The sequence below is a fragment of the Eschrichtius robustus genome, chromosome 3 (assembly GCF_028021215.1).
Source record: "Eschrichtius robustus isolate mEscRob2 chromosome 3, mEscRob2.pri, whole genome shotgun sequence".
NCBI classification, from domain to species: domain Eukaryota; kingdom Metazoa; phylum Chordata; class Mammalia; order Artiodactyla; family Eschrichtiidae; genus Eschrichtius; species Eschrichtius robustus.
The window spans coordinates 33,522,676-33,581,350 of NC_090826.1; the positions used below are offsets into that span (position 1 = coordinate 33,522,676).

Sequence of the window (58,675 nt, forward strand, 5' to 3'; positions counted from 1 at the left end):
AGATAACTACTTACCTGTTTTGAGAAGTGTCAAGAAGGAAAAGAACAGTGCATAAGAGAAGCATGAAATGGATGGCCTGGGTTTGTCTTAGAGGGTCATGGAAGCCTTCTCAGAGGAGGTGACATTTAAGCTAAGACCGAGGATGAGCAGGAGTTACCAGATGAGTTGAAGGCCGTTCCATGCAGAGGGAATAGCATGTGCAGAGACACAGAGTCAGGACCGGAGTTGGCATTTTGGAGGGATGCAGAGAAGGCCAGAGGGATGGAAGGGCAGAGAACAGGGGGCAGCGGTAGAAGGTGAGTTCACAGAGGCAGGGGACAGGCCACGCAGAGGCTGGGGTGTCTTCCCAGGAGATCAGGAGATCTGCGGAGCCTTCAAAGGTCTAGATCAGGGCAGTGATCATATGCAAGTGTTAACAGACCATCGCAGAGACTGGCAGAGGACCCAGCAGGAGACTGGTCCAGGTGCTTAGTGTAGGGTGCTGGCTGTGGGGAAAGAGAGAGATGCATGCATTAGAGAATGGTGAGGAGATCAAAGAAATGACAGGAGGTGATGGAAGAAAAGAGGTGATGAGGATGTTTCTAGATTCATGGTCTGAGCAACTGAGAAACTGCAGAGGAACCTGCTCCCATGCAGGGACCAGGTGAGTTCAGTTTGGGCACGCTGTGTCTGAGGTTGCAATGTGATTAGCGGTTTAAGGGGAGTGAAAATAACACTTTAAGCCAGATCGTACTATATTAAGAATACAAAAGTAGGCGAAGGAATTAATAGGTTGAACAGAGACTTTGGGTTGAGTGAGAACGTGTGTATTATATCAAAAAAGGGTGTGTCTGTTCCTTTTTTTATGGAAAAGAGTTTACAAATAGAGATGGTATTAGTAGAGAGGCGATGTGGGTGGGCAGTTTGGTGGGGTTGAGGCCACAGCAGGCTCACAGCAGACCCTGTCTTTCACCAGCCCTGGAAGTGGGCGGAGCAGCTTGACAGGAATCACAGCGCAGACTCACTCTGGTGCCAATTAGGAGACTCACTCACTCAGTCACTCAACAAACATTTATTTATCTACTTATCCATCTATCTATCTATCCATGATCTAGGGCTCGGGGACATAACTGGTCTAAACATTCCTTAGCTTCTCCTGGAGGAGACAGACAACAAACACGTCAGTACTAATTTAACATTAGATCAACTGCTAGAAAGGAGAAAGAAGACAGAGGATTGGAAAGAGACGGGAAAGCTCCATAAGTCCAGTGGTCAAGGCATGTCTGAAGGAGAGGCCTTTGAGTTTCAATAAAACAATTGCAAAATTACAGATTTCTGATTTGGAAATACAGATAAGGGTACCTTCAAATTTTGTCATCTTTAAGTGTATATTATTAAATAATTGGCATGACTATTTAAAACTTAATAGAGTTTGAAATAAAAGCCGTAAAAGTGAACAATGTAACCAATACAAAATCAATGGAAGAAAATGGTAACAAAAAAAATTTCAGGTCATTCCAAAAGTAGTAACTCATTAAGACGAAGAGATAAATTTGAAAAGCAGGTTATGAAGAGGCTCCTGGAATCTCTGATAACCCTTTGATAAGATTGGATCACATGGACACACTGGAAAAAAATACGTACTTTTTTTTTCTTTTAAAGATTGATTGATTGATTGATTGATTGCTATGTTGGGTCTTCGTTTCTGTGCTAGGGCTTTCTCCAGTTGCGGCAAGCGGGGGCCACTGTTCATCGCGGTGCACGGGCCTCTCACTATCGCGGCCTCTCTTGTTGCGGAGCACAGGCTCCAGACGCGCAGGCTCAGTAGTTGTGGCTCACGGGCCCAGTTGCTCCGCGGCATGTGGGATCTTCCCAGACCAGGGCTCGAACCCGTGTCCCCTGCATTAGCAGGCAGCCTCTCAACCACCGCGCCACCAGGGAAGCCCCGTACTCTTTTTGCACTTGACATAAATCACTGAACTAAGAGAACATAAAACGCGTAATGAGCTGCTACAAACAGACAGTGACGACAAACTGGACGATGTTCCATCAGCTGAGAGGGTTTATGATTAGGATTAGTCATTCCACAAGAAAACTTAAAATGTCCTGAGAGAAATTTGCCAGAGGTTTTCCCCAGTTTGATAATAATCCTAAAAATTTATACAACATGACCACTAGCAAGTGGTAAAACTGGAAGAAACTTTTCTAAATTATCACTAAAAAGTTGTTTTCCATGCTGGAAAATAAGCCGTGCTAGAGGGAAGGCTGAATCATCTCTCTCTTCTGTCTATGGAAACACAAAATTACAAAATTATTGTCATGTGTGAAGAGGCAACCAAAGAAAATGCAGCCCCCAAATGAAGGAATTTATAAAGCTATGTCAGACAGAAAATTCATAAAAATGTTATGTACTTTTCCAGATTTTGTGACTTTAGTGCTGTCAGCTGCTAAAATTTAAGAATCTGTTGCAATTTATTCTCTTATTATGAACAAATCTTCACTTTTATAACTGCATTTGTTAGCTATTGCTACAATTCTGCTGTGTAACATCCCAGCCCAAAATTCAGTGGCTTACAACCACAATTCTTTATCTGCATAGATGCAGATCAGCTGGGGCCCTGCAGCTGGGAGTCGGGTGATCTGGGCTGGGCTCAGGGGGTTGGCTCTGCTCCATGGATCACATCTTTCTCCTGGGACCTGGCTGTTAACCAGGGAACATCCTTCTTATGGTGATAGAAGGATCCAAGGAGGCAAGTTCCAGCTTCAGCAATGGCATGCTGTCACTGCCATCCCACTTCACTGGCCATGCAGGTCATGAGGCCAAAGAGTCAAGAACCGTGGAAATGTACTCTGGCGCTTTAGGAGCCAGAATTGCAAAGTCATCCAGCAAAGAAACAGACACAAGGAAGGGTGAAGAACTGGGCCCAATAATGCAATCTCCTGTCAGACCTACTTGTACATTTGTAATTTTGTAATCTTTTTCTTAAAGAGCTCCTCCCCCCAAATTGTATAAACCTCAGGCTTCCACAGAACCTAGATCAATCCCTGGTAACTGTGTTCTTTTGTTGGTGCCCAGGGCAGCTGCAGGGTGGCTGCTCTAACAATGAACATTCTGCAAATAAGAGCTTCATTAGTCCTTTGAAATACTTGTTCAAAGTTGCACAAATACTTGTGCAAAGTTCAAAGTCCACTAACACTCTTTCAAGCAATTTCTTTCATCAACGACAGAAAAGGAAGTGCTGTTAGATTCTTTAAATAAAGTTTCAATTACTGTAAGTGCAAAAATGGTTGCAAAAAAGTGGTGATGGTCATTTGTAGAGGTAATTATTTAAAATTTTTGGTCAGGAATTTTGTGTAGCCATAAAATCTTATCTAAAAATTTATGTTCATAGAATTCAGCTCAAATCTCTAAGTTAAAACTTTGAAAACATTTTATTTAGAAGTGTTTACAAATTCAACATTTGGTATCTTTGCTAATTTTTTTTCAGGGGGATCCCAGATGCACTATTTTTTTGGCTGCACTGTGGGGCATGACGGATCTTAGTTCCCTGACCAGGGATCGAACCCGTGTCCCCTGCATTGGGAGCGCAGAGTCTTAACCACTGGACCGCCAGGGAAGTCCCCTGGATGCACATTTTATAGTGAGTCCTGATTCCTGGTGGGCAAGTCCCTTCTTCCTGCCCTTCTCAGAAGTGTCCCGTAGCGCAACAGGGCACCCTGACCTGGCGCTGGAGGGAGTGGGACAATCTCTTACATAAAAATGAGACATCTGTGGTAAAGTAGAAAGGGTGAGGGATTCAGAACCAAATTCAGATTGAATCCTAGCTCTGCTTTTCCTAAATGAGCGGCTTCAAGTACGTCAATTTCCCTTTTGAATCTTGGGTGTCAGTGTGTAAACCTGGGGTGATGACCAGCAAAGGTGTCCTGAGGGTCAGATGAAACCTTGCGAGAAGAGATCTTGCCACAGCGCCTGTCTGTTGACCCTGAGTGTGAGATGGAGCCCAGAGAAGTTAAATGACACTCAAGCTCACAGGACTAGATGGAACCTGTGCTGCCTTCTCCACTGCCAGAATTCAAAGATAATTTCTAGGTAAGTTAGTCTTCTCAGTTCCTTTCTCCTGTTTTCTTCCTCTCCCTTCAAAAAAAAAAAAGAAAAATTTCCGAAAACTCACAGCACACCATAGTTCCCAATGACCCTGTCTGCTTTGGCTTTTTCTTATCTGATGGGAACAGAGTGAACTGGATAAGGGTCTCTCTAACAATGGTGGAGAGGAAGCCAGGTTTATTTAAAATCGAACTTTTTTTGGCCCCATTACCACTGGCCTTGGCTGAGCTATGGCTTGGGGCATCTGAAAGCAACCAGGTCTGGATGTGGTTTCCAGGAGAGTCCCTGGGCTGACAGTGAAGAGCCCCTGGAACTTGAGAATAGTGGAAATCCCAGTGGCCTGGAGGGTTAATTGCTAAAATCATCCCTGAAGCAGAGCCCATGTGTGTGTTATTCCCTCTGTCCCTCCTAATCCTGCCATGGCCCCTGGCATGGAACAGGTGCTCAGAAGTATTTGTTGAATGAGGAAATGAACGCGGTCAGAGACATGAAGAGTCACCTTGAGGAGACAATTTGACCTCATTTGAGAGGCACTAACACTGCCAGGGGGGAAGGTGGACAGCTTACCAGAAGATCTGGTAAAGCCTTACAGAAAGGTTAGGAAAAGAGAAAAGGAAATTTGGTATATGATAAGGGTGGCATTTCACATATGTGAATGGAAAATACATGTTAGGACAATTGATGGGCCACCTGGAAAAAACTCTAGCTGTGTCCGTAACTCATTGCATACACTAAAATAAACTCCCCACAGAGTAACTATGTAACAAACAAAACCATAAAAATTCTAGAAGAAAATATTAGAGAATGTTTTCCTAATCATGGAGTAGGAAAAAAATCTTTCTAAAACATGACACAAATCCCAGAAATTATCAAGGAAAAATGGATAGATCTGACTACATAAATATTTTTAAACTTCTATAGGGAAAAAAATACACAAAGCAAATGACAAACCCTACTCTGAAGAATATATTGATTTCTTTTCCATATGATAGATGAAGGCTAAGAACCTGATATGCAAAGAGCTCTTACAAGTCAACTTTTAAAAAAGGTATAAAGAAAGAAATGTAAAAAAGAAAAGACGAGTAAGAAAAATAGGCGAATAACATGGGAAAGTACATTTTACAGAAGCTGACATTCAAACAGCTAATGAACACACGAAGAGATGCTTGATGACACAGAAAAACCAATCCAAATGAAAACAACGTGATAATATTTTTCATCTATCAGGTAGGCAAAAACTTAAAGGAACCCAGTGTTGGGGAGGAGTCTTCCCAGGCTCTCTCAAATTTGGTCCGTTATTTTTGGAGAGGAATTCATCAATTCCTATCAAGACTTTATGTTTATGGGTCCTTTGATCCAGTCAATTCCGCCTTTCAGAATTTATTTCATAGAAACGCTGGCAAGATTGAGCAAAGATAAATATACAGGAAGTTCTTTGCAGTATTGTTTGTAATAACAAAAGACTGGAAATACATGGGTATCAGCAGAGGATTGAAGAATTCATGGTATGTTCATACTGCACAGCTGATAAAGAATGAGAGAGAGCTATCTAGATATGCCAACGTGGGAAGATGCCCACAACTTAGTGCTCTATTTTGAAAAAAAGAGCAAGTTGAATAATAATATATTGTCTCTCTATATAATACTATTATACAGACAATTTATATATATTTAAATGCCATTCTATTTTTATTTATGTTTTTAAAATGATCTCTGACTCTCTCCGTATATATTTGTATATAAACACACAGACGTGTATATATATATGATTAGATATGATTAGATGTATCTGGAAATGTACACACCAAAGGCAAAGTTTGAAATTCACATTTATTTCTCTATCACTTAACATTTTTTCGCTGAGCACATGCCACTTTTGTAGCAATGTTAAAAATCATTTTTATTAAAAGGATTTTAACTGACAGTTTGGTTCACATACTGATGTTTGTGAATTGGTTACTGAAAGTCCGTCTCTGAGGACAGACCCCCAGCCTGCTAACAAACAGGGTTTTTTTTTTTGCTGGATCACGTTTCCCTCCCCTGGCTATTAGAGAATTCCCCCAAAGTATCCTGGCTTCCCTTTGCAGGTAGAGTTTGCAAGGATTGCCCTCTTTCCTGAGGGAGCCAGAGAGGCCACTTGTGTTTGCACAGTACTCACTGGTGCGTAACATATACACCCAAGTGCAGTCCAGGTGAACCCTTAGCAATTAAGCTCCCTCGTTCAGTTGCCCTTTCACAACGTGGTCATAGAAGCTTTCCCTTCCTGCCCCAGATTTTGAGCTCCCCCAGGGCAGACACTAGGTCCAACTGCTGTCTGTATTCCCAGGAGCCAGCACAGAAAATGTTTCTTGACCTTATTTATTAACACAAACATAGACCAAGAGAACTCACCCACTAGGCAGATGGTGAAGCCTGGCTGTAAAACTGACCTAAGGAAGGGAGAAAAGGGATGAGCAGTGGGCCATCTATGTCTGGAGGGCAGGAGGGAGGAAGGCACATACAGCAAGTCAGTTTACCAAATGGTCCCTTTCGAGAAAGGGAGAAGGCAGCACCTCCTATACACTTCAGTTAGGGCTAATGGGGCATGGAGCTTGCCCAACTCAGGAAGAGAAGGCGGAGAGGTGGGGGGACGGAGTGGGAGGTGGGACAGGCTATACTATATTCTATCCTACAAAGCCAGTGGGTGAGGATATAGTTGGTGTTGCTGCTGATGACAACTGCAGGGAAATGGCTTTTGTGATGGAGATAAATTAATAAAAGCATGTAGCGGCTACTCACTACAGCCCACCAGAAATTGAAAGGCTGGCTTGTAGGACTTATTTGTCTTTGTATCCCTGGTGCCAGGTCCTGGCACAGAGCAGGGACTCAGTAGACGCTTGAGAAGGAAGGAAGCTAGGGAGGGCAGCAGAGAAAGGGGAAGGGAGCAGATGGGGAGAGATCATGACCCAAGGACCAGCAAGCTCTTTTTTAGTTTCAGGCTATCAGGGAATGCTTTGAGGGGGTCCTGGCAAGCTGCCTCCACCTCACTGCCCGTCCTTGGGCTTTCATATTCTTATCTACGTAGCAGGAGTTGGAAGAGAGAGAATGTTGGACTAGTTCAGTGATTCTGACCTGGAGTCCCAGAACCCTAAGGGACTCTCAGGATAGAAATAGGTACCATGAGCTATTTTAGTACTTCTAAATGCATAACAGGGACTGTGCATTTGCTCAGGATAAGGCTATATGTGCTGACAGGCCAAGTATCTTTCTTTGGGGCTGGAACGCCATCACTCCCAAGAAACAGGGAGGCTATTTGTTAGAGCCCACTCTGCAGGAGGGCTGACCCAAGGTAGAGCATATCCAGTTGGGCCTTTGGCCAAGTGACCAGCCTCTCTTGTGCTAGTTTCCTCTTCAGTGATAACAGTACCGCCACTCAGAGGTGTAGGGTGGCGATTAAATGAGCTAGCACACGTAAAGCGCTTGCCAGCCTCGGCAGATGGTTGTTACTATCATTATCAATTCAGGGTGGTGAATATGAACATCTCATGCTAATCAGAAACTCTGACTGGAGCTACAGATATTGATTAATAAATAGCAGGAAATGGATGAATTATTAACTATTTAGAGCAGCTTTTGGGACAACAATACCTTTCAAAACATGAGACCCCTTGAAGAAAAGTCAGGAGTGTCCATGGGGGGGACAAAGATTGAGCCCCTCTGGGTAAGTCCCCTTCCAGCTGGGGTCTACTAAAAGACTAAGCTCTCCCTCTTACGGGGCTTGGCACAATTGTTCTCTCTGCTTGGAATGCCTTTCTCTTCCCTCCCCTGCCTGGCTGCTGACTCCTATGACACCTCCTCCAGGAAGCCTCCCATGGCTCTTGCTCATCTGAGTTGGGGCCTTTCGGCATCACACTGGACTCACTCCTTCGAGGGCACCACTACACTGTGCAGTACTTTCTTTTTTTTTTTTTTTTAATTTTAGAATTTCATCCATTCTTCCATTCAGAAAGCTCTCATTAGCTACCCACTCCACACACATCAGTGTATACATGTCAGTCCCAATCTCCCAATTCATCCCACCACCACCCCCCACCCCCACCCCCGCCACTTTCCCCCCTTGGTGTTCATACATTTGTATGGAAAGTATTTGCAGTACTTTCTTAGACCAATGATTCTCAACATTGACTCTGCATCAGAATCAAACTAAGGGCTGGTGAAATCAGAGATTGCTGGGCCAGAGTGTCTGATTCAGTAAGTCTGGAGTGGGCCCTGAGAACCTGCATTTCTTACATGTTCACAGCAGTTGCTGTTGCTGCTGGCCCCAGGAGTCCCACTTGGAGCACCTCTGGTTTAGAGCATACGCTCGAAGACATGAAGTTTATTCCCCATTGCACCGCCAGCAGCACCTCAGTCTCAGTCATTATCGCATGGAAAGAGAAATCAAATAACAAGATGCAATACAAAAGACTTCCCAAGGCTTTGTGTGCTGACAGCCAGACAGCAGTGGTGACCCAGCTGGAAGTGTGACTGGTCTCTGAGGGCTGGAAGCGCGGTGACCACAAACGTGGCAGGGAAGACTAGAGGCCCTTGTCCTAGGTCATAGCGCCCTCTGGTGCCAACAGCTCAGCTCTGCACATGGAGCTGTGAGTGGATGGTTGGCAGAAGGGACCTGTTTTCCCCTCTGGACTTCGTTCATGTCACCACCAGAGGAAATGTGCTAAAACCCAGCTCTGACCCTCTACCAGGTTAAACCCCACCCATGCCTCTCCACTGCCTTCTGGACAAAGCTAAACACTCAAAGTCATTGCCCACCTTCACCCCTACTCCCCCCCCACCCCCACCCCCCCTTGTCCTTAGTAAACTGCCCCTCTCTGGGGAGCCCTCTGTTTTATACACACATACAGGCCATGATTTTATGCTTTCCCATATGCTATTCCTCCCAAAAGGGCTGCAAACTACCTTCTCTCCCTGAGAAATGTACTCTTTCTTTAATGTCAAATATGGCCTCTTCCATGAAGCCTTCCTGGATTCTCCCAGGCAGAAGTGATTGCCTGTATCACCCTGTGCATAGACCACTACAGAGCCCTCGCAGTGCATGTAAGTACGAGTTTGTGGAGTCTGGATCCTCCCTGAGACCATGAGCGATTTGGGGGCTCCTGACTCGGCTTTGGTGTTGATGTGGAAAACTCAGCCTCTGTGCACTGGTGACGAATTGAATTTTGGAAACAGAGTTTTTTGGTGAAGTAGAAAAGAATAGCTTTATTGCTTTGCCAGGCAAAGAGGAACACAGCAGGCTTGTGATGTGAAAAACTGTGTGTCCCAACATGGGAGGATTTGGTGAGGAATTTTACAGCAATGGTTCAAGGGCGGGGTTGCTGATAAGGATCAGGGTGTGTGAAGGGCCTGCACTCCTTTAATCTGGCCTCAGGTGGTCTCCTGAAGAGCTTCTTGAGGTTATCAAACTGTGACCTTCCCTGGAATGAAGAATGCTAACATCTTCCATTTGTTAGGGGTTTTAGTTCTGTAAAAGAGCTCAAAGATATTATGTGTATCCCTTGAGGTGGAACCAGGACCTGCCTCAAAGCTGCACTATTGCTTCTTGACTGCTCCTCCTTTGTCTCTGCATCCCCTCCTTTCCCTGACTAGCAACTGTTCGAAAGTCTTCCATGCCCAGGAACCCCACAGGGTCCTGCTCAGTTTCAGTGCCTCATTAAATGCTAATGGAATCTAAAGAGCTGTTTTCTTACCTCAAAAATAAAATATATTATATCCCGTTAAAGCAGCGATAAATGAAATTTAAAGAAAATTAAGCAGGGATAGAAATTAATGGAGGGGGACTCTTTTGGGCAGTGTGGTTAAGGAAATTCTCACTGATGAGGTGATATTTGAGCAAAGACCTGAGCAAAGGGAAGCTCTGGACTGTGCATGTTTCTGAGAGATACATGCTTTCCTGATGGTGTACAAAGGTCCTGTGGTAGGAGCAGGTTTAGCATATACTAGGAACAGTGAGAAGGCCAGTGTCTTAAGTCAAGGAATCCAGAAGCAGATGTTAAGATGAGAATTTGTGTGCAAGTGATTTATTAAGTGCTCCCTTAGGGATGGGGGTGGGGAGTAACCAGCAAGGGCACGGGGGAAGCAGGGCTGGAAAAGGAAGCCAAGAAAAGATTGAATTCAGGCAGAATCCTGCAGAGGGTGGGCTCAGCCTGATCCCAAAGGGAGCTCTGGCTCATGAGTTACGTCTTATAGAGTTTGTCCCAATTGAAGGCAACTGAGACTTTCATATTCCCATCAATCCCTGATTTAGGGTCACTCCAAGGAGATATAAATGCTCAGATGCTTTATGTGGGCAAAGTGGGCTTCAGCAGACTAAAGGCTGCCCTGCCACCCAAAAGAGCTATGGGTACTGGGTATTGGAAACAAAAGCATATCAAAGCTGGGGGCCACACACACAGTGGGAAAAGGGGACCTGAAGGGCTCTTGATGGAGCAGTAACATTGTCTGTCATAATCAGTAAGGTTGAAGAACAGAAGTCAAGGGGAAGAATTATGAGATGAAATCTGAGAGTCAGTTGAGGCCAGATTAGGGAAACCAATATCTGATTTTGCCCAAGGAGGCAATGTACCAAGCTAAAAAACTACATTTCCCATCTGCATCTAGGGTGGCCAGTTCTAGACACTGAGATGTAAGTAGAGGTGTGCTGAAGGCTTCTGAGAAAGCAGTGATTTCCTGATGGAGGCGCCACTTCCTCCTTGCTGCACTGTTCTTCCTGCCTGGAATGTGAACCTGAGGCTGGAGCTAAAGCAGCCACCTTGTGATCATGAGGACACATAGAGGCAAATGTGAGAATAAAAGCTTCATGCTAAGGATGGAGGAGCAGAAAGACAACACCTCTGCCTATACCTAACTGCAAACTGCAGGAAAAGACTTGATCTTCGGTAAATGTCTGTCATTGCAAAGCAAGAAACCAAGTCCTTTCATAAGCTCTGTTACAACACTTTCAGGCAGAGCACAAGAAACCGGTTGCAAGTTAATAGCCTGCACTTAATAGCCCAAGTCAAATATCTCACCCATTTGCAGAATCACTCAATTCACCAGCCTACGTGAAAATCAGCAGCACTAAGTTTGGGGCTGAAGAAGCAAATAGAGAAGTTGCCATTTCCAAACAATCTTATGGATGCATTGAAAACATCTCAGACACAGAACCAAAGCTAATCTAGAAGCTCCAAAAATTTTGCATTGCAGAGTGACGAATCTACAGGCATCAGTAACCACAGTCAGTTAGAAGCAGCAGCAGAATTCTCAGAACCCAGTGAGGAGGAAGCAGTCAGAGGTAAATGAGCACCTTGAATGGACAACACCAGGTGAGTATGTGCTCTCCTGGGGTGGCTGCAACAACACAATGTCAAGGTTTTACTTCACAAGTTCATTCCCCAAATCCCGAGATTTCAGGAGCACATTCTTTCATTCATAGAAAGTTATCGTCTGTAAAGATTTCCTGAATTCCACAAGCAATGATATGATCAAAATGGTGAATTAAAACCCAAGGCTCTCAGCCGTGTATATTTTCAGCCTTATGGGAAGAAATAGGACAATAAAACTACTTTCTGCTGCTTCATACAGAAATGGGTTGACTCTCCAAAGAGAGCTTTATCAAGACTTTATGAGCTTAAAAAAATGAAATGTAAAAATTGTGAACCAGTCTCGCTTTACAATTTTTTTTGAAGGATAGTAATTGGCTTCAAAATATGACTTACTTAATTGACATTTTTGAGTCTAAATGAACTTGATCAAAAATTATAAGAATCCTAGGAAAGTATCTTTGTGTAGTCATGAGTTAACGCAGCAGGCATGGGTGGCCCAAAATTGCACATTGCAAAGGTCTTTGGGACTAGCCTTTGACCAGCTCCTGGAAGATGATCCTTTCACTGTCATAAACCATAACCATGAATATACCACCTTTTCTGAGTTCTGTGAGTCCTTCTAGCAAATCATTGAGCCTGAGGGTGGTCTTGGGTCCTTCCACACAATATTAATATGTGCTAACAACATTTATGGAAACAAAGAAAAAATTTACTTTTGGAGAAGTGAAACGACTGGGGAACTAAGTTGGAGTTATTGTTTGAATCCTAAAGAAAAATGATTCAGACTAATAGAGCATTGTCCGTGTAAGTTGGAAGAAATTTTCATCATAATTTTAAAGTACTTAACTTGAACAAAGTACTATTGTATTCTAAAGGCCCTTATATTATTAAGAGAAATTTCAACATTACATTTATCAGTGAAAGAAAGAGCCGAATCACTAGATTTAGAGAACAATTGCATCATTAAAGTAAAATTCAAAGGATCCTAATTCTATTAAGAACAAGAAAGGAGTTTCTGACAAGTGGGGGAAAAATGATAGATCTCACTGCCATTCACAGCATCTGCTTGTGAACATTTCTTGTCAATTGTGATGTTCATGAACTTGAAGAGACCATAATTGGAAGAACATAATCAGGAATTTTGTGGCCATTTCAAATATAGAATCTATTATAAAATGTTCATGGAAGCAAGCTGATTTCTTATCAGAAATTTGAAAAGATGTTATTTGGAAGTTTTCTCCTAATTCAGTGGTTACTATTTTCCTAAATACTTTGTATTTTATTTCTTTTCATAATTAGGTACTATCCAGAAAATGTAATTAGTATTTTCACCCAGTCCTATATACACATTCCCAAATCTTGAGTACACCCTGATGTGTCATATAAATACTGTCATTTTCTACATGTTCCACGATGTGAAAAGCATTGGGAAGCACTGAGTTAAAAGAGTTTGATTGTTATTAAAAAATTCAAAATAATGGTGGCTTAAAAATATAGAATTGTATTTGCCCCCAGGTAACAATCCACATGTAAGCCATCCCGGGGATGGTGTGGTGGTTCCTTAGCTCTCCACCTGAACACATTCTCTCCAGCAAGAAGGTGAAAGAAACTATCCTCTGTCTAGTTTCACATGTTTCTTTGTCAGGTTCAACATAGATTGTTAGTTATTCCCTTACCCACCCTGCTTTCGGGCCAGGGAGCATCTCTCATCAGATTCAGTAGTCCTGGAGTCAGACAAACATCTCTGCTGATTACAAGCTGGGGATTTGGGCAGGTGTTAACACTTCCTAAGCCCCAGTTTTCTCATCTGTAAAATAGAGTGAAGAAGAGCACCAACCTCAAAGGGCTGCCTTGAGAAGTAAATGAGGGATGCAGGTAAAGCAGTCAGGACTGCGTCTGGCATCTAGCATGTGCTGATGGAGCTCTGGGCTTCTCTGCATCCTTGGTATCCAGCATGGAGCCCGGAACAGGTGGGCTGGCATCAGCATTGGTTGAGGTGAGCTGAATTGAATTGGACTCAGAGGAAGGACGTTAATTCTCCAGTGCATCAGGCCTGCCCTGCGTGCGTAGCTGGCTCTGGTAGCCACAGAAACTCCTAGGTGAAGATTTCCAGGAACAAAGAGCTGGAAGGCAGGGTAATGTGCCCTGGAGGGCTAAGGATGTGGGCAGGGTGATGACAGCATCTGCTACACCAGATGATGCCATTTTTATGTTTTTCGAGAAGACTTAGGTCTGAGTAGACTGTAAATTTTGTCTGGGATGGGGAAGGGGAAGGGATATTACCAGAAGTGAGCAGTGCAAGCAGAAGAGAGTGATTATCCCTAGGCCTTAGGTGACAGCCAGGCTGTGGTGGACTTCTGTTTTCCCCCCAAATCTATTCTCCACTTTTTCCATAGTCGTAAGAGTTTACCTGGGCAGATGGCCACCTTGCTAGGGATAACATTTCCCAGCCTCCCCTACGGCCGAGACGTGGCCCTCTGATTCTGTTCTGACCAGTGGGATGTGACAGAAAAGGTGTGGGCAACTTCTACATTATTTGCTTGAAAGGAAATCGTTTTCCCTTCACTTCCTTTCTTTCCCCACTCCTGCAGGAATGTGAATACAGCCACGGCAGGAACCCAGCCTTGACCACGCAGATGAGGATGACACCCTTGGGAAGGCAGAGTAACAAGATGGAAGGAACCTGGGCCCGTGGATGAGCAGCCTGTCAGCCAGGACCACTCACCCGAAAGCTGTTACGTAAGTGAGAGAGAAATATTTATCTTAGCTAAGCTATTAGGGTGTCTGTCACGGAGGCTTATCTTCCTGTCGGCTGGGGGCAAGGTGGCCTTTGATTAAGGCAAGAGAGTACACCCTGGGCCTGTAGGAACAGAGTGAGCCTTCAGGACCCTTCACACACTGGCTGTGGAGGAGGCCTCTAAAGAACGCAGGTGTTCACACTGGAGAAGTGAGTTATGCCGGAGAGGGAGGCTGTGAGGCAAAATGCAGACCTGAGGCCAGCGCTTTCTGGAGAAGGTAAGAGAGGCAGGCTGGGCTCACTAGAGAAGAAAGAGGACCTTCACGGCTGAAAGCAGCGTTTCCCTTCTGCCTGGAGGAAAGGCCTGGGAGGGCTGTGGGGAGGATTCACTGCAGCTCTGCGCCCCCCTGCCCCCCTGCCCCCCTCCCGCCCCGCCAAGCAGTGACAAGACTTAGCTTGGACTCTGAGTGGCTATGGGTACGGGAGCTGCCAACCAGAATGGGAAGCCAGGGTCTGACAGAGAATGAAAGGCAAAGAGCAGAGCCACGACTTGGAGGCATTCAAAATTGAAAGTGACAATTCCAAGTGGAAAAGTAGAGGGTGTTTTAGTTGGGACATGCATTCAGTGGAAGGAGAGCCCCAAAGCTACAGGAGCATCAGCCTAGACGGAATTTCCTTCTCTCACCCCATATTCCAGGCACGAGCAAGCCGGGTCTGCTGTGGTACCCCTGGAGCCAGCGTCCAGCCTCCTTCCGACCTCTTGTCCCTTGCACTCGATGTGTTCCAAGTTTTACTCTCAACTTGGTTAAAGTGGAACCATATTTCCTGGAAGCCCTTTCCCTACAGAGTTCCGTGTGAGAGAGGGTCCAACAGAGGAATTGCTGTGAGGATTGGGGGGCGGAAGCACAGCGGCACCATTATTGTCTGAAGGGGGGACATGGTGACAGATGCAGACATGCTCGGTGGGGTCCAACTTGTCCTCTTAGCCACACTCAGTTCCTCTCCCCAAATGCCCACGGTGGCCCTGGGCACACCACCAGAGGCTTGGGCCCACTGCCGTGTAGCTACCCGAGGCCCCAGCTCCCCACAGGCCTCTGCACAAGCCCCCCTTCCCAGCGGCCGGACACGCCCTGCTTCTCTGTTTCCCAGTAAGCTCCACGTTGTCCACTTATGATCATTTTCTAGGAGGATTTGTTACTGACTTCTCTGATCCCCCTTCTCCCCACTCCGGACCTTCACTTCCTCAGCTCCCGCTACAGTTGTACAAGGTCTCATTCCTGTAATAATCCCTCCTGCCCTCAGTGTAAACCGAGTTGGTTCTGTTTCCCGACTGCTGGCTGGGGTTTTGTCTTTGTTAAGTTTGCTCAGTTTTCGTTCATTCATCTAATTTCTTGCTTCCAAGATGTTTACTCCTGTCATCTCTCCTGTTCTCCCCGCCTTTACATGGATTTACGTATTTTAAAAAATCATTTCTTGGGCTTCCCTGGTGGCACAGTGGTTAAGAATCCACCTGCCAATGCAGAGAATACGGGTTCGAGCCCGGGTCCGGGAAGATCCCACATGCCGCAGAGCACCTAAGCCCGCGTGCCACAACTACTGAGCCTGCGCTCTAGAGCCCGCGAGCCACAACTACTGAGCCTGAGTGCCACAACTACTGAAGCCCATGCGCCTAGAGCCTGTGCTCCGCAACAAGAGAAGCCACTGCAGTGAGAAGCCCACGCACCGCAACGAAGAGCAGGCCCCGCTCGCCACAACTAGAGAAAAGCCTGTGCGCAGCAACGAAGACCCAATGCAGCCAAAAATAAATCAATAAATTAAAAACAAAAAGAACCCCCCCACCCCCACAATCTGTAGGTGCTATGCTTGGGGGAATCCAGGCAACAATAGAAACATGGGGGAGAAAGATGAACCCCAACTCAAGGGAAGGAGGCTGTCCAGATGAGTTACTTCGGGGACGTGAAGGCCAGGCTGAAATGTGACTTTAGTAAGACAAAGGGGATATTCCATCGGTGGTCTGTGTGAAGATCCAGATGTGAGAAAGAGAACAAATGGCGTGTTCAGGGTACTCATGAGTCCAGTGTGGCTAGAGCCTAGGGTGGGTAATGTGGCTAGAGGGGTAAACTGAGGCCAGTTTTTGCACAGCCTCATACATCAAAGTGCAGTTTTGACTTTATCCTGAAGGCAATGGGGTATCATTGAAGATAAAAAGTTCCTACCCTTATTTTTCCTTTGCTTCATTTTTCTCTCATATTTTACACACACACACACACACACACACACACACACAAATGGCCTTAAATCCTTTCATGAACAAAGTGAGGGTATACCATCTAATTCGCCAAATAACATCATTAAAGAAAGCTAGCTCAAGGGAGGAAAATCCAACATAACACATTCATGCTAAAACAATATATAGCCAATAAGAAAGGATACAAACATGTGCACAGAGTGTCTCTTGAAAGATAAACAAGAAACTGGTATTAGTGGTTGTCTCGAGGAGGAAAACTAGGTCGCTGGGCATAGGTATGGGGGGAAGGCTTTTCCTGTGCATTCCTTTTTACCTTTTGAATTTTGTACTGTTTACATAGTTATTAAAAACTAAGTAAAATGTAATTTTAGAATAAATAGCTCCAATCTGGTAAAAAAACCCAAAAAAACAAAAAACAACAAATTTAAGTCAATAGTTGTAGGCTCTCTCCTGCCCCATTGCTCCAGCAGATAATCTACCAGAATGCCAGGCTAGGATGACAGCATATTGATGTGAAAGTGAAAAAAGCAACTCAAAGGAGCCTTGGCTAGAAAACAATGAGCAAGATCTGGTGATGGGTAGAATGAGGGGTGCAAAATGGAAAAAGGATTCAAAGTGAAACTTTACATGTGCTCTCGGGAGGGCATTTATGCTTTTCAGTCTTGGCTCCATCATATGAAGTATAGCAATAATGGTGGCATGTATATCACAGGGCAGTAGTGGGAATTAAATATGCTGGATCCTGGTTATTAAAAGGTGAACAAGACTGTACCTGATAAGGGAACTGAGACACAGAAAGGTCAGGTAACCTCAGGGAGATTACAATCTGGTGTGGAGGAGACAGACAAGTATGTAGTAGGCAATGTGAGCCCCCTGTGAGAAGTGTCTCAAGGTAAGCGAGTGCACTACGGGGCGGAACCTGCAGGAGGCGTGCTGCCTTAGGCTGGGCTCCCTAGGAACCAAGTCTGAGATGGGGTTCCTGGGTAATAATTGAGGAATGCTCTCAAGTGCACCCTGTAAGGGAATGAGGGAGGCAGGATAGGGCAGGAAGAAGCTGGACAAGAGGTGTGTTTAGCTTGTATTTCTGTAATTAAAGAGTTGTACTGGAACACAGTCACACTTATTTTGTTTACGTATCATTTATGGTGGCTTTTGGGCTATGAAGATGGAGTTGAGGAGTTGTGACCGAGACGGTATAGCTCACAAAGTCTAAAATATTGACTATCTGGCCCTTTACAGAAAGGTTGCAATCCCTGGTTTAGCTGAGTCTAGCCTCAGCCTGATCCCAGGGGGAGCTCTGGAGCATAAACAGCAGCACAGAATTGTCGCAGCTGAAGACAAGGTGCGTGGCCTTTTGTACATTTGCTCAGGGCAGACTTTGGGACCTCGTGCTTAGAAGGGCCCTAAAACTGGAGATAAGGAGAGAGGTCTAGGCTGGAAATACAAATTTGTGAGTTGTCAGAATATAGATGGTATTTAAAGCCTACTATTTAAAGTCTGGTATTTAAAGCCTGAATGAGATCATCCAGAGAATGATTATAGGTGGAGAAGGGATCTTCTGAGCCTTGAGGCATACCGATGTTTAGAGGTCAGGAGGCGGAAAGGAGATGCAGGAGAGGCCTATGAAATAGGAGAAAAACTGAGAAAGTGGTTTCCTAGAAACCAAGTAAAGAACACATTTTAAGGAAGGAGTGACCAGCTGTGACAAACACTGTTAGCCAAGTAGTAAGTTTAGGGGCAGGATGTGGGCACAGGATGGCTGCACCCAGAAGTCCACAGGGAGTCTGTGAGCTCAAGGTGGGTGAGAGGAGCTGCCCAAATATGCAAATACACACACACACACTCACATCATGCATATGCAGCCACACTGGTGTCTTTATCTGGGGCTTGTGAGTCTAGGCTGGTATACAGAGACGAGGTGGGGGAAGGTAGAAGTTAATTTTTGACAAGAGCAGTTTCAGTGGAATTACATGAGCAATAGCCTGACAGAATGAGTTCAAGAGAGAGGGAAGAAATTGGAGACAGCAAGCGTAAACAACATTTTCTAGTTGTGTCGAAAAGGGGCACAGAGAAATGGAGGGATAGCCAGAGAATTACGTAGAGTCAAGGGAGGGGTTTGGTTTTAAGATGGGAGAAACTGCATCATGTTAGTGGAAGTGATCTAGGAGAGGGGAAAATCGATGACGCAGGAGGGGAGAACTACTAGCGGGACATTCTTGAACTGATGAGAGGATATGGCACTTGAAGCAATGAGAAGAGGCTTATGGACAGTTTGTCCACAGCACAGAAGACAAGGCAGAGCTTGTATGCACAGACGAAAGTAGGTTGATGGACAGGGTGGTGGGAGCTCAAGGAAGTTCTCTTGATGGCTTCTATTTTCTCAGTGAAATAGGAAGCAAGACCATCGCTGAGAGAGAGTAGAGGTTTACAGAAGGAGAGGAAAGGGTAAAGTGGTCACCCAGTAGAGTGGCTAAGTGAGGGGCTAATTTTATATCTTCTACAGCTCCTTCGTTACTTCGACAAGTATGTTCTCAGTGTCTGTCACGTCCCAGGCACTTTGATAAACACCAAATGCTTCTTGAAAGAAGTGTGGCTGTAAAACACCCGAAGCATGTTTTAGGTCTGGAGCTGAGTGCAGCTTGCAGAGCAGGAGAAGTGGTGATTCAGATGGAAGAAGCCAGAAGCCTCTCTTTGGGGCCACTGCAGAAACCTCCTAACTGGTTTCTTGGAATCCATTTGGTTGAGTCATTTCCCTGAAATACAAGTCTGATCACGTCACACCTTTTCTTTACATCCTTTAATGAAGGTATACAAGAACTTGTGACAAACTGCTTCTAAGAAAGAAAACAGAACACTGGGATGCAGAGACTTACATTTTAAGTATACACTTGTATAGTGTTTGGAGAAAAAAACAGGTGTATGTATTCAGTATTCAAAGCAAAACCAAGCCGCCTCCTCAAAAAACTTTCTATGGCTTTCCACTGCCCTTAGGGGGAAAGAAAATCCTTGGTCTATAATGCTCTGCGCGGTGTGGCCACACCGTATTGATCTCTCTTCCCCTGGCTCTCTCCAATGCAGCGACACAGGCCTCCAACTTAGCTGGGCAAGGCTCTCCTGGGCCCCAGGGCTTTCACACCGGCTTTTCTTTCTGCTTCTCTCATTCTTACTCCCATCAGATGAGGAAGGAGCCAGCGCCCAGCCGCCGTCTTGGCCTTCCCTGTAATAGAGGCGGAGAGTGACACTGTCGGCATCCCTTGGTTCAGAGGGCGCCGCGTGAGAGAGAGAGATGGGTTGGGGTCGCACCACCTTGCCCACAAGGTCGGACGGTTCAAGGACACGGTGTGACGGATCTCGCCTCTCCTAGAAGGCCTCTGGGGAGGGGGGGCTGGAGCCAGGCGATGGATTTGCCAGGTGTGACTCAAAACATGGTCTCCTCCCCCTCAAAAGAGGAAGCCTGAACCACTGGCTGTGACAAAGGCTGCAAGGCAGAAACGCCATGACCTGCCCCGTCTCGTACCTCTTGCGTCTGCCGGGCGACAACAGAGCTGGGAAAACGATCCGGAGTAGCCGGCCGCACTACTAGCAAAGCGCGCCGGCCCCGCGCCGGCGCACTGCGGACCCTGAGCCCGGCGCACCCAGGTCCCGCCCCGGGGCGGGCCCGCGCCCCACCCCGCCCCCAGCCTCTGCGTGCGCACCGCCTAGAGCCCGCCTCCGTGAAAGACTGCCTGGCGCATGCGGTCGGGCTGGTGCACTGGCTGCCGGGGGCTCAGCGTGAGCGTCACCCTCTTAGCTCTTTAGCCGACGGCAGGATTTAAAGCCGGCCTCAGGTAGGCTGACTCGAGGGATCCCGCGGGAGCTGTTCTCCCGTGCAGGAGTCGGAGGCAGGAGCAGAGCCCGGCGCGGGACAGCCCCACCGCCGGTGACAGACACAGCTCCCACCAATCAGGGGTGAGGTGGCCCGCCGGCCTGCCCAATGGGCTGCGTGCCTAAAGGGAGTGGGGCGGGCGGCCAGGCCGGCGAGGAGCCGGCTCCCGCGCACGGGGCCGCGTGGCCGGGCGCCGCCGGGGAGACCGGCCGCGGGGGGCGTGGGGCGGCGGGGAAAGGCCGCGGGGCCCGGGCTGCGGGGCCCGGCAGCGCCCATATCAGCGCGGCCTGGCTCGCCTGACCAGGGTGCCAGGGTGGCTCGTGGGACGGAGAGGGCCGTAGAGGCTCGGGAGCCCCCGCTGCCCAGCCCGCCCCGAGCAGCCCGGCGGTCGCCGCTCCATTCGGACTGCCGCGGCCCTCGCCCCTCCGGCCTCAAGGCACGGCCTTAGCCTCGCTGGAGGGGGATCAAGGTCCGAGCCAGGCCCGCCGCGGTGGGGGATGGGCTCGGCGGCCTGGCTGCGGCCCCCTCCGGCGCGCCCGGACTTCTGCAGGCGGAGGGGGCCTGGGAGCTCGCGGAGCCGGACGGCCTCCAGGTGCTGGGGAAAGGTCGGCTTCGGCCCCACAGCTGGCCTCCGTACTTCCCGGCCGCCCGGAACGAAGATGCTGCATTTTAAAGAAGTTCACTACGTGTGCGTGGCGCAGTTAGGTCCACACTAATTATAATTGTGAATCCTCAGCAGTCCTGTGACACAGGCGATGCGGAGATTCTCAACCCGGTTTAACAGATGTAAGGACTTGGGCTTCAGGCGGTTTCTGTGACTTGACAGGTCCCAGTACACAAGTGGTGGAGCTGGAACTGGATCTCAGCATTTAACAACAACATCTTTGTTGTTGTGTCATCTTTGATGAATTCCTTTGACGCATCTTGATTTCTGTTACTTTTGTGCTTGAAAACCTTCCCGTGTCTCTCATCACCTTCAGACTAAAGTTCAGATTGAGCGTTCAGGTTGCCCCATGATTTGGCCCCTTGCCTAAATTTCCGATTTATTTCCCACCATCTCCCCCTCACCCCCTCACCCCCAGTCCTTCCTTGGCCCTGCCTCTGTGTTCTGTAGATAGCTGTACCTCCTGTCCACTCTGTTCCCTTTCCCTTCAAGGCTGTTGCAAGTCTCAGGTCAACACAGTGGGAGCCATCTGGATCCTCTCCTCCCTTCACTTCTCTCACCTTTCTCTCATGGGCCATGGTCCTTACCCTGGGCTTGCCACTGAAAGCTTTCTGCTCTCTCTTTTCCATTTATACCTGTCACACATCGTCCCTCTGCTTCCTACCATCACTGGATTACTCATTTATTTGTAAATGTTCTGTCTCTCAAAATGGATTGCAACTTGAGCTATGGGCCCAAATCTGAGTAATTTTTGTAGTCCCCGAAGTGTCTAGCACAGTAGCACTTACCTACAGGGTAGTCCATACATGGGGGTGACTGGTTCCCATCAGCCTCTCCTGCCTGGTCTCTGAGTACATGGGAATATTTATTGCCAGGCACTGTGGGGGACTGCAGGCATCTCCCCTAAAGAGAGGTGTTATCTTCTTAGAGTAAAATTGGGGCCAATCAAATGCAAATGGATGAGATGAGTCTTCTAGAGAAGTAACCCACTCTATAACCCAACGCGGGATGGCTGAGGAATTTCTAGAACATCCAAAATTTAGTCAGTGAGTCCAGGGTATAGTCTCAGGGATATGCCTGGTTAGGATGTCTCTAAAATGTAGCCAGGTCTGATGTTCACATGTCAATAAGACACTGTTCAGCTGTGAAGTGACAGAGCAGTGTTTCCCCCAAATATTAGGGACTTGGGGTCAAACAGGTTTAGGGAAACTGCAGATTGTATATCCCTTTTGGGAGATCGCAGTGCACATTAGCTTATTAAAGGCTCCCAGAGGTCTTGCATTAAAGAAACCAGTTGACTGTTTAACCAGCATTTCTCTGATTTATCTGTCCATAGAGCCCTTTTTGGGTATCCCATATGCATTTTGACGAAACCAAGGAGCATGCTTTTGGGAGTGCTGCAACAGAGAATAGAAAGAGCAGGACGTGGTTGGGTGTTTTCCTTGCTCTCCGAGGGGGGAAGACATTCTGAGCATTCTCATCTCTTTGCCGAGTATGTTTATTCCTGCCTTGGGGAGGAGCGGAGCGGAGCGGAGCAGGGAGGGGGAATGCTTCAAGCAGAACTCCCCAGTTTCCTTGTTCCCTTCTGAGCTTATTTTTAGTATAATTTGGCTTCACAAGAAGTGTTCCCAGAGGAGGAAAATGTCCCAGACCATGCCAAAGCAAGCATTCTCTTCTACTTGTGATTGTGTTTCTCATTTTGATCACATTCGGGTTGACTGACCAAATGCTATTTCTGAGCCTCCAAAGCCGGGGCCAGTGATAAATTCTCCCTGGCGAGCCGGTCGCTGTCTGTCTGCTCACCTCTTGCCCCTGCTGCTCTTGCATCCATCCATCCCTTTTATCTCTCACCAAGTCTGTTTCTTCCATTCCCTGCCACAACTGTCCGGCTCTTAGGATTTAAGCTAATCTCCCCTCTCTTTGAGTCCTCTGCCCATTAGGTGCTTCAGACTGGTTTATTGTCTGATGTCCTTTTCCTCCAATATATATAGTCTCTCTTCATGGCATACCTGGGAGAGATTGCTGGCAAGGAGCAAGTTATTACATCTCAGAAGAGAGCTACCTTTAATTAAAAGACCTTTAGTTTTAACTGCTACTCCTTTTAAATGTTGAAGTTCTTTTATGCTGTCTTCCATAACCTAGAGGAGCTGTGTTTTCTTGGCGATAAATTTTAGTTTAGCCAAAGACATTATCTCTTCCATGGGGAATCGGAGTGCTCATCCAAGATTGAAATTTTTTTCCCCATGTAGGGAAAATAGTGAAAAACCTGCCTGACATCCCAGTGTCTGGCGGCAGTGTCAGCCAGCATTGGGGGCATAATGTTCTATCAACAGAGCTGGCTTTTTTTTTTTTTAATTATGTTGGCTCTCAAGGTTGTTAGCTGTCAGAGTTCTAAACAAAAGCTGCATTATTTAATTAGCAGTTGTTTTTCAAGTCATACTTGATTAAAGCCATTGAGTGATCCAAGAAACATTTGTTAGGATCCCATATAACAACCTTCCAAAGTCATGTGACAGATAGGGAAACTGAGGCTCCTAGAGGCTTCATAGCTAGTAAGTGGCAGAGCCAGGATTTGAACCCAGATCAGTTTGATTTGTTGAGGTATGTTTTTTCTTTTTCCCAGGTCAACAAGTAAAATGAAGTACATTCTAGTTACTGGTGGTGTCATATCAGGAATTGGAAAAGGAATCATCGCCAGCAGTGTGGGCACAATACTCAAGTCATGTGGTTTACATGTAACCTCCATTAAAATTGACCCGTATATTAACATTGATGCAGGAACATTCTCTCCTTATGAGCATGGTAAGCAAAATGCATTTCTTTTTTCTTATTTAAAAATAATTATGTAATATGTGAAAGAAAATGTCAGCCCCTGGAAATTGTGTGTATTTTGCATTCCATGACCTCCACTTCCTGCCTTCTGAGAATGGTCCTTAGCATAGCAGAGTGATGCTTTTCTCACTTGGACAGAGAAGAAGCAGAAATCTTAATAGGCAATGGAGTGATTAGAGTTCAGTGGTTTCTGTAATAGGAATGATATTTTAGGTAGCTGAATGAAAGTTTATCTCTTCTCTTGAAGGAAGATATCTGGTGACACAGTAACTTTCTTCAAATATTTGAGAAGAGGGATTATGTTTATACTTTGTGGCCCCAATCTTTAGGAATAGGATGGGTGGATAGAAGTTGTAAGGCCATGGATTTTGGCCCGGTGTAAGATCTTTATAATAGTAAGTGCTCTCCAAAAGTGGGGTGAAGATTTTATGAGTTCCCTTTGGTAGAGGTGTTCAAACAGAGACCAAAGGACCACTTTGTAGGGATTCAGGCAACAGATAGATGTTGAATTTAGATGATCTGTATGCTTGAGATTCTGTTTTGCTAACAGAATTTGGATAGTAAAAGCAAGCATCTTTCGAAGTGAGTGAAAAGTAGAAACTGTTAAGGTAGGGTAGGAAAACAGCACTACTTCTTTGTTATTGCTGATTACCTACCAACTGTGTGATGTGTAACTGTCTGAATTGCCTAAGAGAGTAATTTCTTAAAATTGGGGGTAGATGTACTATTGAGACATGTTAAAAAATACTTCTCAAGTATTTATTTATTTGTTTGTTTATTTATGGCTGCGTTGGGTCCTCGTTGCTGTGCACGGGCTTCCTCTAGTTGCAGTGAGTGGGGGCTACTCTTCGTTGCAGTGCGCGGGCTTCGCATTGTAGTGGCTTCTCTTGTTGCGGAGCACGGGCTCTAGGTGCATGGTCTTCAGTAGTTGCGGTGCGTGGGCTCAGTAGTTGTGGTTCGTGGGCTGTAGAGCGCAGGCTCAGTAGTTGTGGCGCACGGGCTTAGTTGCTCTGCGGCATGTGGGATCTTCCTGGACCAGGGCTTGAGCCCGCGTCCCCTGCATTGGCAGGCAGATTCTTAACCACTGCGCCACCAGGGAAGTCCCTCAAGTTTTTAAATTGTTTTCATACTCCTACTTTCTAATGTGAGGTAAAAATCTATGAGTGATCTCAGAGCAAAAATCTTTATGTAATAAATAGTGTCAGGAAGGATGGAAAAAATTGGAGCAATATTTCAGCATTCTTGAGAGCAGAGGATGAGGGAAAAACAAGACCATTTTTACTTTCCTATTTTTGGGCTTGTCTCCCATTGTGATGGTAGGAAGGCCCCATTTGGGGCAGAATTTCTAGAATGACATTTCAAGGAATGAATGTTAAACAAAGGAATAGGAGGAAACTTGAGCAATTTCACACCTTTGTTTTGGACTAAAGTGTGGCCCAGAAGCCGGTTTCTATAATCAACACGACTGTAACATATATACCTTGTTTTAAGTTTTTGGATCAAATCCTACTTTTATCACATTCAAACCTTTCTCTGCTCAGGTAGGAGACTTGAGCCGAAAGTTCTTTTTCTTTAGATGGCGGATGCCATACCATGTAAAGTTCTCTGTGTCTTGCTTGGCTGTAGTTTCCTTCTGTTCATTCCATGCTGTTTCATGACAGAATCTTCTAATTCAGAGTGAGTTTGGTGGTAAACTGGAAGTATGGAGTTAACCTTTTGCAGAATGATTGCTGATTTTTCTTTCTTGTCATATTTACTTTTCTGGAAATAAATTTCCCTGCTTCCTGTCAAGTTAATGCAGACTTTGTTCTGTTCAAGTGTTTATATTTGGGAACTCAAGTTGGGCCATGGTATGTGTATCTTTCATGCCCCCTAACTGTTTTCACTGTTCACTGCAGGTGAGGTTTTTGTGCTGGATGATGGTGGGGAAGTAGACCTTGACCTGGGTAACTATGAACGTTTCCTTGACATCCGCCTCACCAAGGACAATAATCTGACCACTGGAAAGATCTATCAGTACGTTATTAACAAGGAACGCAAAGGAGATTACTTGGGGAAGACCGTCCAAGGTAGTACTGGATTTGCCTTCAAGATTTAAAAGTCTTAGCCAGTTTAATTTCTTTTGTGTATAAAAATGTGCCTTTTATGCAATTTCATCATGAAAGTATCAAGGTATTGTTACTGAACTATGTCTTCAGTTGAAAATTCAGAGTTCCATGGCTGATTACTCAAAAAGGAACTTGAGTAGGCTCCCGCCTCTCTGTGAATGGCATTGAAGCTGACAGTCCAGCTTCATGATTTGAGTTCAGAGAGCTCTTGTTTTTCCACAGTGATGAGTGTGAAGTGATGACGGCAACTAGGTGAGGGCCGTAAGCCAGACGGTGTATGTCGTGCATCTGGGACGTTCTGTGTATAGACAGGGAGAAGGAAAAGGACTCCCATTGTGTCCATTGGTCTTTGGGCTGGTCATGGGCTAGAGGGAGTCTGAGAAGCGGGTCTCTGGGTCCTCCTGAGCTTTCACCAGCACAGCGTCTGTCTGTCTGCTGGGTGGAGGTTTTGCACAGCGATCATTTGAGCCTAGTGCTGCTTTTTAAAAGTGGGTGTTGGAAAGCCACAGGTCTAGTATGATGGCATAAGTCCAGATTTGGGGGCTTGCTGAAGAGTGGCTCTCATCTGAGTTATGAGAATAAATCTGCTTTTGACTTTGGACTTTACTGGACTGAAGGCTGAGGGTCACGCTGACGGCTGTCTCTCCCCTGGGGCCACCCTGGCCGGATTCTGGGCTAGGGGGTCATGTGTAGGTCTTAGCTCTGCCACTTAACCAGCTTCGTGAACATGGGCAGATTACTTCCCCTCTTTGAGGTCTAATTTCCTTTTCTGTGAAACGGGGATAATAACAGTACCTACCTCTCCGGGTTGCTGGGAGAATTAAAGGAGCTGAGTCAGTGGAGTATTTCTCTTGAGCTCCCAACACACAGAACGGGATCAATTAGGAGTTGCAGTGATCTTGATCAGACAGTTTGCTGTTCTAGGCCTCTAGTGTATTAAATTCATTTATTCACTCATCAGCGATTTCTTGAGTGCTCAGTGTGGTCACACCCTTGCTGGTACTGGGAGTGCATGATGAACAAGCCCAGTGAGGCCGTTGTCCTCATGGAGGTTACCTTCTGGGAGAGAAAAAACCAAACTGGTGAAGTGAGTTGTCTGATAGGAGCTGAGAGGGAACTAAATAGAGTGCGGAGAGAGAGAGAGAGTGGTGCGGAAGGCAAATCTGGACAGGTGGGCAGGGAAAGCCTCCAAGAGAGGGCGTGTAAGCTGGGAGGCCAGCCCTGGGAAGGGCAGAAGGAGGGGGGCTCGGCGCGGACAGAGGTCCCCGGCTGCAAGGGGCCTGGTCAGGGACCAGGAGGGAGACTTACGGCACTGAGACCAAGGGGCAGGTGGGAGAGGTGGGCTGCAGCCAGGTTCCACGGGGCCTCCTGAAGGGCCACGGCATGGGGGTTGCATTTTACTCAGAGCCGTGGGAGGCCATTCAGGAGGTTAAGCCTGGGAGTGGTGAAGTCTGAGTTGCATTTTAAAAGACCACTTTGGCTGCTGTGTGTGGAATAGGTAATATCCTGTGCTTGAGGCACTGCCGGTTCTATACATAGCAAGTTAAACAGCAATCTCTGCCCCGTAGGAGCTGGCCTTCTGAGCCCCACGACTGTGGTTTAAAAAGCGCTGAGCCATGGCTGGGGTTGATGAGCACCGTCACGCAAGGGCTCTGCTCAGCAGCTCACCAGTGCTCTATCGCTGCCATGACTTCAGGAAGTAGAAGCTCTTACCTCCAGTTAACGGATAGGGAGATCGAACTTAGGAATAGTTAGGTAATTTGCCCAAAGATCCACGCCTAACGAGTGGTGGAACTGAGACTTGAATCCAGGCATTCTGGCCCCAGATGCTGTGCTCCCGACCACCCTGCTGCACTGCCCTGTCTCTGCAGTAGGTTATCTACCCTTGGGTAGACTGGAAATGTAATGGAACAGGGTCCTGGTGCTCTCTTGTCCTTGAAAAAGGGTGTGATGTGCTCCCCCCACCCAGCCGTAAGCAGTAGGAGTGGCCAGGGTAGATTCTGCTTTGAAGCCACTGCTCTGAGTTGGCTCAGGTCACCCCCCTCGAGGCCCTGCTCTCCTGTAGGGCTTCTAGTCACAACCGGGAAATCTGGAAGGGAGGCCGGGGGTAGTGTGATTTGTTAAGGGCATTTGAGAGGGGTCTCAAAAATATTGTTACGACCCACTGCTACTCTGCAGTTTGTTGTCACAAAGGGTGTGTCTGCCTCAGTCGATGCGGATGGGACCTGTGGGTCACGTATGTCCTTTCTCTTCCTCAGTCGTCCCGCACATCACAGATGCAATCCAGGAGTGGGTAATGAGACAGGCGTTAATACCCGTGGATGAAGATGGCCTGGAGCCTCAAGTGTGTGTTATTGAGGTTTGTTGAGTCTGTTTGGAACTCTGTGGTACCTGCACATGTGACCAGGTGTACATTTTCTCCTCCTTAGTCACCCACCAGCAACTGATAAGCCAGTTGCCTGTGAAGCCCTTGACCCTCCGAAGGGCAGCGTGGCAGGTAAGGGCACAGTCACCGTCATGTGGAGTGGCTGCACCATCGAAAGCAGTATTTTGTCCACGCAGTTCTCCTTGTTCAGCATTTATACATTTGCTTAGTATGAATTGTACCGATAAGAGTGGCATGACGCATTTTCGTCTGTCTCTTGAGAAAGTCAGGTGACCCGACCTTCAGCTTTCCTCTGGCAGGAATGTTCATCCCTCTGAATGAGCCTTTTTTGGTTTTAGTTTCTGTACTCCTGCTTTGCTGATCCCAGCTGTTGGATCTCAGTGTTCCTGTGAAAACAGAAGACTCAAAAGTTCCAGCAGTTTGTTTTATAACTGCTTTTTAATATAGAAGTTATTTATGGCTAAGTAGATAAGATTACAGTTTCTTTGCTTTGTGACTCTTCATACAAATAAAATTCCTAGTGCATCTTTCACCTGACCGTTTTCTTGAAATGATGTGGAAAGATCCATGATAACCTTGGGGAATGTTGAACCTATCATAAAAAGTAATCTTTTAGCACAAGGAAGCGTCCAGTGTCAGTATGTTAAATGACATTTTACAGGCCCAGGGAGTCTGCATTACACTGTTACTGATCATTGAATTGAGATGACAGAGTATGTTTGTTAGACACCTGAACCACAAAAGGAAGGTTTAGTGCTTAACCTCTAAATTAACTTTGTTCTTCTAGCTTGGTGGGACAGTAGGAGATATAGAAAGCATGCCCTTTATTGAGGCCTTCCGTCAATTCCAGTTCAAGGTCAAAAGAGAGAACTTCTGTAACATTCATGTCAGTCTAGTTCCTCAGGTAAGGCATTCAGAGCTTTACTTTGGGGGATGGAGAGGAGGGAGGAGAGGATGGTTTTCATTCCTTATCTGTTTCAAATATTTGAGGTGCAGGAAGCAGGGAATAAAACACTTCTTTGTGAATTTTAAATTATTACAATCATACTTTTTGAAAAGATCAAATGGAAAACATTTGGAAAATTAATCAGGGAAATTGCAGTTAAAGACAGTGGGTTGCACGTGTCCATTTGTCTTTACTACGTGATGAAACTCCACTACAACTGGAGTAGAGGGAATTTCTTTTTTTTTTTTTTTTTTTTAATTTATTTATTTACGGTTGCGTTGGGTATTCGTTGCTGCACGCAGGCTTTCTCTAGTTGCGGCGAGCAGGGGCTACTCTTCGTTGTGGTGCGAGGGCTTATTGTGGCGGCTTCTCTTGTTGAGGAGCACAGGCTCTAGGCGCGTGGGCTTCAGTAGTTGCAGCACGAGGGCTCAGTAGTTGTGGCTCACAGGCTCTAGAGTGCAGGCTCAGTAGTTGTGGCACACGGGCTTAGTTGCTCCGCGGCATGTGGGATCTTCCCGGACTGGGGCTGGAACCCATGTCCTGCATTGGCAGGTGGATTCTTAACCACTGTGCCACTGTGGAAGCCGGAGGGAATTTCTTTTTAAGACAAAAATTCACAAAGATAAATACTTTGAATGGAGTCAGTAGTGACAAAAATTAGGAAGGCAGAAAGCAGATGGCCATGTAGAAATGGACTGAGCAGACCTGGTCGAGCTGGATTCTAAGCCTGCAGCGGAGAAAGCAGGGAAGCAACCCTGCTCGCCCTGCAGAACCCCGAAGACTCAGGAATGGGCAGCACCGGGCACCTCTGGGGCTGGGGGTGGGGCTCGTTATAACTGCCGTTTCAGAAGCACTTAGACCCTGGCATCCCCTTCCCTGTTATGCACAATTGGGCATCAGTCCCTCTCCTGTCTTGGCAGAGACTGTAGGCTTTTTCTGGATGAGCAGGCACTAGGGACAGTGTAATTTCTGCTACTTGATTTGCAGAATCATCACAGCCAGGCAGGGACTGTCTGCGTAGGAGATTGTAAGATTCTTCTTGGGGTATGCAGCTAACCCAGGAGAAAACACACTGCCCTCAGAGGCTCCTCAGTGAAAACAGACCAGCCAGATTCCCACAGTGAGGACCCTGGTGGACAAGCTCACCTACTCACAGAACTTCCGGTTAGCTTGTAGAGTGAGCCGGCAGCCGGTGATCACCAGACATTTGGAGAAAGCATTTAACGTGCAAGAGACCAGAACAACAGAAAAAACAGAGGAAATTGAGGCTCTGCAGGGAGTAGGAAAAGGAAACCTTAAAAAAAGAAAACAAAGCAACATATCATTAATATCCTCAGAATTAAGAGGAGATAAACTGCATCTGTTAAACAAGAGCAGGATACCTTAAGAAGAGAACATTCAGAGAACAGAAAAGAATTCTTGGAAATTAAAAATTGGATAGCAGGAATGAAAAAGAAGTTTAAGGAAATACCCAGGAGGTAGAGAAGAAAGGTCAAGAGAGAGAAAATAGGAGAGAAAAGGCAAGAGAATTAGAGGCTGGTCTAGGAGTTCTGATCCAAATAATGGGATTTTCAAAAAAATAATAGAAATGGAGAGGGAAGTGTGATGTGAACCAGAGGTCAACAGACAGACCAAATTAACCCACCCTCTGTTTTTGAAAATAAAACAGCTCTGCCCGTTTGTATTAAAACAGCTATGCCCATTTGTATTAAAACGTTTATAAGAACCTACTGTATAGCACGGGGAACTCTACTCAATACTCTATAATGACCTATATGGGAAAAGAATCTAAAAAAGAGTGGATATATGTATATGTGTAACTGTTTCACTTTGCTGTACAGCAGAAACTTTGTAAATCAACTATACTCCAATAAAAATTAATTAAAAAAAAAATCAGAGTTGGGTAGTTGTGACAGAGACTGTGGCCCACAAAACCTAAAATATTTATTGTCTGGCCCTTTATGGAAAAAGTTTTCTGATTCCTGATCTAAATAATTCAAGGAAATTTCCAGATAGGAGTTTCTAGATTGGAAGGGCCCACTGAACGCTCAGCCTGTTAAATGAAAAATGACCCCCACCAAGGCACACTGTTGTGAAATTTTGGAATAATGGGGCAGAAATTCTAAAAAAACTCTAAAGAAAAAAATCAAGAGTCATTATGGCATTAGACTTCAACAGCAATCCTGAAAGCTAAAAGATAGTGAAGCTGTTTCCTTAAAAATTCTCAGGGAAAATGACTTCTAACTTAGAATTCTATACCCAACAAATGTATCTTTAAGTGTGAGAGGAGAATAAAGATAATTTAGTACATAGAAAACTCAGCATATCAACAAAAAAAACCCAAAAAACCAACCAAGGAAAACAAATAATTGGACCAGAAAGGAAAAGTTATGGCACGTGGTTTTCATGGTACACAGTATGTAAATACTCAAAAGTATGTAAACACTGAAGAGGGATCATGAAATAGGGGTTGCATACACAGGGCAGGTGCATGTAATGGGGGCAGGGGAATGAAAAGAGTGGATTCCTTACCCAACAGGAAGTCAATAGAAAATGCCTCAAACTAAATGTCAGGAAGTAGCAGTAAAGCATACTAGGAGGATCATTCAAGAGTGGAAAAGTGAAGGACCTACGGTAGCACAGGGAACTACATTCAATATCTTGTAATAACCTGTAATGGAAAAGAATCTGAGAAAGAATATATATATATATATATAAATCACTTTGCTGTACACCTGAAACTAACATAACATTGTAAATCAACTATACTTCAAATAAAAAAAAAGTGAAAGAGTGGCTATCTCTAGGGTTTGGAAAGGGGAAGGGGTAGATAGGGCTGCTACTACTGCTTTTAGGACAAACCTTACAGAACTACTTGACTCTCAAATATATGCATGTGTAACTTTGACAAAGATAAAAACTAAACTAGGTAAATGGTCAAATTATCTATTTCCCTATTATAAAAAGAGGGTCGGGGAAAAGTCACACCTGAAAATTCCTTTTCGTAGAGAAATTAACTTTTTTTTCCTTCTGTAAAATAGCCAAGTTCAACAGGGGAACAGAAGACTAAACCCACCCAGAACAGTGTTCGGGAACTCAGAGGGCTTGGGCTTTCCCCAGATCTGGTAAGATTTCTTGGTTACCTGGTTTCAGAGTGATCTTATCTGTCTAATTAAGATCTCGCCTCCATGGCAGCCAAAACCTTTTCTTGGCCCCCATTTAGTTAGCCGATGGTGGAGAAGTAGGGTTAGTGCTTAGTGAACTGGGTTGTGGTTTGCAAAGATTTCCTTACCTGGTGTGTGTGAGGTCATGTCTTCTCCTCCCAGCCAATCATTCATTCTCCTGTCCCTCCTACCCAAGAACATTGGTTGAGGAAAACCCCAGTTGGCTCATTAATCTGTCTGTTTGTCCTGCCACTCTCATGTTTCTCCAACTTGGGATTTAGGAATTTCAGTTTTGAAAACAAGTAACATTGTTACAGTTTATGTGCATTGTGCTAGGAGTTAACATTTTCATCCAGCTTGACAATGTGGTGTCTACTTTAATTTCAATCAGGAGAAAAACCCAATTTTGTAACCCCCTCTGTCCATCCAAATGTCTAGGTTGTGTGCAGGTGCTCAAATCCTCTCGACACATCAGTGAAAGAGAAAATATCAATGTTCTGCCATGTTGAACCTGAACAAGTAAGTAGAAATCCCATCTTCACATAAATCATTTTTTGCTGCTAATTATCCTAATGTCTCTTAGCCAGTTTCATGAGGCTTGTTATTTCATAATTTGAGACAGTAGACTGTTCCGTAGAAGAACTGATGCCCACCGGCCCTGTGATTCTCCATCACCTTATCTCCTGTGGTTGCGCGAACATCTTTTACCTCTCCTGTCTGTCCCTGCTCCTCGTGCTATTTGCTCCAGCCATGCTGAGTGGGTGTTCCCCTCTCCCTGTAATAGGCCTGGCAATCTCCTATTCATTTTCATCCTTTGGAGCCCAGCTAGGACACAGTATTGTCTGAGTAGCTTTACCTTCCAAACCTCCTCAGACCTCAGGGTTAATCTTCTCTGGGTGACCTGTGTGTCTCACAGGTCCTGGTGGTAAGCCTGTCATACTGCCCCTTAGTGTGTATGTGTTCCTCTGTGTGTGTGTGTGTGTGTGTGTGTGTGTGTGTTCATCCGTGTTTGTCTCTCCTCATAGACTGAGCTTCTTGAAGGCAAGGATCACTTTATTCAACTTTATATTCCTGTTGCCTGCTGTCTAAGGTGTTGTAGGCTCTAAACATATAGTCTTTTTTGTTAGTTGTGCTAATGGAGGTTACCTATGGTACAGGAAATTCAACATTTTGGAACCTGTGATATTTCTAAGTATGGTGCGTGTAATGGAAATTCCAGTGGTGCTAAGTTGGGATTGTGGCTTTGGTCAGGTTTGGCTGAAGGAGAGTAGAAGGGAAGTTGAGGTCAAGGAACGTATGATTAGGTTATGGATAGTTTGTTCTACTGCTAGGGTTATTTGAGGATCAGGAGACTAAGCGGGGAGCCCACCTGGCCTAGAGAGGAGTGAACGAGGCAGCAGGGTTAAAATAAGAGAAATCCATTTGAGGGTAGCCTGACACCTGAGATCAGTGTTCCTGGGCACGATGCCTGAGCCAGGAGCCCATCAAAGGGATTCTGCTTCGTACTAAGTACGTGGAACATCAGAATACTTTCATTGTTATGAACAGCCTTTTTTCATGCACTTCAGTTATTTTAGATATTTCTGTCCCAGCAAGTGAAGTACTTCAATTCTATAATAGGATAGGTTATCATTAAAATTAGTCACTATTAAAAATGTGACAAGTGTTTCTATATTTAAATTAGAACTTCACATCTTTTGCCTATTTTTAATTGGGTTGCTTATCTCATTGAGTGATAGGAGTTCTTTATATATTCTCAGTGCAAGTCTTTTATCAGATATATGATTTGCACATATTTTTCTCCCAACTTGTGGTTTGTCTTTTCATTTTCTTTTGTTTTTTTTGTCTTTTCTTTTTTTAATTGAAGTATAGTTGATTTATAATGTCATGTTAATTTCAGGTGTATGTCTTTTCATTTTCTTAATGGTGTCTTTGGGAGCATAAAAGCTTTTACATTTTGATGAACTCCCAATTTATTCATTTTTTTCTTTATAGGTTGTGCTTATGGTATCATATCTAAGAACTCTACTTAACCAAGGTCATGAAGATTTTCTTCTGAAGTTTGATAATTTTAGGGCTTAACACATAGGTCTAGGATTCATTATGAGTTAATTTTTATGGATAGTAACTTTTCAGTAGAATTTGCAATTCATCTTTTTGCATGTATAGATATCTAGCTCTTCCAGCTCCACTTGTTGAAAGAACTGTCTTTCGATAATATCCTACAATTTTCTTTTTAAAGGTGGTTTTTAGACTTATTTATCTTTGTGAATTGTGTTTTAAATTTATTTATAGGTATTCATAATTTTTGTTACTATGTGAATGGTGTATTTTTAAAAATTATATTTCCTGATTAAATAAGACCCATGTATAGGAAACCCTGCTGACTTCTGCCCATTGATCTCAAGCTTAGCAACCTTACTAAAATTGTTAGTTCTGATTTAAAAAATTTTTTTTTTATTTTTAAGTTTTTTGGCTGTGTTGGGTCTTCGTTGCTGTGCGCAAGCTTTCTCTAGTTGCGTCGAGCGGGGGCTGCTCTTTGTTCCAGTCTGCGGGCTTCTCACTGCGGTGGCTTCTCTTGTTGCGGAGCACGGGCTCTAGGCCCACGGGCTTCAGTAGTTGTGGCTCGTGGGCTCTAGAGCGCAGGCTCAGTAGTTGTGGCGCATGGGCTTAGTTGCTCCGCGGCGTGTGAGATCTTCCTGGACCAGGGCTTGAACCCGTGTCCCCTGCATTGGCGGGCGGATTCTTAACCACTGCGCCACCAGGGAAGCCCCGTTAGTTCTGATTGTTTGCCTGTAAATTCCCGTGGTTTTTATGGGTGAGCAGTTATATTATATGCAATTAGTGGCAATTGTTTCTTATTTTCCAATTCATGTACATTTTTTTTCTTATCTAATTGTAATAGCTAATATCTCTAGTACACTATTGAATAGAAGTAGTGATTAGTGACCAGTTTTGCCTTGTTTCAGACTTTAAATATTAAGCATTAATATTAAATATCAAACCAAATTATGTTTGCTGTGGGGTTTTTATATTTTCACATTTTCTCTAACACTCCTAATTTACCAGGAATTGTTATTATGAACTGGTTTTGAATTTTTATTAAATCTGCATCCACTGAGATGATTTTTCCCCCGCCTTTAATCTATTCATGTAGTGAATACTACTGTTAAATGTAAGTGGTGTGGGGTGCAGCATGGGCTTTTGAATTTTTAGAAGCTCTCCCAAGTGATGCCAATGGCAGCCAATTTTGAGAACCATTGTTCTTAGGACAGTTCCTACTTGGACGTGATTTTTTTTTTTTTTTAACTAATTTGTGGTTTGGTTTATGAACTTTTTTTTTTTTTTAAGGATTTTTGCATCCATGTTCATAGGAGATTAGCCACTATGTGTTCTATTCTTCTTGAGTCAGTTTGGTAATTTATAGTTTTTAGAAAATTGTCGTTTCTTTGTTTTCAAATTTAAAACAGTTATTTTCCCAAGGTCCTAAGAGCTGGTAGGAGTCCGTCAGCCCAGTTAGTTTTTGTTTGTTTTAATTAACTAACCTTTGCTCATTTTTAAACAGGTGATCTGTGTCCACGATGTCTCGTCCATCTACCGAGTCCCCTTGCTGTTAGAAGAGCAGGGGGTTGTAGATTATTTTCTCCGGAGACTTGACCTTCCTATTGAGAGGCAGCCACGGAAAATGCTGATGAAGTGGAAAGAGATGGCTGACAGGTTTGCTTCATAATAAGGAGCTGGGAGTTCGAGCCTTATTTCTCTTTTTTTGTAGGAGCTCAGGGAATTCAGCTCTTTCTTACTTGTGCTATCAACTCACATTAGAAAAGGCCTTCATGGTAAGGGGTGTAAAGAAAGGATCTCAGCCCTCGTGTAGCTGCATCGTGGATGAGGAAGTCCCAGTAGAGCTGGCCCGGGTCCCGGGTCTCAGGGAGTTCAGATCACACAGCTATCACCCTTGTCTCCCACGCAAACAGGCCTCCTTGTGGTGGGCTAGCACTGGTATCCGAGGCCCACATGGATGGCTGGATGTGGCTGGAGCACTCCTGGCTGCTCCCAAATATCTGAGCTGTGTTTGGGAACATGCTGTCCACCCCATACTACAAAAGGATCGACAAGGGTGTCCAGTCTTTCCTTACTGCTACTTTCAAAACTCATCAGTTTGAGAGCTGTCCCCACTCTGCTTGCCTCCTCGCTCTGTGATGCTTGCACAGCACATCACAGATCTTCACACAGCGCCTCGGAGCACTGGGTATGTGGTATCGTAGCTGCCGAGTCATCTGGATGGCACTAATGAGCATTTGTAGAGGGAGCACTTGCGCCGTTGTTCAGCGATACTTATTTTCATCTTGACATTTTCCCTTTCAGTCTGTGTCCATTTGCTTGTATATCATTATGCAGCCACAAAAATGGCACAGTTTTATTTTTGTGTTACTAATTATACTTTATAATGAAAAAGTTTAATGAGTATGGACTATTGTGTGGATGCCCCATGATTTGACTGTTCCCTTCATCACATTAACTCTTGTGAATTGTCTGTGTTTGTTAATTTTTTAACTTAAAAAAAAAAAAAAAAAGAAAACCAAATTTGGAACAGATTTTGAAGCCATCTCTTTGTAACAGGTTCCAAAATCCTACTTTCTTTACAAAGACTGCCATGTTGATCTGAAAATTGCTTCCTCTTTACTGTTCAGTACATAGAGCACAGACAGTAGTTGCTCCTATCATATTCTTCCCAGACATGTTTTTCTTCTCTTTAAAAGGTGATTTTGACCTCACAGGAGTATGTACATTCTGAGTGATTTGGTGTTTCTTGACCTTTGTGTGATAGATATGATCGCCTGCTGGAGACCTGCTCTATTGCCCTCGTGGGCAAATACACCAAGTTCTCAGACTCGTACGCTTCTGTCATTAAAGCTCTGGAGCATTCTGCACTGGCCATAAACCACAAATTGGAAATCAAGGTGAGGAGGTGTCACACAGGTATAGGGAGGCCGTCTCTACTCTCATAGGTGCTGCGTGCACACCTGCTTTATATTATTGGAGCTTAGAATTTCATTTTTAGGAATCAAAAGGATTTGTGGTTGGCTCCTGGCTGGGAGAGAACAGCCGAGCATTTTCAGGAAATAAGGGAAGATGTGGTCAGAGTAGAAGCCAAGAGAGTGAATGCTTGGATCTGAATGTCAGGTGACCCTGGGAATGGGGAGTCCTGGTGGCTAAGCATGCTGCACAATTGCTGGCACCTGTGCCAGTGTCCACCCCGTGGAGCTGGGAGGTTTCTCAGGAACAAGTGTCCAGTCACCCAGCCGGTGCCAGGAACACGGGCAGCGCCCAGTGAACGCTAGTCACTGTGTTCTGCTCTGGACGTGCCAGGCAGAAGCTGAGCTGCTGGTGTGTCAGGCTGGAGGCAGTGGAGTGTCGAGGTTCAGGGCAGGGGTTCCAGAGCCAGGCGGCCAGGCCTCCGAGTCTGTGTGATGCTGGGCAAGCTACTTAGCCCTCTTTGGGCCTCAGTTTTCCCATCTTTAAAAAGGGTTGTCACAGGGCTCTTATTATAAGAATTGAATGAGTTCATATAAAGTGCTTAGAAGTGTACCTGGCAGGGAGGAAGTACCATATGTGTCAGCTCTTCCACTTGTCCCTTTATACCTTTTTCCCAGCAAAGTAGCTCCCAGATGGAGCTTTTCAGGAAGAGATGGAAATTAGAAGTGAAGCTGGAGCTCAGTGCTGAGGGGTGTTGACTGGGGGGCGGGGGGGGGGGCTGCAGAGCTGATGGCACCGGGCAGCTGCCCTTGCTATTGGCACTGGGGTTGGCCTCCTACTTTCCAGGGGCTTCTCTGCGTGAAAATGTAGCTTGCTTTATGCTGGTGAACAGGTGCCGAGAGGATGAGCAGTTATACGTGTTTTAAGAATCGTGGGATCTCATTAGCCTGCCCTGACTTATTTTTTTGCTAGTTCTTTCGATCATTCATTTATTTTATCTCCTTGGAGGTAGCCTGTGCCGGTCATGTGTTAGATGGTGGAGGCCGAGAGGGGAATCCGAGTCAGTGAGGTCTCTCAGGTGTGAAGGGAGCAGGCAGAAGAGGGGGCGAAACTGCCCTGAAAGACATGTGAGGAGGGGCCCGTGGGCAGGTTGGGAAGATGGGTAAGGCAGCAGGGAAGGGCATTGCCGACGGCAGGGAGCGCATATCCAAGGACTTGGAGGTGTGGAATGGTTGGGAACTCAGTGGATGGAAAAGTGTGAATTGGAGGGTGTCTGGAGACAGGCTGGCGAGGGCCTGGTCATGAATCCCGTCAACTGGGCCACTCCTGGATTTTGCCCTGGGGTTCAGGGAAGTCACCACAGGGTATTAGGAAGGAGCAGGAAAAAAATGAACAACCTAATAGAAAAGTGGGCAGAAGATTTGAACAGACACTTCATAGAAGATGCACATGATATACACGAAAAGATGCTCAACGCCTTTAGTTGTCAGGGAGATACCATCACCCACCCACCTGCGTGGCTGAGCGTGTCAGTGAGGGTGTAGGAGTGTAAACTGGAGCAGCCGCTTGAGAAAACAGTCTGGCGGTTTCATATGAAGGTAAACACACGCCTACTGTGTGTGACCCAGCAATCCCACTCCCAGATATTTACTCGAGAGAAATGAAAACGTGTCCACCGAAAGAATCTTATTTTTATACAAATGGACCAATTAGTCATAACAGCCAAAATCTGGGGACAGCCCAAAAGTCCAGGACGAGTCGGTGGATAAACATGTCGTGTGGTGTATTCCTACAGTAGCAAAGTACCCAGCAGTAAAAAGGAATAAACTCCGTGGTGATACACAACAACACGGGTGAATCTCAGGCATTGCACGGAGCTGAAGGCGGCAGACATGGAAGGCTACACGCTGCATGGTTCCGTTTGTCTGAAGTTCTAGAGGAGCTACAACCTGCGGTGATGAAAGCAGAGCCAAGATTGTCTGGGGCAGGAAGCAGGGAGGACGGTGTTTGCAGGGGGCAGAGGGAACTGGGGGGAGGTGACAGGAACTTTCTAGATCTTGATCGAAATGGTGGTCATACCTTTGCGTGTGGGACAAAACTCATGAAGTGCACACTTAAAATGCTTGTGTTTCATTGTGTGTAAATTATACTTCAACACAGTTGAGAAAAATGAGAAGTGACCTGGGGGGAAGATGGACTGGGGGGGAGACATCTTGAACAGAGAGGACACTTCAGGGTCTGCGCTAGCGGACTGAGTGCAGAACGGATGGACAGCCAGAGTTGGGAACTAAATGATTCGGGAAGGAAACTCATATTTTAAAATATAAGAAAGATCTTAAAGTTTATTTAAAAAAGATTAGTAAGTGTAAATACATTAAGGTTGTTTTTAAACTTTATTTTAAAATTAAGAAAGATGGAGTGTTGGTAATATTGTTTAGAAATCCTGAGTGCTCAGGAGTCACGAGGCTGCTGCTTTTCTCTCCGCTCTGACCGCTCCCAGTACATAGATTCCACGGACTTGGAGCCGAGCACCTTGCAGGAGGAGCCCGTGCGCTACCACGAGGCCTGGCAGAAGCTGTGCAGCGCTCAGTAAGCGGAACTCGCTACCTTTGGTTTCCAGGGGTTTGGGGTTTGTTTTAATGAACCAAGTGCTGTGCTCTCTTGTGCTGGTGGTAGGTAATCGGCTTGTTTAAATGTCTTTTAATTGTTGAAAGGACTACATACATACTGGATGACCGAAGCCTCACAGAAATATAGCTTATCGGTTTCATTAAATGTGAAGAAAACTAGTTCTGATTTTATTGATAATGTTTACTGAATGCATCTGTGGATAAGGCTTATTTAAAGGTGTTTCATCCAGAACATTTGCTGAGTACCTGTCAGTCGAGTCTCATAAATAGTTCGTTTTGGGCAGCTCTTGTCTATAATAGTAAAAAATCAGCCTGAATATCTAGTTCACTAGAACAGCTGAATCTTACGGAGCCATACAGCCATGGTCAGTGTGGCACGCCGAACTGACCAGCAAAGGCCCCCTTCCTACTCAGGGGAGCACTTCAAGCCAAGAGGTAAAAAAAATTGCAAACTTAAGGAAAGAATCCCTGCCTGGGACAGATATTGTGCAGAGGTGGTATTACAATCATGTACAACATCTTTTTTTTTTTTTTTCTTGACTGGTTATAAGCATTTTCTGATGTTAGTAAGAAAAGTGGCTGGTTTTGTGTGCATTTTCTAAGTCCATGGTGTTTCTACACGGCTCATTGGCAGTGTTGAAATTACAGTCCTAGCCCCAGCAGCCAAGGGTGTGGAGTGACTTCATGGCACCAGTGTCTTGGAAGTGACTCCTTGGAGGGTTATTGCGAGCTGGACTGGAAAGGGGCGCTTGTGGTATGCTCTCTTGCACAGTGGCGTGCTGGTTCCAGGAGGATTTGGTGTCCGAGGGACTGAAGGAAAAATCCAAGCGATCTCCTGGGCTCGGAAACAGAAGAAGCCTTTTTTGGGTAAGGAGTAGGAAAGACAAGAAAAGGTGCCCCGTGGGCGCCTGTAAATAAAACGGAGATCATCGAAACCAAACGTAGATGCCATCTTTCCAGATAGCAACTCAAGTATAAGCCTTTTTGGTTCTGTTTTTTGAGAAATTCAAACTGGTCTTTAAAAGGAAAAATTTAAGCTTGAGCTCCATGTAGCTGTCATGGAATTTTGAGAGAATGAAATAGCAATTAGGAAATCTTGTCCATTTACTGAACCCAGCTGTTTGGCAGGACATGTGAGACTGGGTTTTATATGCTTATTTGGAACACCAGCTGTCTAATTGGGCAGAATGATTTTGGATGCTTCCTGCTGCTGTAAATTTTAGTCATTTTCAACATGACCAATTGTAACTGGGAACTTAATGAGATAGGGTAAGAAGACTTGAATTTTAAAGTACTGAAGAGAATATTATTTATTTCTAAAATCGCATGACTTCTAAAACCTGGAATCATCATATACTCTTAGACCCCGTTTTTGAAATCTGGTACAGATAAAACATAGGAGGGGGTTGCATGTTTATAGCAGGGAATTACGAGAGTTTGTAATTGGAATTCTGGGAACAATCAGGACACAGAGTCCACGTAGGCGGGTTGGAAATGTGGGAACTGACTTTTCAATGGAGTTTCATTTGTTTTTCCCCTCCACCTGCAAGGCGTGTGCTTAGGAATGCAGTTGGCAGTGGTTGAATTTTCAAGAAATGTGCTGGGATGGCAAGGTAAGTAAGTGTCTACTTAAAAATTTGTTAAAGTCTCACTTCAGTGTTTCTGGCAGCTGTTGGGTGAGGGGGAGCCATGGAGGCCAGGCCTGGTTTCTCAGTACCTCGCAGCTGCAGCTAGGGGAGCTGCTGAATTTATTGAGGGAAAACGCTGTCCTCCAAGGGAACCACCAACCACCTGAGGAGGGAACACGGCTGAGCAAGTCGCCTGGCTCCGCCCCTGCACCTGCTGCTCTGGAGATGCCCGCGCTCCTGTCATCACGGCCACCGTCCCTGAGCTGGTGTCTGGAGAGGAAACTAACTCTGGCTGGTGTGAGGCCGTGTGGTTATTATGAACTTGGGCGCTGGAGCTGGTCAGACCTGGGCTCAGATTTTGACTTTATTACTCAGGATGGGTGATGTTAGGCAAATTACTTACTTAGTCTTTCTGGACCTCTGTTTCTTCTGTAAGATGGGGGTCCTAGTGGTACCTACTTCACATGGTTGTAGGAGTGGAATGAAATAGTGCCTATAAATAGTCCCAGCACAGTGCCTGGCACTTGGGGAATACTCACTAACACTGGCCCCGTGCCTCACGGACTATATTACTGCGTCCAGACCGAGAACTCAGTGGTTTCCATCTCTCAGCACCCTGTGGGCTGAGTGGACTGATACCGGCTGTGTGGTTTTCTGCTCCCCGTGGTGCGTCTGAGTTCGCCCTGTCCAGCGGGGACAGGGGTTCGGCCTCATCGTTCACTATTTCAGCTGCGCTTCCTCACAGCGTGGCGACTGCCTGGCTCCCGAAATGCCAGGCTTGCTGTGCAGGCTCTTACTGAGCTTGCTCGTGTCCCACGGCCGAGCCCAGCCAGTGGGGCAGCGGGCCACGCACGGCGTGAGCCCTGGGGTGCGGTGGCCCCATCGGGGCCGCCAAGGGAAGGGCCTGCTACAGGACCCTTATGAGCTCTAAGAAGACTCAGCGGAGCAACCCGAGGAATAGAAAGACCGCCCAACTTTACCAGTGTGATTCCCTGTGCCCAGCTGACCGTCAGGGCTGGGTTCACGGCACGTTTTTCACAGTAACCCCACGGGGACGGTGGCTGAGTTCTGTAGGCATCGTGCTCCCCGGTGCTGGCTTCTGAGCTCCTGGCAGGCACTGTCCTACCACCCGCCACCCTAGAGGTGGCCCTCGGGCACCCTGGACCCCTTCACGGCCATGATCTCCTGCTGCTGCACCCCCTGGGGTCCCCAGGTGGATGAGTGACCTGGTGGTGAGCTGACTCGCATCTGAGGCCTGGCCCTCGTGTAGGCCCCAGAGGGGAACGATGTCTCGCGTGTCGCACAGAAAGAGCAAGCAGACGCGCGGTGCCAGGGACTTGGTTCTTTCCCGTTTAGTCTTCAGTGGTTTCCCTTATGGTTAGTCTGTAAATTCAGTAAAGGATAGAAAGGTGTTTGGGTTTTGAAATCAGTTAATTTTTGATTTAGCTCTTGAGTGGGGCAGTTGGGTAGTGCAATGCATAAGATGCCGAGGATGAAAGAAATGAAGAAACGGTATTTGCCCATTGAGGAGAGATACAGTCTGAAACGAAAAGTGAAAAAATTTAGACAACAGTATAAGAGCCGTCGAAAGGCTGCACTATCTAAATAAGGATTGTTAGGTTATGCCATCGGCTTTGATTTCCCCATTTTGTACAGCTTGACTTCCCAGAGAGTTACAGGTTTAATGGGAAAAAATTCACCTGTGTTTGTGTGTTGAGTATCTTATATCTTAAAAATGTTATCCCTGGTTTTGGTTCTAATCACTGAATAACTTTAAACTGAGGAGGGAAATTGTGATTTAGAGCTTAGGAATGAAACTTTTAAAAAATCAGTTTTGTTGTAACTATTTTTATAACAAAGGTATTTTGGTTTCTCAGATGCCAATTCTACGGAGTTTGACCCTAACACCAATCATCCTGTGGTGAGTCCAGTGTCTGGAGCATCTGGAAGGGTGTGGAAGGGGCGTTTATGAAAGTGATTGAGGGTTGGAGGTGGGAAATGAGACCACTGGGTTCATTCCAAAGAACCCTGAGGTCCCGCACTTTCAGACGTCCCAGATAGGGAGAACTTTTATTTTTCATTGTGTAATTTCTCACTACTCTTCCCAGTCTGGCACAGAAAGTTTTTCAGACAGGTGCCACCGCAGCCTGATTGAAGTAATTCTCCACCCCTGCCCTCTTACCTCCCAGGAGCGCTTTAGAACAATACTGACATGAAACACTTAAGTAGGCACTTATTATCTACCAGGCACTGTGCTCACTGCTTTGTATATATTAATTCACTTAATCCCCAGCAACCCTCGGAGATGGGTGTTTTTTTAAAGAACTGCTGGAATTTAGTACTCATTGTTTGACTTAGGCCCGAGCCCTCGGAGGCTGGCATTCCTCGTGTTATGTCTCCCATCAGAGGAATGTGGCTCGTGGGGGACAGACAGTGCCTTTTATTCATCTTTGAATCCCCAGCCTAAGCGTGACAGGCCTGTTCTTGATACTGAGGATGTTGTGATAAACAAGGTGGACAAGACTCTTGACCTCGGGGCACTTGAACAGCATTAGTATGTGTTTATTGACCTGAAATTGAACTTTGCTAATACTCAGACCTCAGGAAGAAAAGAGCAGAGGTTTTGAAGCGTGGGACCCTGGGGAGGTAGGGGAGCACAGAGAAGGTCTCCCAGGTCCGAAGGTGCTCGGGGGAGCAGGGGAGCGGGCAGTGGGCTAGGCTGTCACAGCTGGGGGGCCTCGGCCTCCGCGTCCCACAGATGTTCACCAGACTCCTCCTGGTTCACAGCCAACCCCAGATGAGTATCCCTTTCCTCTGAGCAGCTGTCAGTCTAGTGGAGGAAACGTGTGCGCACACGTCTGGTCTGGTATCCACGCTGCTGTGTTAGTCTTTATTAGAACAGGCACTTAGGATCCAAAGTGCCGGGGCAGGAACGGCCAGGGGAGGGGGCAGCTGTGTCTGGTCCTGCGGCTCAGGAGGACGGGCCGAGGATTAAACACTTACCCAACAGAGGTTTAAGAGTGATCATTGGGAGGCATTTTCCTCTGCAAGTATCACTTCTAAGGAAAGGCTGGGCCTCCTCACAGGCTCACTTCGCTCAGTGCGGGCAGTCTGTCTCCTAACCGAAGCAGGGTTTGGTAGAGCATGTTTGTTTTTGGAACGCCTCCAGGTCATAGACATGCCAGAACACAACCCCGGCCAGATGGGCGGAACCATGAGGCTGGGCAAGAGGAGAACCCTGTTCCAGACCACGGACTCTGTCATGAGTAAGAGCTGCCTCCCATGGGCCCAGCCTGTGGCTGGCATGTCCAGGACGCACGTCTTGGTGCTGTGGCCAGGCTGGCATTTTTGGTTTTGTTCTTACTTTTGAAGTTCTTTTTTCCTCTCCTGGTGACACTCCTTAGGATGCACTGTAATAGCCAAAGAAAGCACTGTGGCTCTTAGAAAGGTCACAGACAATACAGCTGGGGACCTGGGGGACTTTGGGTGTGGACCACTCAGCAGAATGAGGCGGTTAGGTGAAGTCCACTGCAGTCTTAACTTTCCTATCCTATTAGGTCGAACCAGATGAAACTGCTGATCTTGGTGACTTTTGTCCCACAAAAATGTCAGTTTCATCCGGTTCAACCTAAATAGATTTTATTCTACAAGTACTAATATATGCTAAAGACGTAGGGGAAATTTGAAGTACTAATATATGCTAAAGACGTAGGGGAAATTTGAGGAGGAAAATATTTAAAAGAACTCGATTGGATTTTCTTTTCTTCCCACTGGGAAAATTGTCATTGTTGGCAGGGCACCCGTGCATCTATCTGGGGTTTGGAGGCACCATAGTTTGCATCACTTGAGTAGGTGGTCGTCCAGTCCTCTGGCTCTAACGTCCTGTGGTTTGGGGGTCTCACCTGGCTCAGGGAAGACACCTGCTGGCACGTGCTGCGCTGGGTTCCCGGGCACAGCAGGTGCCGGGCGGCTTTGGGTGCCGCCAGAGCACTTCGTGCCTCTGTAGTCACGTGTGAGAGGTGGTGGTGAAAGTCTGTTTCTGTTAGTTTTCCTTGGTTGCAAAGAGTCAAAGCCCAAGAATTAGTCTGAACTGTGCTGCTAGAGCAGGCGGTGGGGTCGGTAGGAGAGTCATAGAAATAACCTTCAAAGGGCCTGGCCGTGTAGGTGATAATAAGCAACCCGGGAAGCAGGATGTGGTTGTGAATAGGCTCCTTTGTGAAATCGGAATCCTTTAAGCCAGCCTGCTTCTTTTGCCAGGGAAACTCTACGGAGATGCAGATTACCTGGAAGAGAGGCACCGCCACAGATTTGAGGTGAGGATTTGAGCTTTGTGATCTTTCACATTTTCTCCTTTCTGTTACGCTGGAAACACAGTCAGCTGAGAGCCCAGCAAAATTGTTCTTCATGCTTCGACAGGTGAATCCAGTCTTGAAAAAGTGTTTGGAGGAGCAAGGCTTGAAGTTTGTTGGCCAAGATGTTGAAGGAGAGAGAATGGAAATCGTGGAGTTGGAAGGTGATCACTTGGGCCGTTGTGTTTAGTGGGGAACTTAGTCAGGCTTTCTTGGCATGTGGGGGAAACACAGCAATATAAGTTGTTGTCCTTGACCGAACCAAATCAGGCGGCAGCGCTGTCTGGGGAGCGGGGAGGGGTCTTGGTGAGCGAGGTTCTGGAGCCCTGGGAGGCTAACCCTTGCGCTGCGGCCTTGCCATTTGACCTCTGGCTTCAGGTCCTCGTTCTCCAGAATGAGAGCTTGGACTTGGTACTCAAGTCTAATCTCACGTGACCTGCAGGACTCAACCCCGTGCAAGTCAGGGAGCTGGGGTGGGGTGGGGGGGGTGGGGGGTGGCGAGGGGAAGGGTGGCAGGAACCTGGAGAGGAGGCGCCTTTGGCCGCAGGGTGACAGCGTGCAGGTGGGAGAGCATCGGTTCTCCCATGCTTTGGGGTTGCCTCTACCCAGGCTCCCAATAAGAAGTTGTTTTCAAATCATTTCAGGGTCTGCAGAAATGTGGAGCATTTAACAAGATTTTTTCCCGTCTTTCACATGTTATGCAGACACACAGTGAAGCTGGTTCTTTTGCATTTCTGTTTCAGATCATCCCTTTTTCGTTGGAGTTCAGTATCACCCTGAGTTCCTGTCCAGACCTATCAAGCCTTCCCCACCGTACTTTGGCCTCCTCCTGGCCTCCGTGGGGAGGCTCCCACATTACCTCCAGAAAGGCTGCAGGCTCTCGCCCAGGTGGGGTTACGCTCCCTTAGTCCCTCGAGTGGTCACTGATTCCTTCCAGCGGGCCATCATCACACCATCAGTGATGAGCAAAACCACAGGAACGGGGGGCCTTGCTGGGGCACTTCTTCTTGTGCTGACACGCAAGCATCCTCTCCTCCTCCGGGGTTTTCTCAGGCTGCTTCTGTGCCACCCCTGGCCTTCCCCAGCCACCCGGCATGGCGGCCAGGTCTCCCCCTCTGCAGCATCTGGCGCCACGATCACATCTGGGACCCTGTGGTCAATGGGGAACTGTGTTTTTTCATCAGGGTGTTGGCCACAGCCTGGGTGGATTTCATGCCCCACTGCTACCTTTATCTGGAACCAGTCGGTTACCGTGTCTTGGTGGTTAGGGCATCATGACTGAAGTATAAAGCGAATGTGTATCTTCTGTAACAAGAAGAAGAAAATCCCTCTGCAGCTTTCTGCTAAATATATAATGTCTCTGATTGCTGCTGTGTGCAGACAAGCATCCCTGTGGTAGTGGTGGCTGTAGAATGAGGGAAGTAAAGCGAGTGTTTGGTGGGAGCTGACGAATAAACCATCTGAATTCTATAGGGACACCTACAGTGACAGAAGTGGAAGCAGCTCCCCTGACTCTGAAATCACTGAACTGAAGTTTCCATCAATAAATCATGACTGATGGTAACGTAAGTGATATTTTTAAGCTTTAGTTTTGTTTTGTTTTCAATGGTGATAACACTAGAATTGTAAGGATATCATGAAAGTTTAGTGTTGAAAATTTTCATCTGCCAGAGGATGTAAGTGGTCAGGTCAGCGTGGGCATCAAATGGGTGAGACACCCCCCCCCCCCCGCCCCGTCCCAGTTACAGTACATCTACCCACTCTGCTTTGGGGACTCCAGCAGGGGGACACCAGGCACGGGGCAATTGTCTCCTTGCCGATTGCTACATTCAGGTGCCAATCTGACCAAATCTGGGGGAACTGGATTCTTAGAGCCATGTTATTTCATGTAGCCGTAAACTTGGAGATCTTGAAGGAGGTGACAGGTATGAAAACATAGTGTCATTTCTGCAGACCCTCAAGCTTGCACCAGGAAGTGCTTTATTTTTAAAAATGTTTTTATTTTTTGTTTTTTTTTTTTCTGCATTGGGTCTTTGTTGCTGCGCACGGGCTTTCTCTAGTTGCGGTGAGCGGAGGCTACTCTTCATTGTGGTGCGTGGGCTTCTCATTGCGGTGGCTTCTCTTGTTGCAGAGCACGGGCTCTAGGCGCGTGGGCTTCAGTAGTTGCGGCATGCAGGCTCAGTAGTTGTGGCGCACGGGCTTAGTTGCTCTGCAGCATGTGGGATCTTCCTGGACCAGGGATCAAACGCATGCCCCCTGCATTGGCAGGAGGATTCTTAACCACTGTGCCACCAAGGAAGCCCCAGGAAGTGCTTTAAAACCAATACATAACAACACTTTTGTGTCGATTGCTGCTTATTCTTCAAATCTGTTAAAATCGGAGCAGTTATTGAACAAACTTGGAATGTTTGTCTTTTGTGACCACGTAAGTTTATAAAGTGCAGCAGCTGTGGGCGACTGCCGAGAATTGTATAAATTCCCATTAAGATAACTGAGCGAACTGTCGGCAGAAATATACAGTCAGAAGGGGGCTGGGGCATCAGCCGGAACTTTGTGGGGTTCAAGGGAGAACCAGGGATGTGGGGGTAAGATGAGCTCCCGCCTCAGGCACGGGCAGGTGACCTCCCCGAATCCTGCACACCTTGCCTTCTCCACCAGGGGGCCTCTTCACTCGCAGGTCTGGTCTCACGGTCCCATGGCCGTGCCCCTCGGCCTTGGCTCATTAGCTGCCTGGCCTGTGAAAAGCTTAGTCGGGTGGGTGATGTGAGAAGTAGGTCTAAATCAGGAGGAGGGCATTGGTTGCCTACTCTGCCAGGTCAGCATTTAGCACTGATGTACTCATTAATCTTCACCAGATAGTTTGCTGTAGGCAGTTTGATAGTCTAAGTAACTGCCGTGGAGAGAAAGGAAACTTTGTAACAGTAAAGGGGTAGCTATTTGGTCAATGATACGGAATTTCTAACTGCCTCCCCTGGAGCATGTATTCCCTGTCAGTGGCACTGTTAAGAGCCTGGTGCTGTGGAAAAGAACGCTTGTATTGGGGCAGAGGTGGAGTCCATGTAAGCTCTTGAAAATGTATAATTCCATAGGGATCAGAAATTTAGCTTCTCATCATGTTAGGCTCCTACTACGACTGGTCCTCGATAAAAAGCAGGCATAGTTTACCATTGCAGCTGACTACAAATCCTAACTTCTCTAACATACATCATGTAATTGCTCAATTTTTTTTTTTTTTTTAAACAGGGATGATTCTTGAAGAGAGGCTTTGGACTTCAAGAGTTTACAGCTTTGATTTTACATTCAGCTTTTGACACTTCCTTTAAATTATGTTTTTATTAAGATTATCTTATTTTGAGGGAAGGTATTTGTGACTTGCATGTCCCGCCATGTGTACCGGTTCCCGCACCGTGTGCGGACTGGTGTCCCACACTCTCCTTTGCGGTCCTCCAGCCTCGGGCGAGAAGCAGGACATCCGGGCGGAGCGGGTGATGGCCGGGCGCCAGGGGAGCCCATCGGTCACCGCGCTTCTCCAGCCACCTTGCGTCACTGTGGCTTCGAGCGTGTAGCTGTTCCTTCCCCCGATGCCGAGGCCATTGTAAAAGGTGGGCCGTGCGGCCTGTGTGGGCAGTGAGGGGTGAGTCCAGCTGGTGCCCACAACCCAGTGCCGGAACCCTGCTTGACCAAGAGCAGTGAAACCAGAAACAGAGTCGGCTCTGCCCTATGCTGGAGGACTCGTTGTCCAAAAGGACAGTCAGTTTGGCGTCACACAGAACGGCAAGAGCTCTGTCTCTCTGAAGTCTGAGTTTAGAACCCGCATCCTCTTGAGAAGCCACGCTTCTCTTCTTGGGAATCACTCCTTGCATCAAGGGGTCACTTAACAAAGAATCTTTTGGGGAAACTGCCTCTAAACCCCGCTCATATGGGGTTTTGCTCGAGGGGACTTTACAGCTTTGCTCAAGGGGACTTTTTCCTTCCAGAATGGTGTTACTACGGTTGAAATGCAATATGAAAAGCTATTTTCTTAATGTGGTGTAACGACAGGCAGAGCTGCGTGCCCATTATATCCTGGCTGGACTCGGTGTATACTCTAACTTAAGAAATAAACAACGCAGAGCAAGAGACACACTTTGTTTGTAATGCTTGTGTCGCAGCCGGATGGGCGCCGTCTGAGTGCGGGGCCGGCCTGTGTGCGTCCCCTGAGCCGTCAGTGCCGGCCTGTCCTGGGGAGCAGCAGCCTGAGGTGGGTGATCTGATTGTTTAAAAGCTAAGAGAGGAGCCTTGCTTTTTAATAGGAACCAGAATTTTCCAAAGAGGCTTCAAATTTAGGTTCTCAGCCTGTAGAGACACAAAGAAGCACGGTGCAAGTGTGCTGCTCGACCTTGAGAAAGGGCGGAACAGATGTAGTATTTATGAAGCAGGCCCGTCCCTCTGCCGGGCGTGGACCGGGGGCAGCAGGTCTGCCTCATCTCCCCCCTCCGCTCCCCCGCCAGCCCTCCTGCACCCAGGCCTTCTGCGTGCAGGTCGTCGGCCTCACTGGTTTCTCCTCCAAAGTGAAATTCGAGATACTGAATCCACGCTCCTCGTGGCACGTTGGCAACATCGGGACCACCCGCCCTCTGGCTGCGGAGCATACCTGCCCGTGAGCCAGCTTCTCTGCAGAGTGTGTCTGAGGCCGAGGCTCAGGGCTCAGGCTGGGCTGTTTGTCAACGGTCAGCAGGCTTTGCTTGTTTTCATTTGAGAAAGGGGGGGTTGGGAGAAAAATGTTTCTCACCATTTGGCGCAGCCCCTCCATCAGAGAGACCCAGAAAGGAAGCGGGCTCCCTCTTGTCCCAACATGCACTGGTCCAAGGCCACCATCATGGCTGAGACCCCGAAGCCCGTGTGGGAACACCGCTTCCTGACCCAGGGCAACCCAGCTGCCTCTGTCAGTGTTTCTCACGGGCTGAGTTACAGTGTCTTCACTTACAGAGGCCTTCGTACTTGCTTGGGTGCTTGGAATGTGGCTGACTGGGTGAATTCTAACCCCTTCTCCCATCTGGTGGTCCCATCAGACAGTCTTCAGTCGTCTTTATAAAAGCCATTCCCCAAACTGAGGGCTCTTACGCCTGTTGGTGACAGCAGCTCCCTACAACAGTGGGCAGTTTTCAAAGCCTCGCAGGGTCGGCTGTGCCCGCCCCTGCTTGGAGAGGGCCTCCACTGACCGGTTGTGAAGTGCTGGCTGCTTGCATAACATTTCTAGAAAAGGGACCTCCCTCCGCCCCCCAGGATGGCTCTCCAGGTGCTGCAAAGCCCCACCAGCCTACCTCCCTGGCTGTGGAGACAGGGCAGTAGCGGGGCGGAGGGCTGAAGCCGAGACTGCACAGAGGGTGGCCTTCACGCCCGGTGTTGGCTGCCCAGTGCCCGGAGGCTTCTCTTTGGGGAGGAAGGCTGGCCAAGTCCCCCCACCCTTCTCTTCAGCCCTGGTGATCTGGACAGGTTCTGCCTTCGTAGAGCACCTCCGAGGGCCGCTGTGCCTGGGCGTCCGTGCGCCTGGCCCGAGGGGGGGCGCTCAGCAGCGGGTCCCCTCTGACCTCGCGAGCTGCACATCCTCCGTGCAGTTCTTTTTTTTTTTTTAATTTAATTAATTAATTTATTTTATTTATGTCTGTGTTGGGTCTTCGTTGCTGTGCGTGGGTTTTCTCTAGTTGCGGCGAGCGGGGGCTACTCTTCGTCGCGATATGCGGGCTTCTCATTGTTGTGGCTTCTCTTGTTGTGGAGCACGGACTCTAGGCGCGCAGGCTTAAGTAGTTGTGCCACATGGGCTCAGTAGTTGTGGCTTGCGGGCTCTAGAGCACAGGCTTAGTAGTTGTGGCGCATGGCCTTAGTTCCTCTGTGGCATGTGGGATCTTCCAGGACCAGGGCTCGAACCCATGTCTCCTTCATTGGCAGGTGGATTCTTAACCACTGCGCCACCAGGGAAGCCCCTCTGTGCAGTTCTTAAGTGGCCTCTGAGAAGCTGGCTCAGGCCCTAAGGTCAGTGACCCCGAGCAGTTCAGTGGGTTGGTAATCCATCATGAGATGGGCATCCGTTACCACCTTAGGTCCCTATAACCAGTGTGTTTGGTGAATGGGAAAACCAAGTTTCAGAGCAGTTGTGATTGGCCCACAAGGGGTCCTCTGTTGTCTACTCCGTGGATGTGGCCAAGGACCCCTAGGCTGGGGGAGGGAGAGGGGATCACTGAAGTGTGTTCCATGGACCCCCGGTCCTGTGAAATATCCTCTTTGACAAAGTTTCATGGTTTTCTAGTGCCTCAGGCCCCAAATTTAGGAGTATCCTTGATTCTTTCATCAGCAAATATTTACTGGGCATCTACCACATGCCAGCTATGTTTTAGTTTCTAAACTTAAAGCAGTGGACAAAACAGACCAAAATCCCCGTCCCCATGAGCATGTATTCTAGTGAGGAGGAAACAACAAATAAAAGCTACAGAGTGGGATTGACAGGTGCTCTGGAGAAAAAAAGATGGAAGCAGGGAAGCGGGGAATGGAAGTGCTGGGGGGAGGGGGGTGTAATTTGCAATAGAATGGGTAGGGAAGTTCCTTTCCTCTCCACTTGAGGGTGGAGCATTCCAGGCAGAAGCAGCCAGTGCAAAGGCCCTGAGGCCGGTGTGCTCATGAAACAAGTTGGTCAGTGTAGCTGGAATGCAGTAGCAAGAGGCAGGAGGCCTTGAGGTCAGGTGAGCCAGGTCAGGGGGGATTGTGTAGACTATTGTTTGGGCTTTGCTCTTGATGAGATGGGGAGCTCTTGGAGGTCTTTGAGCCCAGGCATGTTCTAGAAAGAGCCATTCTTGCCCGGGTGCAGATGTTGGCTTTATAGAGCCTCTGGCTCCACTGGTGGAGATGACGGGAAATGGCCAGAGCAGGAATCCTCTCCAGTGGCTGGAGGGTGCATGGAATGGAAGTCAGACCCTTCCTGTGCAGGTGTTGGTGTGTGCTGGAGAGAAGCAGGGTGCCAGCTGTCCCCTATTGTCCTGTAGATGAAGAAACTGAAGCAGAGGTATTATGATTTGCCCTAAGGTACCCGTCTTCAGGAACCCAACCATCCAGGCTCCTTACCCCACAGCTTTGTGGCGGGGGAGGAACTCAGGGCCCCCTGGACAGAAATGGGCTGGGCATGGGACTCTACCCAGCTGCATCCAACCAGCCAAGTGTTCTAGAAAGAACCATCCTTGCCCGGGGGCATGTAATTTATTACAGAGCTTTGACAGTCCCAAATCCCAGCAAGCCAGGGGTGGGTCTGCAGGGTCCCTGTAACCGCAGTTACCAATGTACTTTGCCATCTGCAGAGGGGCTTTCCCAAGATGACAAGTCCCTTTCTGGCCCTGCCTAGCCAACGGGAGTCAGAGACCCAGAGGGATGGTCCCTTACAGCTCAGCCCAAGGAGAGCTCTGGCCAAATTTTTACACGTTCTTTCTAAAAGTAAGTTCCCTTGGGGATCGTGCTAAGCGCAATTTCTCAGCTACACAGATCGGGGTCTGCTCAGGACTAGCACCCCGTGGGGACCAGCCCCTGGGAGCACACTGTTGTAGAGGGAGCCAGCAAGTGCAGCACTCCCATCCTCCTCTGAGCAGCCCAGACTGGCCTTACTGGGGGGACGTAGGGTCAGTAGGACGGCCCTGCGTGTTCCAGGTAGAGCGCTGGGGCCCTCACAGGACGCAGCAGGTGCAGGAGATGGGCTTGTACCGCCGCAGCTGCTGCTGGAGCTGCTCCTTCTCGGCCGTCAGCACCCGCAGCCTCTCCTCCAGCTTGCTCAGCTCGGCTGTCCACTTCTGAAGGGACATCGGAGAAGCGTGCCTAAGCTGACATCATCTCAGAACCGGGGCTGAACTGATGGAGGAGGGGAAGGCCCAGAGAGCCTGGGGGGCCTGCTCAAGGTCTCTGGGCACCGTACTGGCCCTGGCAGGTGGAGGAGCCAGGTCTCCTGACCAAATCAGCCCTGGGGTGTCGGGGAGAGTCCTGCCAGCATCCCAGACCCTGGGGTAACCCGTCCTCCGTAGCCTGCACAAGTACCGGGGCAGGCTCAGGCTGGCAGCCCCCCGCCGTGTCCTTCTCCCTCTCTGTCAGCCCCTTGCCCTCTTCTGTTTTTCTGTCACCTATGTTTCTCTCTTGAAAAGGCTTTTCCTTGGGACTGTGTCCAAGTGCTGTGTCCAGCACTCACTGCCTCCCCATCTTAAGGGCCTCCGCCCAAACGCAGCCCTCTGGTTTGTCTTGGAACTTCAACATTCCACTCTCCCGGCGGCCCCAGCTACACCGCAGAGGGATACCGGAGGTAGCGGGGTTGTTGCAGTCCAGCCCCTGGGGAGCACCAGAGGAAACCCGACGGCCGCGAGCCTACCCAGTGGGTGGCCGGGGGGCCCAGGGCCAGCGCGGCCCCGACCCTGCCTGCCCGGCCTGGGCCACTTACCTGCCTGCCCCACTCCTGGATGGCGCGTACGGACAGGGGGCCCTGGATGCTCCCGTCCCGCCGCAGGAACACCTCCCCCTGGTCCGTCTCGTAGAGCTGCGGCTGGGCCTGGGCCTTGGGGGCGTGCACGCTCAGGCGGATCACCTGGGGAAGGGCAGCGGCAGCTCTGTGGGCGCTGCTCCGGCCGGTGTGCAGCCCCAGTCCCGCCTCGCTGGCTCCGGGGCAGCCTGGGGGCGCTGGGGGCAGGGCTCACCTTGAGGGGGGTGCCGGTGGCAGAGGTGCTGACCACGGGGATGAAGGTGAGCTTGTAGGCGTCGGGGAAGACCTGGGGCTTGAAGCCCTGCAGGATGGAGTCCACCAGCAGGCGCACGCGGTCCTCGTCGCGGTGGCTGCAGCGGATGCCCTGCACCAGGCCACTGTCCTCCACGCCCACCAGCAGGCTGCCGCCCTCGCTGTTGAGGAAGGCGCACACATAGCGACGCAGGTGGTGCTTGAAGGCCTGGCTCAGGTACTCGCCGCCGCCCCTCTTGAACTCCACGTTGCGTGTCTCGCTGCCCAGGAAGGCGCCCTGGAAGAGGCGCTCCTGGCCCAGGATCTCCTGGTGCACGATGGCGCTGTCTGAGCGCGTGCCACTGGGCCGGCCCGGGGAGTCCCGCCGTGGGGTGGGGGCCTGGGTAGGAAGGGGTCCGGCGAGCCAGGCCGGCGGGAGGCTGGAGCCCAGGATGGGGCCAGGGCTGGGGCTGGGGCTCGGGCCGCTGTCCTCCTCCTGCTGGGTTGGGGGATAAGAGCAGGGCATATGGGCCCAGGCAAGAGCCAGGAGCCCTGACCTTGGCGGGCAAAGGAGGGACAGGCGGCCAGAATCCCCCCCTCCACCCACCCCATCCACCCAGGGCCCAGCCCACACGGGCATCCTGATGTTCCTCCCAGGCAGAGGGGGCTAATTCTGCCCACCATCCCAAGGCCAGTGCGGGAAACCCTGCTGGGTCAAGGGCTGGAACCAGCCAGTGCTCCTCCCCTGAGGCTGCCCTCTTCCCAGGTGAACTGTGGGATGCACATGGGTAGGAGGAGCTCTCCTTCCCGGGTGGGACCTGGGACACCTGCAGCCATTCTCTTCCCACCTGGGTTGCGGGTCAACCTCTGAGGCGCAGAGTTGGATCATCCCAGGAGACACCTCGGCCCCCCGAGGTCCCCTGTGACAGAGCTGCATGTCTCTGAATTGAGAGGGGCTCCCAGAGATGCCACCCTCTTCCTGATCTCCCTGAAAGCCTTGCTGAACCAGTCCTCCTGAACTTCTACTTTCCTCCGGCCTTCCTGAGTCCCTTTCACGGTTTCTGCTCCGTTCAAGGGCTCTGGGAGCAGCCTGCTCAGGGCCGCTTCCCTGCTCTGGGCCTCACCATCGGACTCCCGGCCTCCAGGCTCTCCCCGTCCTATCCATCCTCTTTGCTGACCCCAGATGCAAGTCACACTGTCATTCCTCCCTTAAAACCCTTCCCAAGCTCCCTGCTGCCCTCCAGCCTCCAGAGGTGGCTTCCAGGGCTGGGAGCTCAGTGTGGGCTGGGGTGTAGCGATGAGAGGCACATCCCTACCAGCCCTGCAGCTCCCAGCGGAGACAGACTTAGCGGAGACTTGAGAAAACCACCATCATACAAACATGCCATCAGGCCACAGGTCTTGAAATGTAAGCCCGTTGAGCTGTTTAGCTCTGCAACAGTTTAAATGGCATGGAGTCTTCATCCGGAAGGCTCATCGATGCTGGGCTCCCTGAGGGCAGGGTGGAGCCTCTACTCTCTGCTGTACTGCCCGACAGAGCCGGTGTTGGTTTTTGCAACTGAACGGATGAGGTCGGCCAAGGAGAAAGCCAGGACCCTTGCGTATCCTCGTGCCTGGGCTGACCCGGCCCAGAGGCCGGATGCAGACGGGCCCGGGAAGGGTCCGATACTCGGGTCTTCCTTCATGTGCTTCCAGGCTGGAGGCAAACTCTTAAGAGTCAGTGTCCCTCCAGTGTCCCTCTGGGACCATAGTCATTTGAGTAGCAGCCCCCAAGTTTGCAGATTTGTCCCCAGTTTCGCAAAGACACCCCTCACCCCCATGCAGCACAGGCCATCCGCACCCAGGCCTCCCGCGAGTGAGGCTCGGCGGCTGGAGGGCCGCCCGGCTCGGGGAAAGCCTCACTTACCTCTCTGCGGTTTGAGGGCTCCCGGCCCTCACCCAGCACCAGCTCCTTCCCGGGGGCCACCAGCTCCTTGATGATCTGGTGCTCCTCCAAGGCCGTGTGTAGGCGCCAGGGCAGGGAGGCCAGGGTGTCCTCGTGGGCGGCCACCTGCACCAGCGCGTAGGCCCTGCGTGGCTGCCTTACCACCTGGATGTGCTCCCGTGCCACCGGCAGCTCCAGCCGCTCCAGGGCGTCTCGCAGCAGGCAGGCCAGCACGGGCACTGAGAACTGGGGGTTCAGGTGGCCCACGTAGAGAACACGCCTGCTGGGAGCCGCCTCGGTACTTGAGTCCTCAGACACGGACTCTTCTGCGGGGAGCTCCTGCAGGGGCCGCTTGCCTGGGGGCTCCATGAGAGGCTCCTGCACCTGTGTCGCGGTGATCTCTTCCTGGAGGTCTCTGGAGGGGTCTCCCTCGGAGGGGCTTCTGGGATTCCTCACCGCTGGCCACTCCTCCCGGGGCCCTGGGCTCTCGGGTCAGCCCAGGGCCTCCCAGGGGACTCGGAGGGGCCAAGGCTCCCGGGAGGTTCACAGATTGGCGGGGGCTGGGTGGAGCCAGAGAGCGAGGGTGGGCAGAGGGCCGGCAGGAAAGGGCTGCCACCCGCCCAAAGCCTCGGACAGGAGAGAGGAGAGTCAGACAGGGCTGAGCCAGAGAACAGAGCATGTAGGCCTGCCGCTCCATCCCACAGGAGGGAAGACTGAGGGCATGTGCTCAAAGAGGGGCAGAGGGGACCAGAACTCAGGTCTCTGAGGCACACCCACCCCCCCATCCTTTCATTGGCCCCAGTGGGCCTGTCTTCCCTCACCAATCCACAGGCTGGGGCCTCCTAGATGCCTTCAGGGTTTCCTGCCCAGCCTCCAGGCACCAGAGAAACCTTTTCAAGGGGCCTTTGGAGAAGCAGCCTTAACCCAGGGCTCTGAGGACTGGTTGCGGCCCCCCTGGGCTTCTCCTTGCCTGCTCTGAAGCCGGGGTGAACCCAGCAGAGTTTCTGAAGGGGTCAGGCTGGGTCAGAGGGTTTTAGAGCGAGGTTCTTCTGCTTTGGGCACACTGATGAAAGCTACGCCCCCCACCCCGCCCCAGAACAATGGCCTTTGCATATATACATACAGTTTGAGGAGGCTCATCTAGACCAGATCCTCTGGTTTGGGTCCAGAGAGCAGAAGTGAGGAGGGGTGGATCGAGGGTCAGAGCTGGGCCCTTGTGTATGTCGCCCACCACCTCCCGCTAGGCCAGGGGTCCTCACTCCTGAGCTGAGCACACATGTGCACACACCAGCCCCTCCACTCGCCCCCATACACCCAGCCTCCGGTCTGCGTGGCAGGTACCGCTGGCCTGCATCTTTTCAGATCGGATCCTTGAGGCAATCAGGGCCTGGGCGCCACCACTGCTGGAGTGGGGACGTTCAGGGCAAACGGGAATAGGAGGGATAGGGAGGCCTGTGTCCCTCATGTCCTGATGGTTCCTGGGGGAGAGTGGGAGGTGCCAGCCCTCCGCTCCCACAGACCTCTGCCCCCTGCCCAGCAGCTCCCCGGGGTGCTTGGGGGCTTGGCTCAGGGAGGGGGAACCAGGGCTGTAGGAAGGGGGTGGGGCCTGTGCAGCCACCTCTGTGATCTCAGGAGAGTCAACAATGCTTCTAGGCTTGGCAAGTGAATCAGGAAAAGTCCTCCCTGACTCCCCACCCCAGTGTAAACGGGTATCTCATGCAGCTTCGTGGGGGGGCTTCTTCGGGGCAGCTCCTAGAATCCAGGGACTGAAGACATACTTCCTCCCTCTGTCAGGTCTCTCCGGGCCCTCGTGCCCACACAGGTCCCCACCTCCCACCTCGGTCACCAATCCCAGGCTCCCCTGAGCATGGACAGGGCCCAGCTGCTCCCAGAATGGATCAGAACGCAGCTGGTTCCACGGCTCCCCTGACACCAGGCTCTTCTCTTTGCCAGAGATGGAGGTTGCTGTCCAGAAGAGCCCTGAGAAATAGGTCAAGCCCTGCCGTCTCTTTTGAAGGACAGGGTTGTCACCTGCTGTTTGACCGGGGACCAGGACTCGGGTGATGCACAGCCTTTGTTA

General features: G+C 48.3%; 2 protein-coding genes across 4 annotated transcripts; one reads left to right on the top strand and one right to left on the bottom strand.

The window, feature by feature from the left end:
• Positions 1–20,111: 20,111 nt before the first annotated feature.
• On the top strand, positions 20,112–50,081 carry CTPS1 (CTP synthase 1). Of its 3 annotated transcripts, none has more exons than XM_068539635.1 (19): positions 20,112–20,357; positions 23,562–23,740; positions 25,669–25,839; positions 28,137–28,237; positions 29,052–29,168; positions 32,252–32,335; positions 32,813–32,893; positions 35,940–36,091; positions 37,203–37,335; positions 39,852–39,940; positions 40,754–40,848; positions 41,532–41,594; positions 43,487–43,530; positions 44,779–44,875; positions 45,867–45,922; positions 46,026–46,122; positions 46,702–46,846; positions 47,432–47,523; positions 49,202–50,081. In XM_068539635.1, exons 2-18 carry the CDS (start codon positions 23,575–23,577, stop codon positions 47,514–47,516), a joined length of 1,776 nt encoding a protein of 591 aa, XP_068395736.1. In that variant the 5' UTR covers positions 20,112–20,357; positions 23,562–23,574; the 3' UTR covers positions 47,517–47,523; positions 49,202–50,081. The 3 variants fall into 3 exon arrangements, with proteins under 3 accessions (XP_068395736.1, XP_068395737.1, XP_068395735.1); XM_068539636.1 differs by having other exon boundaries at positions 20,112–20,236; XM_068539634.1 differs by lacking the exon at positions 20,112–20,357 and adding an exon at positions 20,549–21,060.
• A 3,562-nt stretch (positions 50,082–53,643) lies between these two features.
• On the bottom strand, positions 53,644–56,964 carry SLFNL1 (schlafen like 1). The gene is made up of 4 exons (XM_068537903.1): positions 56,578–56,964; positions 54,655–55,170; positions 54,402–54,545; positions 53,644–53,766 (listed from the first exon to the last, which is right to left on the bottom strand). The coding sequence occupies exons 1-4, from the start codon at positions 56,962–56,964 to the stop codon at positions 53,644–53,646; spliced, it is 1,170 nt and encodes a 389-aa protein (XP_068394004.1).
• Positions 56,965–58,675: the final 1,711 nt, after the last annotated feature.

What these genes read in the sequence shown, in the direction of transcription:
- CTPS1 (XM_068539634.1), top strand. An exon ending in CTCAAGTGTGTGTTATTGAG is followed by an intron (nt 28,238 to 29,051) that starts GTTTGTTGAGTC and finishes TTGTTCTTCTAG; the next exon opens with CTTGGTGGGACAGTAGGAGA. An exon ending in ACCACAAATTGGAAATCAAG is followed by an intron (nt 37,336 to 39,851) that starts GTGAGGAGGTGT and finishes GACCGCTCCCAG; the next exon opens with TACATAGATTCCACGGACTT.
- SLFNL1 (XM_068537903.1), bottom strand. Translation starts at nt 56,964, where the DNA reads ATGGAGCCCCCAGGCAAGCGGCCCCTGCAGGAGCTCCCCGCAGAAGAG. An exon ending in AGCCCTCAAACCGCAGAGAG is followed by an intron (nt 55,171 to 56,577) that starts GTAAGTGAGGCT and finishes CCCCCAACCCAG; the next exon opens with CAGGAGGAGGACAGCGGCCC. An exon ending in TCCAGGAGTGGGGCAGGCAG is followed by an intron (nt 53,767 to 54,401) that starts GTAAGTGGCCCA and finishes ATGTCCCTTCAG; the next exon opens with AAGTGGACAGCCGAGCTGAG.